This window comes from Lipophrys pholis, assembly GCF_963383615.2.
Source record: "Lipophrys pholis genome assembly, chromosome: 15".
Taxonomy (NCBI): domain Eukaryota; kingdom Metazoa; phylum Chordata; class Actinopteri; order Blenniiformes; family Blenniidae; genus Lipophrys; species Lipophrys pholis.
In genome coordinates this window covers 28,541,082-28,603,913 of record NC_137642.1, presented here as the reverse complement: position 1 = coordinate 28,603,913, position 62,832 = coordinate 28,541,082, and the positions used below count along the sequence as shown (strand labels likewise).

The 62,832-nt window shown below is 47.8% G+C and overlaps 3 protein-coding genes across 4 annotated transcripts; all 3 read right to left on the bottom strand.

The window, feature by feature from the left end:
- Positions 1-4,414: 4,414 nt before the first annotated feature.
- LOC308120752 (high-affinity choline transporter 1-like) lies at positions 4,415-16,807 on the bottom strand. 2 transcript variants are annotated; one of them, XM_080481550.1, is made up of 8 exons: positions 16,759-16,807; positions 11,597-11,710; positions 11,370-11,525; positions 10,171-10,319; positions 9,958-10,101; positions 8,902-9,055; positions 8,005-8,222; positions 4,415-6,867 (listed from the first exon to the last, which is right to left on the bottom strand). In XM_080481550.1, the coding sequence occupies exons 2-8, from the start codon at positions 11,628-11,630 to the stop codon at positions 6,310-6,312; spliced, it is 1,413 nt and encodes a 470-aa protein (XP_080337676.1). In that variant the 5' UTR covers positions 11,631-11,710; positions 16,759-16,807; the 3' UTR covers positions 4,415-6,309. The 2 variants fall into 2 exon arrangements, with proteins under 2 accessions (XP_080337676.1, XP_080337675.1); XM_080481549.1 differs by lacking the exon at positions 16,759-16,807 and adding an exon at positions 13,707-13,955.
- LOC308120758 (uncharacterized protein) lies at positions 16,759-21,111 on the bottom strand. The gene is made up of 2 exons (XM_080481557.1): positions 20,844-21,111; positions 16,759-17,476 (listed from the first exon to the last, which is right to left on the bottom strand). The coding sequence occupies exons 1-2, from the start codon at positions 20,952-20,954 to the stop codon at positions 16,985-16,987; spliced, it is 603 nt and encodes a 200-aa protein (XP_080337683.1). The 5' UTR covers positions 20,955-21,111; the 3' UTR covers positions 16,759-16,984.
- Positions 21,112-23,142: 2,031 nt separating this feature from the next.
- arfgef3 (ARFGEF family member 3) lies at positions 23,143-61,314 on the bottom strand. The gene is made up of 41 exons (XM_080481547.1): positions 61,212-61,314; positions 59,404-59,455; positions 55,802-55,883; positions 54,563-54,703; positions 53,676-53,744; positions 50,963-51,079; positions 50,746-50,791; positions 48,827-48,911; positions 48,114-48,218; positions 47,893-48,017; positions 47,451-47,698; positions 47,171-47,283; positions 46,896-47,028; positions 45,412-46,019; positions 44,508-44,860; positions 42,608-42,774; positions 42,304-42,469; positions 41,271-41,378; positions 40,619-40,834; positions 40,121-40,231; positions 38,752-38,890; positions 38,271-38,579; positions 36,487-36,620; positions 36,086-36,231; positions 35,806-35,985; positions 35,581-35,722; positions 35,380-35,502; positions 35,097-35,200; positions 33,738-33,882; positions 33,524-33,652; positions 33,151-33,327; positions 32,605-32,719; positions 31,942-32,044; positions 29,842-29,973; positions 28,795-28,925; positions 27,969-28,187; positions 27,662-27,833; positions 26,808-26,909; positions 26,307-26,701; positions 25,524-26,016; positions 23,143-24,757 (listed from the first exon to the last, which is right to left on the bottom strand). The coding sequence occupies exons 1-41, from the start codon at positions 61,294-61,296 to the stop codon at positions 24,566-24,568; spliced, it is 6,912 nt and encodes a 2,303-aa protein (XP_080337673.1). The 5' UTR covers positions 61,297-61,314; the 3' UTR covers positions 23,143-24,565.
- Positions 61,315-62,832: the final 1,518 nt, after the last annotated feature.

Genomic DNA, 62,832 nt, shown 5'->3' with positions numbered 1-62,832 from the left:
TGTTGCATAAAAACCACATTGATATTGATCATTGTGTTTCTTGGTATTGGAGGGAATTCCCCGCTGCAGGATCAATAAAGCCATTACCATGCAGCAGCCGGCGGTGACAGTGGTTAGTTATCAGACTGATGGTGTGACGGCGTTCCTGCTGGCGGACCGCCGGCATTAGAGGATAATCTCCTTGTCGGTCTGCGGCCATCTCTCCATCGCTCGCTCTCCTGGATTTACTCTTATCTACAAGGTAATCAGGGCTTTAGGCTTGTCTGACAGGACTACAACTCCCACGCCGCACGCCGTCTCCACGGTGGGATCGACTCAAAGACTTAGCGCCACTGAGACGCAGGAAAAGTGGATTTCAGCAGGAATTACTTTGTAGAAAATATAAATTCTTATCGCAGAAACAAGCTGAAAGCAGAGAAGTAAGATTGATTCCTGCCGCCGGCGGGTTTTATTCAACATCCCATTTCTGAAGAAGCTTTATTATGATGCAACAGCTTTGGTGTAGTAGATCGAATAGATCTGATAGATCTGATAGATCTGATAGATCTAATAGATCTGATAGATCTGATAGATCTGATAGATCTGATAGATCTGATAGATCTAATAGATCTGATAGATCTGATAGATCTAATAGATCTGATGGATCTGATAGATCAGTGGGTCAATACCTTCCACAGCATCCCTTGTGTAATTGACAAATCGCTGCTGATTATAATAAATGTAATTGATCCATTTAGTAGGAACTCTAAATTCTATCTGCCACAACAAAGAAGCCAGAGCTGATCTGATGTCAGTCCTGGTCTTAGGTTCTTCTGGTACACCGGCAGGGAATCCAGCCCGGCAGGGAATCCAGCCCGGCAGGGAATCCAGCCCGACAGGGAATCCAGCCCGACAGGGAATCCAGCCCGGCAGGGAATCCAGCCCGGCAGGGAATCCAGCCCGGCAGGGAATCCAGCCCGGCAGGGAATCCAGCCCAACGAAGAGAATATCTAGGATGAAATGAACCTCGGAGCCTCAGGTCCAGCCTCCTGGTTGGACCTGAGGGTATAATTATCTGTACCAAGGAACAAGAACCGTTCCACCTAGTGGGAAGAACAGCAGGCATGTTCATGTCACCACACAACCACCAGAGGTCAGCACCGGGAGAGGTCGTCCTCTGAAACAGTGAATATACATGAAGAGAAGACGAGGTAGTGTCCACAGTACAATCACAGTAATCATCAGCTAAAACTCACACCTTACATTACCTTACATTAAATGTTCTGCTCGAGGTCCAGCGTTGTCGTACCGGTACCAACATTCTCCTGCAAACTTTATTTTTCTAGATCACAGAAACTTGGCGTGGGAAGTGGCGTACGCACGAGGCTCCAGAGCCGCCAGCCGGTGGACAGTCTCTGGCAAAGTGAGCTGCTCTACAACACCGGGAACACACATCAAGAACTGGGGGCAGTGAGGGGCAGTTAGGGGCAGTTAGGGGGGGCCTGGATGGACTCAGGACCAGGAGGGTTTGCAGCAGCTGCAGCCGCCTGTAAAGCTGGTTCCAGATCATGGACATTGAGTTTCTCAGGTGAAACATGTGAATCGTTTTTCACTCTTCCACTTCCCCTGGTGTTACACTGAGGAGTGGATGAAGACGAGGCCATGCCTGCTGCGAGTTCCCCGGTCTCCACTAGATGGCGGTATGGGATCATCCACTGAAGGCAGCAGATGAGATCCAGCTTCCATCTGATCCAGCGGCTGCGCAGGAGGGGAACTGGTGCGACACATGATCCGGCTTTATCAGGTCCATTTGTTGATAGTGACCCTGTCCGTCATAGTGAGCAGGATGTACTATTCCTGAAATATGTACTCAAGCCTTTGGGGGGGGGGGGGGGGGGGGGACTCTACACTACAGGTCTGAACAACTGTCTGCTTCCCTGATGTGGCGGCGCCTCGGTCCTCTGGAACGCTCCTCCTCCTTCAGAACCAAACCTTGGCCGTTACACGGATCAGGTCAGGGTCACCAATTGTAAGATTCTCTTCTTACTGCTTCAGGTTCCAGTCTGTGAGGAACTAATAAAACGGCTCTGAAACGAGCAAAGTTTACACAATTATTTATTCCAAAAGTTGAATTCACCTGGTAATCGGTACCAGTACTGATCGGGCTCATCAAACCATAAAGCTTTTGAAATAGAGTGAATCTACGTTCCACACTTGTTTTTCTCCTGGAGGGATGTTTCCCTCCTCACAGACCAAGAGCATCACCTCCTGCGTCTTCTGGACCAATCCCGGTCTCCGGCTCCTGGTCCAATCACAGTCCACCATTCTTGGTCTGATGTTCTGCTCTTCACCACAAGGGGGCACTGGTCCGTCTGGTCCGTCAGCCTTGTGATTCATCAAAATGTCCATTAATATAAACCCAGTGGACGCTCCACTGATTCCCTGAGATGATCGTCACAGAATAAATGACTGAATAAGACGAGTGAAGACACAAGCTGGCGTACATTAACAATATGAATAATACTGGTGATCATCAAGTGAAACCAGTGAACCTGTGAACCTGTGAACCAGTGAACCAGTGAACCAGTGAACCAGTGAACCAGTGAACCTGTGAACCTGTGAACCTGTGAACCAGTGAACCTGTGAACCAGTGAACCTGTGAACCTCTGAACCTCTGAACCTGTAAACCAGTGAACCAGTGAACCAGTGAACCAGTGAACCTGTGAACCTGTGAACCAGTGAACCAGTGAACCAGTGAACCTGTGAACCTGTGAACCAGTGAACCAGTGAACCAGTGAACCTGTGAACCTGTGAAACATCCTGTAGAGAGTGTGAGGCTGATGATAAATGATAAAAAGAAAATGAAATGCTGTCCTCGGAATAGTAATCTTTGAGCCTCGCCATAGGCCGGCACAAGAAATCCATGCAGCCGAACACATGACGTAACAACCAACAGTGCCACCTAGTGGCCCGACATGAAAACTACATCGTTTCTCTATGTTCCCGCCGCTTGTGTAGAAATGGACATCCACACAGAAAACCTTTCTGAAACGACAGAAACGTTTTCACTAGAAGCGTCGTCATGGAAACGGGGCCTATTATCACTGATAATGTCCCCCCCCCCCCCCCCCCCCCCCCCCCGGAACACCCACCAGTTTGTTTTTACATCATCTATATCTACCATCTTCTTGGTAGAAACTTAAACTCAGGGTTTAATACAGATATTCCCACAGTGTTCAGCAGTTGGTGGTTCTCTCAGTTCTGTAAGATTTATGAACGTCACTGTGGAAAATGTTCTGAACAACCAGGAAAACACAATGCATGCTGGGAAACACTGACGCTTCCTTTGCTCAGTCTTCAGTCTGTGTGATGAATAAAGTCTCTCCTCCTCCGGCAGAGACGGATTTGTTCCTCCACTCATCTCCTCTCCTCTTTCCATCGCTCTCATCCCTCCACGGAGGATTACTGTCTCTCACTCGTGGTCTTGAACCAGTAATACCCCATTAGCCCCGCCATCCTGCACAAAGCGCTCCATTACCTGCCTGCGCAGTCGTCCTTCCTCCATTAATTCCTCACCTTGGTTCAGCCCACATATGAACTAGAAAAAGACTTCAAGGTACCGAATGTCCTTTAATGTCCATCAGTATGAAGCCCAGTCACTGGGCGAGTGACAGCAAACACCTGTCCTGGTGTCGCTTTGTGTAACATCCAGTCACTTCTCATTAACTGGGTTTATTTGTGGATTTATATTACTCTGACGCTGCAGGACACACCTCTTTGGTCCTTAAATAATACCTGATTAACACTTTAACTGCTTTAGATTATATTCGCCAACAAAAGTTGAGTGAGAAAGTTTTGTTTTGAGGTCAAACTGCAAATCAACTGAAATATCATTTAATACACCAGAGACCATTCAGCCAGAGTCTGACTCCCCCCACAGCCACAGGGAGTCACAGGAGTCATACGTTAACAAATCACCAACAGGCATGATGTCGACATTTTAGACATTTTACCTGATATGCAGGAAGTTCACTTTGGTAAACGAATAGCAGTTTTTTATGTAAAAAAAATTGATAATAATAATAATAATAATAATAATAATAATAATAATAATAATAATAATAATAATAATTATTATAATTTTTTTTATTGTTATTATTATTGTAATAATAATAATAATAATAATAATAATAATAATAATTATTATTATTATTATTATTATTATTATTATTATTAATTATTATTATTGTTGTTGTTGTTATTGACATCATAAATAATGTTGGGAACATTATAAAGAAAACAATAAACACCATGATAATATTTGAAGTTATATTTGTATTTTTGATAAATCAATTAATAATAAATTAATTCCATTCTTCTAACTAAACTAAGACAAAACTTTCAAACTTATCAGGACAATAAAAATACGATTTTTGAAGAGGAATGTTTTTATTATTTGATTTCCCAGAGAGAAAACTTCATGAGACGTGTGAAACTGGGACTTTGCTGCCCTCTGCTGGCAGCTCATGAGTTTACAACATTTCTAAGAAGAATGTAAATAAAACCTGTGTGACTCTGTGCGTTACGATCATCCATCCCAGCTGCTTCATCGTCTTTAATATCTTTTTGTTGCTCCACCCAGAAAGTTGAACTCTGATTGAGACCGAGTCAAAACGAAGGTCAGAAAGACGTTAAAGTCTGAAGAACCTCAACACCACGTCGCTCAACGTCACAGTTCCAAGTTACAAACTGGAAACAGAAATTGAAATGATCCTTGAAGAAGTTTCCCCCATAAAGGCTCATCTTACCTAGTTTTTTTTATGGTAGTTTTCATTCGCTCCTCCTGAAGTTTGTCCCTCGTCTCATTCTAAAGTCCCCCGACGTCCCGAGGTCCCGAGGTCCCGAGGTCCCGAGGTCCCGAGGTCCCGACGTCCCGACGTCCCGAGGTCCCGAGGGCCAGAGGTCCCGAGGTCCCGAGGTCCAGAGGTCCCGACGTCCCGAGGTCCCGAGGTTCCGAGGTCTTGAGGTCCCGAGGTCCCGAGGTCCCGAGGTCAGAGGTCCCGAGGTCCCGAGGTCAGAGGTCCCGAGGTCCCGAGGTCCCGAGGTCCAGAGGTCCCGACGTCCCGAGGTCCCGAGGTCCCGAGGTCTTGAGGTCCCGAGGTCCCGAGGTCCCGAGGTCAGAGGTCCCGAGGTCCCGAGGTCCAGAGGTCCCGAGGTCAGAGGTCCCGAGGTCCCGAGGTCCAGAGGTCCAGAGGTCCCGACGTCCCGAGGTCCCGAGGTCCCGAGGTCCCGAGGTCAGAGGTCCCCGAGGTCCCGAGGTCCCGAGGTCCAGAGGTCCCGAGGTCCCGAGGTCAGAGGTCCCGAGGTCCCGAGGTCCCGAGGTTCCGAGGTCTTGAGGTCTTGAGGTTCTGAGGTCCCGAGGTCCCGACGTCCCGAGGTCCCGAGGTCAGAGGTCCCGAGGTCCCGAGGTCAGAGGTCTCGAGGTCCCGAGGTCCCGAGGTCCCGACGTCCCGAGGTCCCGAGGTCCCGAGGTCAGAGGTCCCGAGGTCCCGAGGTCCCGAGGTCCCGAGGTCCCGAGGTCTTGAGGTCTTGAGGTTCTGAGGTCTTGAGGTCCCGAGGTCCCGAGGTCCCGACGTCCCGAGGTCCCGAGGTCAGAGGTCCAGAGGTCCCGAGGTCTTGAGGTCTTGAGGTCCCGAGGTCCCGAGGTCCCGAGGTTCCGAGGTTCCGAGGTTCCGAGGTCTTGAGGTCCCGAGGTCCCGAGGTTCCGAGGTCTTGAGGTCCCGAGGTCCCGAGGTTCCGAGGTCTTGAGGTCTTGAGGTCCCGAGGTCCCGAGGTCAGAGGTCCCGAGGTCCCGAGGTCCCGAGGTCCCGAGGTCAGAGGTCTTGAGGTCCTGAGGTCCCGAGGTCCCGAGGTCCCGAGGTCCAGAGGTCCTGAGGTCCCGAGGTCCCGAGGTCCCGAGGTCCAGAGGTCCCGAGGTCCTGAGGTCCAGAGGTCCCGAGGTCCCGAGGTCAGAGGTCCCGAGGTCCCGAGGTCCCGAGGTCCCGAGGTCCAGAGGTCCCGAGGTCCCGAGGTCCCGAGGTCCCGAGGTCCCGAGGTCCCGAGGTCCTGAGGTCCTGAGGTCCAGAGGTCCCGAGGTCCCGAGGTCAGAGGTCCCGAGGTCCCGAGGTCAGAGGTCCCGAGGTCCCGAGGTCCCGAGGTCCCTAGGTCCCGAGGTCCAGAGGTCCTGAGGTCCCGAGGTCCCGAGGTCCCGAGGTCCAGAGGTCCTGAGGTCCCGAGGTCCCGAGGTCCCGAGGTCCTGAGGTCTTGAGGTCCTGAGGTCCTGAGGTTTGCTCAGCATGTTGATTCCAACATGGGTTCAGTCGCTGCTGCCTCGTTCTCACAGGAAGTGACTGACCTCGGGTTCTCCTGACTTCTGCTCTCCGCCGGAGCCTCAGTTTGTTCAGGAAGTCGACCTTTGACCTTGAACACGTCCCACCTCTCGGGTATCAGTCCCTTGTTGAAGAGGAGCGAGGACAGACCGGAGCAGGCCAGGATGCTGACGAAGACCAGCAGCATGCAGACGGTCCTGACGGGGGAGTACTGGACGTAGACGCCGTCCTCCAGCGTGAAGCCCGGGAGGCGGAGCAGCGGCGGCACGGCGAGCAGCGGCTCCCCGCACAGCAGCCTGAGCACCACCCCCACGGCGAGGCCGGCGGCGGAGCCGTACGCGTTGGACATGCTGAAGAACAGAACGCAGACCAGCTGCGGGAACATCAGGATGTAGGCGATCTCGCCGCCAAGAACCCAGAACGCCATGACGCCGGCGTGCAGGAAGCTGAGCGACGTCCCCGCCAGCCCGAACACCACCACCGAGATCCGGATCACCCAGCGGAGCTCGTTCTCCGAGGCCTTCGAGAAAACCACAAGAGGACAGACTGAGACACCTTAGGTCTGGTAGAGGAGGAAGATGCTCTATAATCTGATGTTAGGGGAGGAAGATGCTCTATAATCTGGATGTTAGCGGGGGAAGGTGCTCTATAATATGATGTTAGGGGAGGTGGATGCTCTATAATCTGGATGTTGGCGGGGAGGTGCTCTATAATATGATGTTAGGGGAGGAAGATGCTTTATAATCTGGATGTTAGAGGAGGAAGGTGCTCTATAATATGATGTTAGGGGAGGAGGATGCTCTATAATCTGGTGTTAGAGGGGGACGATGCTCTATAATCTGATGTTAGGGGTAAGATTCTCTATAATCTGATTTTATAGGGGGAGGATACTCTATAATCTGATGTTAGAGGAGGAAGATGCTCTATAATCTGATGTTAGCGGAGGAAGATGCTCTATAATCTGATGTTAGGGGAGGAAGATGCTTTATAATCTGGATGTTAGAGGAGGAAGGTGCTCTATGATATGATGTTAGGGGAGGAGGATGCTCTATAATCTAGTGTTAGAGGGGGCGATGCTCTATAATCTGATGTTAGGGGAGGAAGATTCTCTATAATCTGATTTTATAGGGGAGGATGCTCTATAATCTGATGTTAGAGGAGGAAGGTGCTCTATAATATGATGTTAGGGGAGGAGGATGCTCTATAATATGGTGTTAGAGGGGAAGATGCTCTATAATCTGATGTTAGAGGAGGATGGTGCTCTATAATCTGATGTTAGGGGGATGCTCTATAATCTGATGTTGGGGAGATGCTCTATAATCTGATGTTAGCGGAGGAAGATGCTCTATAATCTGATGTTGGGGCGGAAGATGCTCTATAATCTGATGTTAGAGGAGGGAGATGCTCTATAATCTGATGTTAGATGAGGGAGATGCTCTATAATCTGGTGTTAGAGGAGGAAGATGCTCTATAATCTGATGTTAGGGGAGGAAGACACTCTATAATCTGATGTTAGAGGAGGAAGATGCTCTATAATCTGGATGTTAGAGGAGGAAGATGCTCTATAATCTGATTTTAGGGGTGGAAGATGCTCTATAATCTGGATTGGGGAGATGCTCTATAATCTGGATTAGAGGAGGAAGATGCTCTATAACACCTGGGTCCTGAGGATTTTCTTGTAGATGTTGGAGGAGAAGATGGAGGCCGACGACAGCAGGGCGGAGTCGGTGGAGGACATGACGGCTGCAGCCACGGCGCCGATGCCGATGATGGAGATGTAGGGTGGGGTGAGGTGGGTGAGGGCGAGGGGCAGGATCATGCCGGCCTCACGCCGTTCAAACGGCGACGGCAAGCCGTAGGAGGTGGCGTTCCAGTCTGAGGAGAACCAGAGGAACACCAAACATGAAACCTCGTCACACCTCGATCCAGAACCTCTGGTTTGGAGGATATGAGCTCATTGGATTAGGGATGTACCGATACCGATACCGATACCGATACCAGTACCAGGTATCCAATACTGAGTCGTCGCACTCACATACCAGTGCTACATACTCGCCATAATTAAAGTCTGACTGATACTCTCGGTCTGCAGTTCAGTACTCGTGTCGGTACTCGGTATCGGAACGTAACTAACAGTTAGTACTTGTACTCTTCCATTAATAAAGAAGAATCACTTATTTGGATAAGTACTTAACTATTTGGAAAAGTATAAACCTTTCCAATAGATAAAGCATACTTTCATTTATTTAGATATTTGTTTGTTTACCAAACATTATCCTACAAACAAACAAACAAAGTAATGTGAGGACTTTACAGTAATAATAATTATTTGACTTTAAATCTAAATTGAACTCTTCATACTTACTTTAAATTCTATTTCAGAAACTGGCTTCTGGAAAATGTCTTGAATGAATTTACTACGAAAGTATTTATTTTAAAAACCGTTTAAAAAGGTTAAAAACAAAACCGCATCCAGACTTTAAACTGGGCCTGATGAGCGGTTCTGAGTCCAGAGCGACGGTGACGTGGAGCGGTTCTGCTCGGGAGTCGTTACCGGTGGAAGCCGCCACGGCGCCGATCAGCACCGCCGGCACTCCGAACGTGGGGATCAGCACGGCGGCGGCGTAACATCGCAGCTTGGCCGTGGCTGGCGAGGACGCCGACAACGTCCTCTGGTGGAAGTCCTGGAAACCCAGATCCCCGATGCTCTGCATGAGGGACAGAGACGTTTAGGAGACCAGCTTCAGATTCTGGTTCATCTCACTGCTGCATCAGGCTCCGTTACCACGGCAACAGTTCCAGTGTAAACACATGGTTTTGTTTTACAACGTAATGTTCTGGAAAATAGTTGGTGCTGTTTAGTATTAGTACTGAAGGCACACGCACACACACACACTCACACACACTCACACACACACACACACACACTCACACACTCACACTCACACTCACACACACACACACACACACACACGCACACACACACGCTCACACACACACTCACACACACACACACACACACACACACACACACACACACGCACGCACGCACGCACATACACACACACATTAACAGGAGGACACGGACATTCTAGTGGACAGACCACCAAGTTGGATTGTTATTATGGTGACTGTCAAAATAAAACTACCAAGATGGATTGTTATTATGGTGACTGTCAAAATAAAACTACCAAGATGGATTGTTATTATGGTGACTGTCAAAATAAAAGCATCAAGTTGGATTGTTATTATGGTGACTGTCAAAATAAAACTACCAAGATGGATTGTTATTACGGTGACTGTCAAAATAAAAGCACCAAGTTGGATTGTTATTATGGTGACTGTCAAAATAAAAGCACCAAGTTGGATTGTTATTATGGTGACTGTCAAAATAAAAGCACCAAGTTGGATTGTTATTATGGTGACTGTCAAAATAAAACCACCAGGTTGGATTGTTATTATGGTGACTGTCAAAATAAAAGCACCAAGTTGGATATGCTGGCCCCTAGGCGCCGTTGTCGTGTAAACAAACTCACCTTAATAACAATGAAAAGTAATTTTTTTCCAGGTTGACTTGAAAACGGGCTGAAGTGTGCGGCCGGGTCCTCACCAGCAGCAGGAAGATGTCGAGCCACTTCCAGGCTCTGCCGGCGCTCAGCGAGCCGACCCACGGCGCCTGGAAGGTGTGGTTGAAGGAGGTGGAGGTGATGTCGACGGAGGCCGGGCTCATGAGGATGAAGGGGACGCAGAGCCACTGAGCGGAGAAACAGTCTGCTGTTATCACCCCGACTACAGACGACAAACACGAGACTCATTGACGTACGGAGGTGATGAAGATGAGGGTGAGCTGGATGATGTCGGTGTAGGCCACCGAGTAGAGGCCTCCCAGCAGGGTGTAGACCACCGCCACCGCAGCAGAGATCCAGATGCACACGGCGTAGGACAGATCCAGGATGACGCTCATCGTCACACCTGAGCAGGACGGAGAGAGACGGAGTGAGACGGAGAGAGACGGGGTGAGACGGAGTGAGACAGAGAGAGACGGGGTGAGACGGAGAGAGACGGGGTGAGACGGAGTGAGACAGAGAGAGACGGGGTGAGACGGAGAGAGACGGAGTGAGACGGAGAGAGACGGGGTGAGACGGAGTGAGACGGAGAGAGACGGGGTGAGACGGAGTGAGACAGAGAGAGACGGGGTGAGACGGAGTGAGACGGAGTGAGACGGAGTGAGATGGAGTGAGACGGAGAGAGACAGTGGCTCTGCAGCGCGTCAACAGGTAACAGGAGAAACCGGAGTGATGAAGCTCCAGGATGTCTGGTCCCTCAGTCTGCGGCAGAATAAACACAAACTGAAGGTGTTCGCTTGTTTAATCTCTCCTTTACGGGTTTTCAACTGACAAAGTGTTTTAGTTCATGTGTTTCCATGACAACGGCGCTCGGAGCCACTGAAAAAATAACTTTTTGGGAAACAGTGGCCAAAATGGAACTTTTTGTAATCGCTCTGACTCCGTCTCCATGGAAACGCAACTTTTCTGAAACGCTGCTTCTGGTCCTGTTGTAACTAGTAGTTCTGCACATGCTCAGTAGAGCCAATCAGAACAAAGTTTCCTCCGTGGTGTCATGACTCCCAGTCCATATTCTCCTGGGCTTGGTACCTTTATTTTGACAGTCACTGTAATAACAACCCAACTTGGTGGTTTTATTTTGAAAATCACTGTAATAACAACCCAACTTGGTGGTCTGTCCACTAGAATGTTCTCCCAGTGTTAATGTTTAGTGTGTGTGTGTGCGCTTTCACATTAAAAACAAACAACAGCACCAACTAGTGGTCCAACATGCTCACTACATCAATTTCAGAGTTTCTTTCTAAGTCAATTCAAAATGTCGCCATTTAAAGAAGAAACTGAACTGAAAACGTAGAATTTTCAGGTGAAACTGGGTCAAATACCAAAACTTCTATATAGGAAACAAATCCAGGTCCCATCCTGCAGGAGGGAAGTCACAGGTTCATCAGTCTTTTACCCAAACTTATCAGTGTCGACGTCACCCAAACGATTTCAGACATCAGCGGCGCCACGGACAGAACGCCGCACAGAACGTTTCCATACTTCTTCTGGAAGGGGTCCATCATGGTCACGTACTTCCTGTCTCTCATCGGCTCGGCAAAGAAAAGCCCACCTTCGGAGGCAAGGTCAGGATTATAGCAGGATTAACAATAACAACAACAAAACAAGGTGAAATCTTCTTACCAACAGTGAAGGCGACTGTCGCTGCTAAAGGCATCACCGCCCAGATCAGGCCGAACTTTGGGTCGTACACCGTCTCAGCGGTGCCGATGATGAAGGTCCCTCCGACCCAGGTGGCTGCAGAGAGCACATTCAGACTGATCACCAAACTCATCACAACACCCGAGCCAAACATCCGCCTGCTGATCGGGTGGTCCGGAGGACATCTCTCTATCGGAGGGTTGCTATGAACGTACCAAGTCCAGGAGAACCTGGACTGGGAGTCATGAAGCCACAGGGGAACCTTTGTTCTGATTGGCTCCACTGAGCATGTGCAGAGGAAGTGGTTACTACGACCAGGAACAGGGTTTCAGAATAGTTCCGTTTTCAGGGGCGTCTGGTTCCACGACACCGATCGACTGTAACTAAGATTTCTTCTCATCCTGGCTCCCAAAGAGGTGCTTTTCTTTCACACTACCGATTCCCCCCTGCAGAGACCGCCACTGGCTGAGGAGTGCTGTCACTCACGATGTGCACCACGGCGGAGGTCAATACTTCAGCTGCTCATGCAGCAGTAACAAACATGGCGGCCTCCGTAGTGGCGTGGAGATTCTCCTCTCACAGCATCCGATTCCTCGTCTGCCCTTACGGATGTCAGCTTCTCTCCATTTTATTAATGTTTATAGCGTATTGTTCTCAGCACGTCTGTGTGGTTTCATTACAAAAACAAGAAACAGCGCCCTCTCGTGGCCCGGCAGACTAACTACACCATTCGGTGTTTACTGATCCGACATGGAGACGTTGACTGAGTTGGTTTTCTTTTCAAATATTTGCTAACTGGCAACATGACCTGGACAGGAAGTGCTTTTTATTCTCTATTTATTTATTTACTTATTGTACTATATTAATCGCCTTTGGGGGGAATTTCTTTACCAAATGAACCAATCAGTAGGCAGCGGTGCTGAGGGGGGGCTGCTGGGGGTCTGCTGGGGGGCTGCTGGGGGTCTGCTGGGGGGCTGCTGGGGGGCTGCTGGGGGGCTGCTGGGGGGCTGCTGGGGGTCTGCTGGGGGGCTGCTGGGGGGCTGCTGGGGGTCCAGGGTCTGACATGAACTTGCTCTCCAGTAACGACAGACTCCTTTCATGTCAAACCATTTCATTTCTGACGTTTTTAACTGGAGAACTCGTAGAACCAATCCAGACCTGCTGCCGAGTGGCTGATGGTCCATTTCTACTGCAGAACCTCGTCGACATGGAAACTTTCTCTGAAACTTCAGTTCTGGAAACCAGCTGCAGTGACGAACATGTTTGAACTGCTCAACCTGCCTCCGGCGTGTTTCTACCAAGGACGAGTTATACCAGACAAGTTGAACGCCTCTGGAAACAACAAACTGTTTGATCTTTTTTAACAGTCGTGCTAATATAAGCAAGGGGCGGAGCTTACAGGACAGCAAATTCTCATTGGTTCTCTGTGAGATGAATCATCGTGTGGCTGTGAGGGAAGCCGGCAGAACAATAGTCGTACTTTCAATTATTCCACATTCGATTCTTTGTCCTCAAGGTCACTGGAAGGAAAATTCTCACAGTAAATTAACGCCCCGTTTTCACAACAATGTTTTTAAGCGAAAACGAGAAGCTTCGGTTGCGTTTGGTCTGTTCCCGTGACGGCGGCGCTCCGAGCCACTGAACCTGCAACTTTGTGAAAACAGTCCGACTCCGGGAAAACTCCCCAATATTAAAGGTTATCCAGCGTTTCATCTCCTCCTCTTGGTCTGGTTGGTCCACAAACCTTGTATCCAAAGTCTCCAGCCTAATAACTATGACAGCAACGAAGCCCAGTCCTGCAGGTTCTCCTCTCAGTCTGGTTCTGAAGGTTCCTTCATGTTAACAAAAGAATTCTGCCTTTCCAGTCTCCTCTACTTGGTCGTCACCGTCACCCTACAGACAGACGACGGGGATGTTTTTGTCGCCACATGAATAAAATAAAATAAAATAGAATTATAAAGTAAACAGTACTGCGTGTTGTACATTAGTCGAAATAGTATAACCTCCGTTCTGATGTGAACAGCTGAGAGGATCAGCTGATGGTTCTCAGTAGATCAGCTCCTCTGTCGTCTCACGGCTGTTAGAAACCCACCTGTGGTGGTGAAGACCCCCACCACCAAGCTGATCTTTCGGTCCCCCAGCAGGGCCATGTCCGCGTGGCTCGCCTGCGTCCTGGCCTCGTCCCTCCTGGACTTGACGGAGGCCCAGATCCCGATGGCGAGCACCAGCACGTAGAAGAGGACGGAGGCCACCAGCCCGGGGACGTTGAGGGCCATGCTGCCGGTGCAGAGAGAAGCTGGCTGCAGATGCTCCGACAGTCCGACCCCTCTGGAAACCTGATAAACCTGATTCCACCGCTGTGGAGGAGGCGTAGTTTTCAAACAGACTTTGGGCGGAGCTGCGCCGATTTTTCTGACAGGCTGGAATCCGCTCAGCTGTCAACAGATATCCAGGAAACAGGTCAGAGAACGTCTGGAGGACGTTTCAGGGGGTCTGAAAATATCGACGCCACAAACAACATCCACCAGCCTCTCTCCACGCTCCGTCACCTCCACCAGCCTCTGTCGATGCTACGTCACCTCCACCAGCCTCACAGTCTACAGTAGCATAACATAGCATAGCGTGTCTCTGCGTGCTGCGCTACTGTAGACCGAGATGCTGGTGAGGAGAGTATCAGCCACTTTATCATGTTTAGCATGTAGCATGTAGCATCGCTGGTATGTGAGCCTGAAACGTTTTAGCATGTAGCATGTAGCATCGCTGGTATGTGAGCCTGAAACGTTTTAGCATGTAGCACGGCTTGGTGCAGTATCGGCCCGGATACCGATACCAGTGCTTCCTTAGATCATGACTGAAACCATTTTCCCTCTGGAACTCGAGCCTTTGGATCCAGTTTTCCCTCTCAGAGCAACAATACGAGACGTGAGGCCCTCTGTTCCAGAAATCTCCTCTTTATTGTCGTTCATTGTATCCGGAGGTCAACCCATAAAAATTAATACAAATATCAGCATCAGAAAATAAAGATTGTCTATGAAAGTAAAAATCACTAATGCTCACTTTTACTCACAACTGGGACGACACTGATCTAAGGGGGCTTTTCCAGCAGAAAGAACCAGGTTCTAGTTCTGGTCCAGGGCCAGAGCAGGATCTGACACGCCATCAGCTGGGGGCGGAGTTATGGCTGGAGTTATGGCTATCTACGAGGAGGAAGAGTTGCTGAACCGGCTTTCTGAGCTCTGCAGCAAACACGGAGCGCCGGAGTGGTTATAGAGGAAAAATAATAATAACAGGAGATAATCAGTCGTTCCCTCAAGTTAATGATACGAGGGAAGGGGATCAATTCTAGGCGATGGTGGAGCCGCGGTTCTAATTGAAGTGTTGAGCTGCAGAGCTCCTGCTGTCACACTCAGTAGCTGGTGGATCTAGAACCTAGAACCTAGAACCAGTTCTTTTCAGGCTTTTCATGGTGACATGATTGTGACTAACTTCACCTCCAGGTCTTGTTTGGCGTTCTGACCGCAGGCTGAGGTCTGCACGAGGCAGCAGGGGGCGCTCCGCTATGAGACGCTCCACAGAACTTCTTTCTAATGAAGCCAGACTTCTGGTTCCTCAGGAACTACTAAACAAACTACAAACTACTGGAAATGAAAGTTGGAGTTTTTAGAGCTAAAATGAGCCTTTTAATGGCTTCATGTGAAGGAGAACTTTAATCAGAGTGGTTACCTAGGTTACCATGGAAACGGCTGTAGAGCAGTTCTATCATTCTACACCTCCATTCCTCCATGTTGAAGCTTTTGATTCAGACACGTCCAGAAATAAAGTGAAAGGAGCAGAAAGTCACTATGGAATGTTGGAACGGTGAAAAATAAGACCCGAGATCATTCAGGTTCTTATTATTATTATTATTACTATTATTATTATTCCCCCTCTATGTCCACTCCGGGGCTCTGGACTAAAGCAAGACGGACGTGAAAAAACCCCACAGAGACACGAGGAGACTGAATGTCTTCATGAGGTTCAGGTCAGACTAGATGGAGCGACCCGGACCAAACCACTGGGACAGTCCGTCTCCTGGTTCCTGGATCCTGCCGGCGCTACGTTGGTGGAACCAGTGACGTGGTTCGTTTTGGTGGAAAAGCCCAATTAGAGGAGCTGCTAGAGAGACGAGACACGACGATTGTAAAAGAAAATGACGTTTTGTTTTCATACAGATGTTCAGCTTTTACAATCTGAGGCTCCACAGGAAGAGGGGAGCCAGCCAATCCCCCAGGTTGTGTCTTTCTTTCCTGAGTCAGCAGTTTTCATGTGCCGCACACCCGATGTATGAAGTTCAAAAACAGTTCATGATGATGATGACGATGATGATAATTAAGGTGAAGATGTGTTCTTGACATTTACGTAAAAAAATAAAGGGATTTGCTGGACAAATGTTTTATTATTGCGGGACTCGTCTCTTCTTTCAGGCTGTTGCACTTTTTGTCCTTTGAATGTAAAGTTTTATAGTTTTATAAAGTTTTATGGAATTCCACTTTTTGCACACTGGGTGGCAGCAGTGAGCTGCTGCTCCTCAGAGGATGAACATTTCCATTGTTGAATTAGATTTTCTGTTCTTACTCATATTTAAACCTGCTGCTGCTGAACACAGGAGGACTGACGCCATGCACCATCTTGTGGTGTGAACTGGTATTGCAGCTTGCCGTTTGGTGGCTTTTTGGAAATTTTCTAAGTCGTGTTGGTTTCATCTTCAAGAAAATGATTCCCAACTTTTTTCTCTGTGGATCTTCCTTGAATTAGCCCTAAAAAGAGCGTCGCTAAATGAAACTGGCTCATCTCAATCAGAAACCTTCCAAACAGAAGCATTGAGCAGTTTTCCAGGCCTCCGGCAGATTCTAAAAACTGTCTCACTCTGGATTTCTTTGATATGTATGAACGTATTTTCGTAAACTTGGCAACATGCAAAGCTTCGGACCCACGAGCGACGTCTGGCCGGGATGTTATGTTGAGAACCACTGATGAAGACGACGCCCACCGATCCGGTAAGAGTTAAAAATTAACTCTTTTATGGACACTTACGGATGTTATGGAAATATAGTCACCAAAAATACAGGTATCTTAAACTTTTGGGTACTTTTCCTTAGATTCACCCCAGTTTTCCTGAAGAAATGCAGCAGATTAGAGGCCACGCCCACTTCCATCAGTCTCGCTCCCCAGTATCCCAGGTCTGTTGAAAGTGTCTGGTTTTGTTTTGAGAGGTACGTGTCTGGTTTGGATCTCGAGTCGGGAACCTCAGAGTCCAGGTGATGGTCTTAATCGGTCGTCGGCTGAAAAGCTGTGGATGTTCTCATGCCGACATCCTTTCCTCTCCCGGGTTCAGTCCTTGATTTCTTCCTCTTTGACCGTGTCGCTTGCGACCAGAACCCCGTCGTCGTCGTCGTCGTCGTCCCGCCTGCCGCCGCCGCTCTCCGGGCCAGGACTCGGGGGCAGCAGCTCCACGTCCTTGGAGCTGCTGGTACTGGCGGCCCGGGCAATCCTGGTGAGCGTCTGCTCGTAGGGCGAGGGCAGGTACACCATGAGGAAGACGCCGTCGCCCACGTCCTGCTCAGAGCTGGAGCTGGGTAGCTGGTGCGGGCCGCGGCCGCGGCGCAGCGACGACAGCAGCTGGCAGTTCCTCTCCGGGTCCTGCAGGTCCTCCAGGGCGATCACGTTGGCCAGGCCCAGCTTCCCGTCCAGACCGAAGCCCCGCCTCCGCCGCCACAGCAGGAAGCCCAGCAGGCCGGAGAGCAGCAGCAGGACAGACACCGTGGCCACGGCGATGTAGGCGATGGCGCCGGCGTTGAGGATGGACTCTCCGGAGCCCTGACCCTGCCAGACAGACACATGACCGTTACGTCCAAAGACCAGGAAACACCGTCTGAACACTTGTTTACCTCAACAAAAATAAATAAACAAGATATAGAACGTCTCTCTGGCTGGTCCGACCAATAAAACGATTAACGAGACAATAAACTCACAACAAGACAATAAAACTCGACAAGACAATAAACAAACTGAAGATAAAGAAACAAAACAAGACACTAAACAAACTAAATGAAACAATAAACAAACAAACAAAACAAGACAATAAACAAACTGAAGATAAAGAAACAAAACAAGACACTAAACAAACTAAATGAAACAATAAACAAACAAACAAAACAAGACAATAAACAAACTGAAGATAAAGAAACAAAACAAGACACTAAACAAACTAAATGAAACAATAAACAAACAAACAAAACAAGACAATAAACAAACTGAAGATAGAGAAACAAAACAAAACACTAAACAAACTAAATGAATCAATAAACAACACAACAACATACTCAATGAGACAATAAACAAGCAAACAAAACAACAAACAAAACAAGACAAAAAAAAACTAAATGAAACAAACAAACTCAACAAGAAGATAAATAAACGAAACAAGACAATAAACCAACTCAATGACACAATAAACAACACAACAACATAAACTCTGCAGAACAATAACGGAAAATGTATCAAACGATTTATCAAAGTAAAGAAATAAAAATCCTCACCGGGACAAATTAACCAGATAAAACATCTTTAAAGACAAATTACAGTGAAACACATTTAGTTTAATCTGACAAAATAATACATTTGTCACATTTGAATATAAACCTTCAATGATATATATATATATAATATACTATATAAAAATGATATATTATATGATATGATAATACTGTGAGTTCTTATTCAGCTCCTAGAAACCAAACAGGTAATCAGATTACAGTAAAAGAAAACATTGAAAGGTTGAATCGTTTCATATGTGACTTGTTGTTGTTTGTGAACTGAGCTGGCCACCAGGGGGCGACACAGTCGGAAACATCTGTTAAATGCCCCCGTTCATCTTTTAATCTGCATTCAGTGAACTGAGCGGTCGTTAATCCAGCGGCTGCTGCTCGTCATCGGCACCATGTGAGGATTGAGACTGTCGCTCTGAAATCTCTCTGGACAAACACATTCACAAACAAAACAAACAAACAGACAAACAAACACATTCACAAACAAAACAAACAAACACATTCACAAACAAAACAAACAAACACATTCACAAACAAAACAAACAAACAGACAAACAAACACATTCACAAACAAAACAAACAAACACATTCACAAACAAAACAAACAAACAGACAAACAAACACATTCACAAACAAAACAAACAAACACATTCACAAACAAAACAAACAAACAGACAAACACATTCACAAACAAACAAAACAAACAAACACATTTACAGAGACATTCACAAACAAACAAACAAACACATTCACAAACAAAACAAACAAACACATTCACAAACAAAACAAACAAACAGACAAACAAACACATTCACAAACAAAACAAACAAACAGACAAACAAACACATTCACAAACAAAACAAACAAACACATTCACAAACAAAACAAACAAACACATTCACAAACAAAACAAACAAACAGACAAACAAACACATTCACAAACAAAACAAACAAACACATTCACAAACAAAACAAACAAACACATTCACAAACAAAACAAACAAACAGACAAACAAACACATTCACAAACAAAACAAACAAACACATTCACAAACAAAACAAACAAACAGACAAACAAACACATTCACAAACAAAACAAACAAACACATTCACAAACAAAACAAACAAACAGACAAACACATTCACAAACAAACAAAACAAACAAACAAACACATTTACAAACAGAGACATTCAGAAACAAACAAACAAACACATTCACAAACAAAACAAACAAACACATTCACAAACAAAACAAACACATTCACAAAACAAACAAACACATTTACAAACAAAAAAACAAACACATTCACAAACAAAACAAACAGACAAATACATTCACAAACAAAACAAACAAACACATTCACAAACAAAACAAACAAACAAACACATTCACAAACAAAACAAACAGACAAATACATTCACAAACAGAACAAACAAACACATTCACAAAACAAACAAACAAACAAACAAACACATTTACAAACAAATAACAAACAGACAAACAAACACATTCACAAACCAAACAAACAAACACATTCACAAAACAAACAAACAAACACATTCACAAAACAAACAAACACATTCACAAACAAAACAAACAAACAAACAAACACATTCACAAACAAAACAAACAAACACATTCACAAACAAAACAAACAAACAGACAAACAAACACATTCACAAACAAAACAAACAAACACATTCACAAACAAAACAAACAAACACATTCACAAACAAAACAAACAAACAGACAAACACATTCACAAACAAACAAAACAAACAAACACATTTACAAACAGAGACATTCAGAAACAAACAAACAAACACATTCACAAACAAAACAAACAAACACATTTACAAACAAAAAACAAACACATTCACAAACAAAACAAACAAACACATTCACAAACAAAACAAACAGACAAATACATTCACAAACAAAACAAACACATTCACAAAACAAACAAACAAACAAACACATTTACAAACAAAAAACAAACAGACAAACAAACACATTCACAAACAAAACAAACAAACAAACAAACACATTCATAAACTATTTGATTTGCAGTTTATCTTTATTGCTGCATATTAATCATGAAACGGGTTTTAACAGTTTGATCATTGATCAATTCAGATTGTTTTACTTTTTAATTTTTATAATCCTGAGTTTTTCTATTTTATTACTTCTGAAGAATCAAGACAGAAAATCAAAGTAATCAGATTACATCTCGACTTTGTTTCCAGTTCAGCCTGAATAATAAAGATGGAGATAAATGAAAACATTAAAATGCGAATGAACGAAGGAAGGTGAGGGGTTATTTTAGGAGGAGAAGAAAAGAAGGAGGAGGAGAAGAAAAAGAAGGAGAAGAAAAGAAGGAGGAGGAGAAGAAAAGAAGGAGGAGGAGAAGAAAAAGAAGGAGAAGAAAAGAAGGAGGAGGAGAAGAAAAGAAGGAGGAGGAGAAGAAAAGAAGGAGGAGGAGAAGAAAAAGAAGGAGAAGAAAAGAAGGAGGAGGAGAAGAAAAAGAAGGAGAAGAAAAGAAGGAGGAGGAGAAGAAAAGAAGGAGGAGGAGAAGAAAAGAAGGAGGAGGAGAAGGAGGAGAAGTAGAACCACAACAACAACAAACACCAGTCCAACTGACCGGAGGCTGCCTGTCGGTGGACGGCAGCGCCGACGGTCCAGGAGACCAGTCCAGAGAGTCCCGGCCCGCCGGGCCGAACTTCGTCCAGCTGCTCTCCAGCAGAGACCGCATGGTGCACCAGGAACCAGAACCAGAACCAGAACCAGAACCAGAACCAGTCAGAAGGTTAGTATCCAGTGGTCAGGAACCAAGAAAGGAACCACAAACTGGAAGCGACTGAACTCAGATGGATAAAGACCACCGCTGCCAGCTCAGACCACGAGGGACTGACTGCCGCTCTGCAGAGATCCGCCTGAAGTACAGAGGGGGTGTGTGTGTGTGTGTGGGGGGGGGGGATGGGGAGAGGGGGGGGGGGCAGCAGGCGATGCCACCCGGGTGGAGAAACGTCACTGATTTACTGACGCTGCATCAAATGAAACTGATTAAATATTTGATTCTGATTCAACAGTTTAATTTATTCCCAAAGAAAACTTCTTTTCAGTAAATATTTATGTTGAATACAGTAAACAAATAAATAAGTACATTGATTATAAAAAATAAATTAAACAAAAAATATTGAGGATAAAATAATTAAAAAGATTAAAAAATGTGAAACTTCTGTCATTTAAATGGTAAAAAAACTGCAGTTATACGCTTTGTATCATTTATTTATATTTTTAATCCAAATTCATTGATTTGTTTTACGTACAGCAAATTAAAATCCTCTCTAATCTGATGTTAGAGGAGGAAGATGCTCTATAATCTGGTGTCAGAGGAGGAAGATGCTCTATAATCTGGTGTCAGAGGAGGAAGATGCTCTATAATCTGCTGTTAGAGGAGGAGGATGCTCTATAATCTGGAGGTACCATGAATGCAGATCTTGAGATGCGTCCTGGCGGAGGCGGGAGCCAGCGGAGGGATTCAGGACGGGAGTGATGAGCTCATGTTTCTGGTTTTGATCAGAAACTGGACAATCTGCTCACGGCTGCTCAGATGAAGCTCGTCCTGCTCCTCTGCCTCGGGGCTTTGGCTTTAATCTGGGCTGCGCGTTGTGCCTTCGCTCTGAGAGTCAGACCAAAGATTGATCCCGTCTTTAGGCTGCAGAAGATCTGATCAGAGGTTTAAAACAAAGAAATAAAAAGATGTGATGTGGCCGTCCTCCTTCACCGGCTGCTCTTTATCTTTCCTCCACATGTGAACACCGAGGGACTTAACACCCATAAATCTGCTCCCTGATCGCAGGCCAGCAACATCTGGCTGCTGCAGCTGGACGGGGGGGGGGGGGGGGGAATTACAACCACCCGGGAACAAATGTGAGACTGTGACCCGACAAGATGGAGTGCTGCTTTCTGGTTTTCTTGTTTACCAGAAGGAATTAGGACACGGAGCAAATAGAACCTGCTGTCGGGTCGGGTCGGTCCAGGAAGTGAAACAGGAAGTAGATATTGTTTAGTGTGGAACGCGTGACCATGTTTACAGAAGAGTACTGCGTCAATACACTTCTTCTACAAACCTGAAAAACACGTCAGGGAAAACCAGCTGTGTCAGCATTAATCCTACATTGCATTGTTGTACAATGTACTCTAGTATTCTCTGGTGATAAATTTTACTGTAGATTATATTTATAATGTATATTGTAATATTGTGTTCCTGTCCGTTGCCTTGTTTGTATAATGTACTGCACAAGAGTTTTTATGTATTTTCTATGAATTTTAACTGTTTGTTGCAGTTTTACACGTTTTTTTCTCTAGATTATATTAGTAATATGTATTATGATTTGGGTATTTATGATTCTGGTATAAAACCTCTTTTCTTTAATTAAAATGAATGTTTCCTGTTCATGATAAACAAATAAAGTAAATCAGAGTAAAAAACCAGAGACAGAGCCTCCTGACGTCTGAGAGGCGACAGGAACACGTCTTCCACATCAACTGCCTTTATTCAGTCTTTTATTTTGGTGAAGTATTTCATATATTGGAAGATGAGACTATATATTGTTAAATAAAAATGTCCTATTGTAACAATGATTGTGAACATTTACTGGATTCTTCCTTTGATCAAAACTCACCAGTGTAATAAATTAAATGAATTTTCTCATTAAAGGACAAACAAAGTGGGATTATTTTAAAACCTTCCTGGACGAGGGAATAAAATCTACACAGACTGAATTTAACAGGTTTTAACAGTGAATCCTGGTTTCTGGATTAATAATCTGTTTATCAGTTTTTATTTGCCCGTTTTAAAGGAGCCACGTCCTAAATGTGGTTTAAATGTCATCATTTCATTTCATTAAAAAAAAAAATCCAACATCTGATGTTTTCTCACGTTTTTTTAATGAGCAGATCAAAAAGAACGAGAACAAATCCCCTTTTTTTCAGTGCGGCTGCATTTGGTCACTTTATAAAACAGATTTACGAGCGGTAACAAACATCACGGACGGTCGTGTCTAAAACTTTGAAGCGTTCGATACAGAGAAGTCCTGCGGCGGCGTTCTGGAGGACGGGCGCGTGAAATATTCAAAATGTCGGCGTCAAAGACATAAAGAGGACGAAACACAGAGACTGAGGCCCCGTTCCCACGGCAACCATTCCAAGTGGAAACGCAAAACCTCTGGGAGCAGTGACGCAAAAACACGCAACAGCGCCAACTAGTGGTCGTCGTGGTAACGCAGGAACGCGTCTGTCCATCCGGGGCGTCGCCGTGGTAACGAGGTCTGAGCGGATTTGGTTCAAATAAATACTTTCAACAGGCCAGAGACACAGAGACATTCAGGACGGCACAGTTCTTAAAGCTGGATCAGGACACACACACACACACACACACACACACACACACACACACACACACACACACACACACACACACACACACACACACACACACACACACACACACACACACACACAGACAGTAGTTTGCAGTTTGACCTGATTCGGGACTTTTGGGATTCGCCCGGTCGCTGTCGGTCACAGATTGTGGGCGGGGCTTCCAGGCTGTGCTCACACTCGATTGGACAGATTAAATCTAAATCTGCTTTCTGAAGTTCCTGTTTTCAGAGGGGGACATAACAGAACCTGCCCCGTCGGGGTGGTTTTTATTCACCCGGGGTGATTTAAAGAAGTAATGAGGAGTTTCTAAACATGCAAAGAAATGAAGCAGCAGAATTTTGTCTGAATAAGAACAAATTCTGTCGGCAGCCGGCCGCCCCGTGAGGCTTTCACAAATTGTCACGTCAATAAAAACTGTGAATCTTAAGAGTGTGAACACAGCCTGTGTGTGAATGTGAGTGAATGTTCCTCTCTGAAGGCACCCCGTGGAGCTTAAAGGTGCAGTACGTTCCCTCAGCGCAGTAACACTCTGGTGCATCAGGGGGCAGAAGTGAGTCGTTCCAGTTTGCATTTAAAGGTTCGACATCTTACCAGCTGGTCAGCATGCTAACGCCAGCGTCTACTGATTCACATCATGATTGGTGCCTTTGTTTGTCTTAAAGGGTTGAAATAACGACAAAAAAAAAAGACTTACTGTCCCTTTAAGGAAGTCGTCCCTCTTGAGACGTGGAGGGAAATTTAATGTGAGTGCAGAGAGGAAACGAGATGCACAAAGACGGCAGAAGCTCGCAAAGGTGTACAGAGACGAGGAGGAAATACTGCACCGACATGAGTCTGCAAAGTTCAGCCCCGACGGAGGACGGGGAGCGTCCAGCGGTTCCTCCGGGGCGAGGCGGGGGAGGGGAACCTCCGTCCTCACAGCACGATGTCGTAGAGCCGGCCCACACGGCCCAGCCACTCACGCAGTGCCTGGCGGACCCGGGCGTCGGTGACGTGGCAGGAGAGCTGGCTGAGGCACGGGAAGAGCGCCGGCTGCAGGGCCAGGAAGGAAGAGTCGCTCAGCAGCAGGACCTGGTTCATCAGGGTGAGCACCATGTTGGTCCAGGCCTGGGGGGGAGGGGGGGGGGGGGAGAACAGCCAGGCTGCTTACACAACAACATTCTGAAAATGATGTCGTCATGCTGGTCCACTAGAGGGTGCTGTTGTTAGTTACGATGTCTATTTCCACAGAAACACTAAAAATAATGTAGTTTACATGCCAGGCCACTGGTTGGCGATGTTTGTTTTAGTACTGAAACACACACACACACACACACACACACACACACACACACACACACACACACACACACACACACACACACACACACACACACACACACACACACACAGAACAATGAGCTCTAAACATGAACACTGGGAGGACATTCTAGTGGAAAACCACCAAGTTGGATTGTTATTACAGTGACTGTCAAAATAAAAGTACCAAGTTGGATTGTTATTATGGTGACTGTCAAAATAAAACCACCAAGTTGGATTGTTATTACAGTGACTGTCAAAATAAAACCACCAAGTTGGATTGTTATTATGGTGACTGTCAAAATAAAACCACCAAGTTGGATTGTTATTACAGTGACTGTCAAAATAAAAGCACCAAGTCCAGGAGAATCTGGACTGGGAGTCATGACACCACGGAGGAAACTTTGTTCTGATTGGCTCTACTGAGCATGTGCAGAACTACTAGTTACTACGGCCATGGTGAGCAGGACCAGGAAAATCAAAACACTATGACAGTTTCCTGTTTTAACTTGAAGCCGCCGTCGTGGAAACGGACCGTCACATGACAGATCCAGACAGTAGAACCGGTCCCCACCTGGATTTGAGCCTCGGAGTCCCTCAGGGAGATGCTGTGGGAGCTGATGGTGGATCCGGACCGGGGCCTCTTCTCCTGCCTCAGCACCTCCGGCCCCGCGCTCACCGAGTGCCTGAGGGGAGGCCCCTGCTGGTCCACCAGCTGCTGGGGCCTCTGCAGGGGCCTCTGCGGCTCTGCGGGGCCCCTGCGCTCGGCGCCGGCCCCCGGCCCCGCTGCTCCTGCCGCCCGGCCCTGCTCCTTCATGAACAGGTTGAGGTGGCTCTGCTGCGGCTGCTGCTGCTGCTGCTTGCGGCGCTTGTACTCCATCATCAGCTTGCTGAGCGTTTTGTCCGTGGCGATGGTGTACAGCTTGTTGCCGGCGCTCTCCCACCACTCCTTCCTCCTGCCGGGGCCAGCGCTGCCGGGGGTCCCCCCCACCGTGCTCCCGCTCAGGCTGGAGTCCCGCCTCTCGCCTCCGCCGGTCCGGAAGTGGTGAGGAAGACTTCCAGTGCAGCTGAGAGAGAAGAGACACATCAAGCATGGAGGTGAGGTTTGTGTAATATGAGCCTTTTAGGGTGGAGAAATATCAGCTGTGACATGATGGAACATAATGAAGAATTATATTCTAAATCTAGAAAGAGGAACAGATTAAAGTTTGACTGGTAGAAAACAGTCGAGTGTCCATTGCTTCTAAAGCGAGTGTCAGGAGAAGGTGAACGAGGGACAGAAGGGGCCCCGGTATAGCGCCCCGCGGCACTGCAATGCTGATTGGGGAGGGATGGATAGATAGAACTAGAAGAGCACCTGAACCCGGGACTCGGCGTCGGCGTGTCCCCGGGTGACGCTACGCTAACGTCCGCCGTCTGACACCTGTACCCGCCTTCCTCTGAGGGCGTCCCCCTTGCCGAGAACCCGCCCACTGACGTGGGCGTGGACGTCTCGGACTGGAAGAGCGGCAGGAAGAAGATGTGCTCCGCCCCACCCCCGCCTCCTCCGCCCCCCCGCAGCAGCGCCGCCTCCTCCAGCGTGCTCTCCAGGTCGCGGTGCATCTGGATGTAGCTGTTGCACAGATCCACGCACAGCTTGTTCAGACGCTTGACCAGCCAGGCCCAGTCGGCGCTGCCCAGCGGCTGCACGCTGAGCGACGGCACCAGAGCTCGCCACGGGTGGCGCTTGTCCCGCCCCCGGGGGGGGCTGACCTGGGGGAACAGACGGGGACCACAAGTATCATAAAAATCATCTCCTCTGTCTGCAGCGTTAACATCCATTATTCTGGTTTCACTGAACACGTGTTCCGACTGTCACCTGAGCCGTTTCTTCAAAGATGTCTTCGTCCTCCGAGGACGCCGACCCGGGGTGGGAGGAGTCCGAGCTGCCCACCTCGTCCTCGTACAGGATCCTCTTCACCTGAACACAAATGGCGTCAGTGACCACGTGCGGTCGCAGCATTCGCATGTAAGGATCCACGTTGAACCGGATATTTGATCAGTTATTTCGACAGTCGACAATGACAAGCTTTTTTTTATTTTTTAATATTTCAAATGTGATAATTATGAGTTTTGATTTAAAAAAAAAAATGGAAAAGGTGAAATTTTGATTATTACTTAAATTTCCTGATGCAATTCAATGTACACATTTTAAACAAAGGCGTTTATTTTAAGGACATTTCTTGAATTAAATGTAAATAAAACAGATCAAAACTATAAAATAATCTACAGTAAAATAGAGCAATTTCATTTGAAGTTTGAAAATGTAATTCTGATGTTTATATCTGTTTCAACAAAAGTGTCTTTAAATTGAAATTTATCAGGATGTAAGAAGATATCCAGCATTTTCACCAAAAACTCGTACTTAGTGTGAAGTAAAGCACGTGTAGGTTAACCTGCAGATTCTCTTTCAGGCCAGCAGGGGGCACACTCCGCTCCCCCAAATAATCTGGTTACTTTACTGGTTCAGTAACAGTAAAAGTGAATAAAATCATCATCCAGTTCTCAGTTTTTAAGGTTTGACTTCCCTTGTTAGAGCTAGCATGCTGCAACAGGCTACGTCGTGCTAATGCTAATGAGCCGTCGTCTCCTTACTGGGTTTTTTAAAGACAATGAAATCGAGAAACCAGCCAGACCTCGAACCCGCGACAGTCAGCTTGTGTTGGTCCCCACCTGCTGTGCCGTCATGTTCTCGGCCTGGCTCAGCGTGGCACACAGCAGGGCCTGGAAGTACAGGTTGAAGCTCATGGCCGACTGCCGGTAAAGATTGGCGGCTCCACAAACGCCCGAAACCTTCATCAGCAGATACTTCAGACCTGGCCGGGTGTCGAAGTCCCGCGCCGTCCTGCAGGGAGCGCCGTCACAGGCTGGATCAGCACCACGCAAAACTTATTTCACAGACGACTGTTTCTCGTCTAGATTAGTGAAACAAACTGAAGCAAACAGGACGCAGTCGTCGGCGTACGAGGACGACGTTCACCTGTACGAATCCAGCAGCAGGTCCAGGATTATGGCCAAGTTGGTCATGGAGATGTAGCGCAGGAAGCCTGCCGTGTGTCTGCCGGGGTCAGAGGTCACGGGTGTGACCCGCTCCTGACCTTCGGGCAGCTTCACAAACTCCTCCAGCAGGATGTCGTAGAGGTTTTGGAGCAGAACCTGGTGGGACAGCAGACTCACCACAATGGTCCGGAACGGGATCCTGCAGAACCCAGGAATCAAACTCAAGCCATGTCCAATCAGCTTTGAATTAACAGAACATAATGAATAAAACGAAGCTGTGATGATGAGCATGCAAAGCTGTGGAACCAGTTGAATCTGCTTTAATCCAACATGCATCACTTACCCAATTTTCCTGCAAGCAGAGCAGCAAAGAGACAAAAAGTTACAGAATGAATGAGGCTGCAAGTTCTGGATGTTGTGTATTTTTGGATATCTTCCTACATTTCTGTCTGAAAATAAAGGGCGGAGCACGACACATAGTAGAGAGTAGACAGAGACACAACAATGTTTGTCTGAAAGATCAAATATGTGATCATTTCACTGCATAAGATCGAGAAATTGTCTGAAATATTTAAATAACTATAATTCAATGTTTGTGAGGTACAACCCAATGATGGTTTTAGCTTGTGTTGATTGGACGTGGACAAAAGTCTGGAGCAACTCCAGGAGCCTAGCCTGGCATAGTAATACCACTTTTCACCACAAGATGGTGGAGAGAGTCTCTGGTTTCGAGTTTATCCAGAGAAGAAGCTGATGTGCTGTTGCCGGGAGAAGAAACAGGAAGTATGATGACGGCTGAAGGTCACCTCTTCTGAGCGTGTCCGTTGGACTGCTGGTCGGCCGGCAGATCGATGATCAGGACGCAGGACTGAGCGTGCTCGAAGCCGTCCTTGTTGCTGGGCGTCTTCGGGGAGCACTGGGTGTCCAACATGAAGACCTGGACCGCAAAGACAACACATCAACGAGCTCTCCTGGATAGTGACGCACCGGTACTAGGTTCTAAAGGACAAGTACCAGTAACTAACCTTTAGCTACTTGTTGATACAAGTACTTATTAAATGTCATAAATTCATACTCCATACTCTTGCTGGAAACCAACTCCTAACAGCCTCTGTGTCAACGCTACGTCACCTCCACCAGTCTCTATCGACGCTACGTCACCTCCACCAGCCCGCCAGTCTACATTAGCATAGCCTAGCATAGCGTCTGCCTCCGCTATGCGCTATGCTACTGTAGACTGTCGACCGAGCTGCTGGTGAGAGGATCAGTCACTTTAGCATGTTTAACATGTAGCATCGCTGGTGTGTGAGCCTGAAACTCTTTAGCATGTAGCATGTAGCATGTAGCACGTCTCAAAGTTACGAGCTGAGCAGTTAAACCACTGAGCGATATCGGGCTAACTGCTGGTGATGAAGTTGCTGGTGTTGTACCAGCTATCCTCCTCTTGATACTTTGGTCGTGATTATTTACATTAAAGAATCTCCAAATTGCTTTTCCGTCAAATGACATAATACTCTCTGGGATGTATCAAGAAGCTTTCACAAGTACGAGTCCTAGTACTCCGGGCAGTATTGGACCCGATACCTGATACTGGTATTGGTGCACCTCTAATTTGAAGCATAATAAAACCAAAAATGTAAAAAAAAAAAAAAACAACCATGGATGAGAGAACGACAGGTTAATCCTCGATGAAGAGCAGCACGACGTGGTCCAGGATACCTGCTTTAAGAAGTGAACTACAGTCCTGATCCAGCATTATTACATCATCTTATTAGTTATTATATTTCCAGAGGATTATTAATCCGCAGTCTGCCATCATTAGATTATCTGTGTTTCCTGAGTGTCAGGCGGACCTGTTGAGCCATGGCTTTGATCCTCCAGTACTCGGCCTCGGCCGACGGCGAGTGAGACGGCGCCGCCACCTTCACCTCACAGGCGTCTCCGGAGAAACTGTCGGAGCCGCTGTGGAAACAAGCCAGGAGGTTCTACCCACAGAGACCATGGAACACACACAGGTGGTGGAGAACGTGTTATTACACATTTATATCACTGACATCGAGGATACAATCAAGATCACACACACACACACACATATATATATATATATATATATATATGTGCACTTTTATCTAGGAGTGTAGCTATATTTTACATAGTTAGACAATGTACATTACAGAGGAGTCAACAAACCTGTCATCAAACATGTTTACTAGTTTTATTAAAACTGGCATCTCATTCATTTGACTGGAGATTATTTCCCCCAAAAGTATTTATTTTTTTCTGAAGGTGCTTTTTTTTTTTTTTTTTTAAAGAAACAAGAGAAACAAAACAGAATAAATAAAAACAAAGACCCAAATGAGTAATCCAGAGACCACTTGACACACACATTGATTTTAAAATATGTGCATTACATGTTCAAAAAGGGGGTTGTTCTTTTATTTTGACAGTCACCATAATAACAAATCCAACTTGGTGGTCTGTCCACTAGAATGTCCGTGTTCTCTTGTTAATGTTTAGAACTCATTGTTCTGTGTGTGTGTGTGTGTGTGTGTGTGTGTGTGTGTGTGTGTGTGTGTGTGTGTGTGTGTGTGTGTGTGTGTGTGTGTGTGTGTGTGTGTGTGTTTCAGTACTAAAACAAACATCGCCAACTAGTGGCCTGGCATGTAAACTACATTATTTTAGTGTTTCTGTGGAAATAGAAATCGTTTTCAAAATGTGGAATAAATGAAATTGTTTTTCCGCTGGTCGTGGAGTAGACAGGACGCCTCAAAGTCTGCCTGCATGTTTTTATTCACCCCGTAGCGCGGCGTTTACATCAACACAATCCAGAACAACGGTGCAGAATCTGAAAACAGAACCTGTGGCGGTTCTCGTTGTAAAGACTGAGTCAGAGTGGATGTTTATTCCCGGAGGATTTCAGTTCCTCTATAGGTGACCTGGATGTTTAAAACACAAAGCAGCTTTGGTCCATCCAGAGCTCGTATGTTCATAAGTCTGAAAGCATAAGCTGCGCGTTATGGATTGACGGGGTCTGCAGTGTAAGCTGCATGTTAAAGACCCAACACACAGCAGGTCTGGACTCATTACTCATGCCCCAGTACTCAGGAGAGTAATCAAAGTACTGCACACAAGGTGGAAGTAACTAAACTTTACTGTCTAATGTGAAGACGAACTGTTGAAACTCCTTCAGGGCGACACACACACACACACACACACACACACACACACACACACACACCCCTCACAGGACAATAAAGTTAGCGTGTAACACAATCACAAAAGCTGTTACATAAACAAAAGCACTGTGTGTGTGTGTGTGTGTGTGTGTGTGTGTGTGTGTGTGTGTGTGTGTGTGTGTGTGTGTGTGTGTGTGTGTGTGTGTGTGTGTGTGTGTGTGTGTGTGTGTGTGTGTGTGTGTACGTTCCATTGGGACAGAGCTTTTAAGCCCTGATCACTACATACAGCAGAGATAAAACCAAAATGATCTCAAAGCAGCTTTTTTCTAAAAACAAGACTTCAGCTCAGTGAACGTTCACCACAACGTCACAAACAACCTGGGAAAGAAACTCCACTAATTTAGTCCCGTGGAAGGTAAAGCTACTTCTACTGCAGAAGACACGCACGCACACACACACACACACACACACACACACACGCACACACACACACACACAGTTGGAAACCTGCCAGAGAATCTGCTCTGCACAGAACAACATCATCAGCAAATTAACAGACTGAAGCTGAGGGGCGTGTTTGTTTGTTTACTAATTTATTTATTTTCACAGATTTGTCATTGTGTTTTTGTTGCTCTAGTTGTGTGTGTGTGTGTGTGTGTGTGTGTGTGTGTGTGTGTGTGTGTGTGTGTGTGTGTGTGTGTGTGTGTGTGTGTGTGTGTGTGTGTGTGTGTGTGTGTGTGTGTGTGTGTGTGTGTGTGTGTGTGTGTGTGTGTGTACCTTGACAGGTTCTAGCGTAGCAGAGAAAGCGTCCTGCAGTGAGCAGCAGGCTAACCGCCACATCTCCTCGGTGAAGACCGGACCGACCGTCACCAACACGTACCTGCACACAAACCTTTAGCTCCGGCTTCATACCTTCTTCTCTTTTTTTAATAATTTAAACTTTTCCACTCATTCATTAACAGAAGTATATGATGTGTGTGTGTGTGTGTGTGTGTGTGTGTGTGTGTGTGTGTGTGTGTGTGTGTGTGTGTGTGTGTGTGTGTGTGTGTGTGTGTGTGTGTGTGTGTGTGTGTGTGTGTGTGTGTGTAGGGATATTGGTTATGTATGTGATTACACAAAATGTTAGAAATGTCAGATGCCTGAAAAAGTGAAAAATGTTCCAAATAGAAAAAATATATAAAAAAATTATAATTAGCATATAATAAAACAATTTTACGTCGATGAGACTATATCTGACCAAGCGAATGCTAATGCTAATGCTAAGAGTGGGCTAAATGAGTTGGAAAAACTCAGAAATGTTTCACGTATTAATGACAAACAAACTGTATTACAGTACAAACGTAATCAGTTACTAGTACTTGATGTGACCGCTAACAGAGATGGCGGTCAGATGGGGGCGGGGCAGTGTGTGTGTGTGTGTGCGGGGGGGGGGGGGGTCACCTGATGCAGGAGCAGCCCACCCTGGAGATGGTCTCTGCCGGCTCGGACACGCAGGCCACCAGCAGCTTGAACAGATCCTTCAGCATCAGGTTGATCAGCGACTCGTAGCCGATGTCTGCAGCGCCACAAACACAACCAGGCGCCGTTAGCATCACCAGAGCACCACACACACAACAATATGGGCAAACTGCTAGCTTTAGCATTCACTGCTGTTTTGTTACTATTTCACTAAACTCCTGCTGGCCTGAGGAAATCCGTCGTTTTGACCGCTACCGTCATCAATGTCTAAAAAGCTAAAGAAGCTAGCTGAAACCGTTAGCTTGAGATTAGCCGCTAATTTAACGAAGTATCTGGAAAATATTGACAATAAAGAAGCAAAGAATTTCAGTAAATTAATTAAAATGTTGCTCATTAGCTGGTTTTACTTTAGCTTTGCTCAGCCTAGCTCGGTTTACTTGAGCTAAACTTAGCGCCCTTTAGCTTCAGGCTAAAACCAGCGAATCGTATCGGATCCAGACGAGGCGACAGACGTCGTTTGCGTCTCACCCGAGTGGATGAAGTTGTTGACGTGCTCCACCACCAGCTCGCAGGACAGGCCGATGGCGTGCTTGAAGTTGGCCGCCGCCACGTCCCAGTAGGAGTGGTCGCCATGGCTACGCTGCAGCCACAGAGACATGACGGGCAGCAGCAGCTGGATAACGGAGAAGATGGCGAACCCCGGGCCTGTAGGGGGCACCGCAGAGACAGCGGCAACGCAAGGGTTGTTGTTTTTTAAAATTCACACTTTAATCAAAACTTAAGCTTGTGTGTGCGTGCGTGCGTGCGTGCGTGTGTGTGTGTGTGTGTGTGTGTGTGTGTGTGTGTGTGTGTGTGTGTGTGTGTGTGTGTGTGTGTGTGTGTGTGCGTGCGTGCGTGATACCTGGCACCGTGGTGACCTCCCTCAGCAGGGTGAAGAGCAGGTCGAGGGTTGGAGGCTGATGCTGTCGAGGACAGTTGGACACGGCGGCGGTGAGCTGCTCCAGAAGCAGAATCCAGACCTGGATCAGACCTGCAGGACAGAACCAGAACCAGAACTCTAGAAGCTCCCAGGACAGACTGAAGAACCTGGACTGGTTCCACTGAGGAGACTTTACCCGTGTCGTCGTCGAACTCCTGCAGGACGCAGTCCATCCCGTCCTCGCTGCTGATGGAGCGCTCCTGAGACCTCATGGGGAGGCTGGCGAGCCGCGCCCCCAGGAACACCGGCTTGGACGGCATCTGGTAGATCTTCGCAAGAAGCTGAATGAAGAGGGGGTCTCGGTCAGGGAGGCTGGAATCTTGTTCCCACTGCGCGGTACGGCACGGTACGGTACGCTGCGGTGCGGTGCGGTGCGGCGCGGTACGGTGCGGTGCGGTACGGTACGGTACGGTACGGTGCGGTGCAGTGGGGTGCGGTACGGTACGGTGCGGCACGGTACGGTACGGTACGGTACGGTGCGGTACGGTACGGTACGGTGCGGTACGGTACGGTGCGGTGCAGTGGGGTGCGGTACGGTACGGTACGGTACGGTGCGGTGCAGTGGGGTGCGGTACGGTGCGGTGCGGTACGGTGCGGTGCGGCACGGTACGGTGCGGTACGATACGGTACGGTGCGGTGCGGTACGGTACGGTGCGGTGCGGTGCGGTGCGGCGCGGTACGGTGCGGTACGGTACGGTACGGTGCGGTGCAGTGGGGTGCGGTACGGTGCGGTGCGGTACGATGCGGTGCGGTACGGTGTGGTGCGGCACGGTACGGTACGGTACGGTACGGTGCGGTGCAGTGGGGTGCGGTACGGTACGGTGCGGTGCAGTGGGGTGCGGTACGGTGCGGTGCGGTACGGTGCGGTGCGGCACGGTACGGTGCGGTGCGGTACGGTACGGTGCGGTCCGGTACGGTACGGTGCAGTGGGGTGCGGTACGGTACGGTACGGTACGGTACGGTGCGGTGCAGTGGGGTGCGGTACGGTACGGTACGGTACGGTGCAGTGCAGTGGGGTGCGGTACGGTGCGGTGCGGTACGGTACGGTGCGGTACGGTACGGTACGGTACGGTGCGGTGCGGTACGGTACGGTGCGGTCCGGTACGGTACGGTGCGGTCTGGTACGGCAAAGCACACTCAGACCCAAGACTGACAATCGTCACCGGCCAATCAGCAGATGGCGGCAATGTAGCGCCTCCTTATGGAACTGTACCGCTGTACTCGCCACCTCAACAGAGAAACGGTAACGATTGGGCACGGTACTTTAGGTACCAGCCACAACTTTTGTCAGTGGAAACCCGTCTTGTACCAGCGCATACTGCGAATTAAAAAACGAGGCTCAACAGTCGAAGGCTTTTCTATTTAGTCGACGTTACAGTGACGGCTGATCAGGACCAACCGGAGACTTTTCTAATGAAGCTGCTTCAGGTTTGGACTGTTGGGACACCAAACTGAGCTTCCTCACTTCCTCTCAGGATTAAATCAGAGTTTGAACCTGGGAACACTTTCGGAGGTAGTCGAGAGCCGGCAGGCAGAGATCAGTGGAGCTGTAACCCGACACCTGGACACAGTCCCCGATCTCCTTATAGTCCACTTCACCTGAGGGACCACACACACACACACACACACACACACACACACACACACACACACACACACACACTTCATTTAAATAAACATGTACTGCTTCTTTCGGGACATTAAAGACACTTCGTGACGAACGGAGACACTTGTGGAGGAAAAGTCACAACACGGAATGAGAAGACGATGAGACCAACCTAGACCTTTGACGAACTTCATGAGGCACATGATGTAGTCGGTGGCGGCGTTGGCGAACACCTGGATGTTGTCGGTGTTGATGAAGGCCTCGAAGACATCGAAGACGGGCGCCTGGGACTTCCCTGCAGGGGGAAAGGGACAGAGGGGGTTTCATCGGGACGTCTCGCTCTGCGTCCAGAGGCTCTCTTGCCGGTACCTACCCATGGAGTACTCGCCCAGCAGGTAGTCCTTGGTGTCCGTCTTGCTGCCGTGGACGGTCCTCAGGGCGCTGAACAGAGGCCTCCACCCTGACAGGATCTGAGGGGAGCACATCTCCACCAGCTCCCCGATGGACGTGATCACCTGCAGGGGGCAGACGGAGGTTTTAGCACGCTGGAACCGGGGTGTTGGGTCTCTGGGGGAGGGGGTCTAGGGTGTGGCCCCACCTGGTCCTGCACGTCCTCATCACACAGCTCCAGCTGCATGATGTGTTCGAAGGGCCTGAACAGAGCCTCGTTGAAGTGGAAGTGCGGCAGCTCGGCCCAGCTGGTCAGGACCTCCGTGAGGACATCATGGATGAAGGACACGGCCTTCTGAGACACGTGACGCTCCTTATGACAGGCGGCCTGCGAGGAGGACAGAACCCGGTCCATAAAACTGCACACAAACCACAAGAACCCTGGTCCTGAACCAGAGCTGGGATGTTTCCAGCGTGCAGTTTCCCACCTCCACCAGGTGAGGCGCCACCACGCTCCAGGCCCGCATCATGTGCAGCAGGGGGCGGTGCTTGTTCCTGACGATCCGCAGCATGGACTCTCCCAGACGGAACAGATGGAGGGCGCTGCGGCGGTCCAGAGTGGACCTGGCTTCTCCTGTAAGATACAGGAGGCTCTATAATCTGGATTATCTGAAGTTACATCAGTTAGTGGAGGAAGATGCTCTATAATCTGATGTTAGAGGGGGAAGATGCTCTATAATCTGGATGTTTGCTCTTCTTGAAAGAAACATGCAGAACAGACGTACTGTGGATGCAGGGTGTGTGTGTGTGTGTGTGTGTGTGTGTGTGTGTGTGTGTGTGTGTGTGTGTGTGTGTGTGTGTGTGTGTGTGTGTGTGTGTGTGTGTGTACCAGGCATTGCCAGTGAATAATCTCCGGTTTCGGTGACGGAGTTGAACAACTGGGACTGAGAAGCTTTCCTGAGTTGCTGCAGGAAGCCCACCAGACCCACCAGGTTCAGTTTGGTCGCTGCTTCTTCAAACAACCTGCGACACAGAGACGAAGACGAAGACGAAGACGAAGACAAAGACAAAGACAAAGACAAAGACAAAGACACGGCGTGAAAACGTCCCTGTGGTGGGAGTTACGATAAAGTTTAGTAAATACTAGATTCAACTGCATTTTTTGAGAAAAATGAACGACTTTTCTGCGCAAAGTGAGGCGCTGCAGGTCCATGTTGCTAGGCAACAAGCGCGTTGCGTTCAGGGCCTTGCTCAGCGTAGGAATTTCTCCTGAAGTAAAGAAAGCGAATACTTTCAACACTCCAGGTATTTTCTTCATATCGACAAGATTTAAAGTCACTCGATCAGAATCAACTCGGGAAGAAAGAAAAATAAAGGACATTTCCTCTAATCGTCGTCTAAACCTCTCTGAAGGAAGTTCCTCCACACACACACACACACACACACACACACACACACACACACACACACACACACACACACACACACACACACACACACACACACACACACACACACACACACACACATTTAGGAAACTGTGTCTTGGAGCTGATCTTGTTTTGGTGTGTTGGTTTGTTCTTCTATGGGAAGTAGATTTTCGAGATGTTCTCTGGGAGGGTTACCTGGAACCACACGGAGTTTTACTGTGAGTTGTTCTTCCATCATCACTCTTTGTACATTCATGTGTGACTGTCACTTTTTAAAAAGTAGTCCCACTGTTTTCACTTCTCACTTTTTGTTCCCTTGTTTGGTTAACTCATATCAAAAACATACCACCTGTGACCACTAGATGTCACTATCAGACCACAGACTGACGCTACGGTACTGAAACTGTATGAAACTCTATCATGTATTTGTTTTATTCTTTCAATAAGTTTATTTTTTTCTTTTCAACAGATGTATGTCTGTAAAGCTGCTGCTCCGCCCCTTTTCACTGAGCTTCACTGTGACTGGCTGAAGTCTTTTGGGCTTCAATACTTTAAATCTCACCATGTTTCTGGCTTCACTTCCAGCTTGTAAATGTGTTTGGACCATCTGTCCCAAAACACACGACTCGCCCCTAAAAGCAGCCCAGATCACTGGTTGTGTAAGAGATGATCCTTGGCATAAACACACACACACACACACACACACACACACACACACACACACACACACACACACACACACACACACACACACACACACACACACACACACACACACACACACACACACACACACGCGTGAGGAGGCTAAAGTCTGAATGGAAATGTGATGTTGTCACGCAGCAGTGGAGGGAAATTCGCCATCACGGATGAAAATGCTGCAGCAGCAAAGCTGCGCGGCGCCTCCTGGTGGGACGCCTGCAGCGCTGCAGCGCCTCCTGCTGGGAGCTTAAGATCAGAACAATGACTGACCGGAGAAAGTTTCCTGCATTTTCAAACTGCATTTTTTTGCGATTGTGTTTTTCGTCTTGTAGTAAATGTATTTATCTTCTTCTATTCAGGAACAATGTTGTGAGAAATGGAGTGAGACATAAGGCCTGGGGGCCGAACCGGACCGCAGAGGGGTTCGACCGCAGAGGGGTTCGACCGCAGAGGGGTTCGACCGCAGAGGGGTTCGACCGCAGAGGGGTTCGACCTCAGAGAGGTTCATTTCACCCAAAACAAGAAGTTTCTGTGTCTGTACCTGTCGGCCTGTGTGGACAGAGTGCAGACGGCCTTGGCGGCTCCACTGCCGCTCATCAGGCTCCCGGTCCTCATGTCGGGGCCACGGCCCCCCCTGCCCCCCCGGCCACTCTCCCTCAGCAGCTCCTGGATGGAGAGGGGCTGGATGACGGGCTGGCTCAGGCTGAGCTCCGAGGCCTCGGGGCTGGGCTCGCAGCTCAGCTCCAGGCCCAGGTCCACTCCGGCCTGACTGATGGTGGTGAGAGACGACGGCTGCTGGGAACCGTCGCTGAAGTGAGAGTGTTCCAGAGAACTGATGTACTCCGTCACCCTGGGGGGCGGAGCAGAGAGAGGAGAGCCCGGCAGAACTGTCAGCATTGGCTCTGATTCCTGCACCGATAACTACTGATGGCTACTCAATTATAAACCCATAACCACTCATCTGTAAGATGATAATCTGAGGTGGAAGAGTAATCTGAGTACCTGGGTTGTAATCTGATTACCTGAAGACGTGTGGCCAGCAGTCGTGGTTGTGGCTGCCCATCTCCAGCCCCACGTTGAGGACAGCGTCCATGCAGAGAACGTGAGCCGTGTGCAGGCGGACGCCGGGAGGACGAGTCATCAGCTCCATACGCTGCTTCACTGAGAACACACACACACACACACACACACACACACACACACACACACACACACACACACACACACACACACACACACACACACACACACACACACACACACATACACACACACACACACACACAAACAAACAAACAAACAAACACACACAGTAAGTAACTACAGGTACTTACTGAGATATAAAGGAGAAATTACTCAAATCATTTGGAACAGATTTTTTTAAATATGTCTAATAGATTTAAAATCACAATTATTTGAGAAAATGTTGTAATTTTTAAAAAAATGTTTTTTGAATCATTTAAATAAATTTGGACAGTATATTCAATAACTATTTTCATTAATTAGGAAAGTATTTCGCATTTAAATTGCTATTATTGTTGAAATCATTTGAGGCAGGTTTCTATTTAGTTCTAAAATTGTTTGGAGGTTTTTTATTATTAATATTTATTTTTTAGCTCTTTCTGATGACAGTTTGTTTTGTTTTTTAAATGAGGGGAAAAAACTGTAATTTGGATTCTTTTTAGCTTTTTTCTTAGTCTAGGGATTATTTGGTTCTTTAAAAAAATATTATTATAATATTATTGTTATTATTATTATTATTATTATTAAAAGTATTTTGTGGTATTAACTTTTTATTTGGGAATATCATTGCAGTTCATCGTGTAAATATATTTATTTTTTAAATATTAGTTCTGGATTTTTCTGTTAGTAAGTTTTGGGATATTTTGTGTTTTTAAGTTTTTTCATGAGATCTGTAAGTATTTAAAAAATGTTGTTAAATAATATCTCATGAGGAATCTTTTTGACTCATTCAACTTTTCCAATATTTCTAAATCGAGTTAGAGTTTGAATGATTACAGCAGAATAAACAAGCGTCAGATCAAATAGATTTTTCTTCCTCATAAAACTTTCTGATGTTGATTTATGCATTTATCAACTTATTTACATTTTCAATCATTTCACTGCTGCTTTTGACTGAAACGACGTCTGACGAGCGCAGTTCTCCAGTTCAGCCACCAGAGGGCAGAAAACACACGTTTTTATTGTCTCCTCTATATCCTCACATAAACCTTCTGGTGAACGACTGAAACTGGTTTCTACTTCTTTAAAAAAGTTACTTCCAAACTCTCGAGGTATTAATATAGAAATACTAAATAAAATGGAGAGGAATATAAATAATCTGAGGCTGAACTCTTCTTAAACATTGGAGGGTGATGGTGGTCTCAGTACCTTGTGCGATAGCGTCTCCTGTCTCGGCCGCCTCCTTCTCCTCCTTCTCCTCCTGCACACAGGAAGCTGCCGCCATCTGAGCCAGAGCAGAGGCGCAGTTCGCCGCCACGCCTGAGGACACGTCCAGAAAGACACTGGTGAGAGAAACACTCGCTGATCCATGTCCACTGAGGACTCCTGGATCCTTCTCTGCCAAGTCCCCCTTCCCTTCTGAGGCCGGGCAGCATGTGCTCATGCAGGTTCATCCGCTCATATCGGAACACCTGCAGGAACATCTGCAGGAACACCTGCAGGAACACCTGCAGGAACACCTGCAGGAACACCTGCAGGAACACCTGCAGGAACACCTGCAGATGTTCCTGAAGTTCTGCCTGTTGCACCACATTACCAGAGCTGGAGGCACGTTGACGTCGTGCCTCCGACTCGGTGTGACGTTGAGCGCCCCCCCCCACCACCCCACCGTTGTCGTGACGCCCCTCTGAAGCACGGCCCACCCACCCAGAGCGCAGCTGAGCGCGGCGGCCTTGCGCAGGCCGTCCAGGCTCAGGCAGATGGTGTCTCGCTCCCGCTGGCTCTGCTCCTTCACGCCCTCGGCTCCCAGGATGAAGGCCAGGCCCTTGGAGCTGCCCGCCATGCGGCCCGTCAGCGGCGTGGACAGAACGTCCATCAGGTTCTTCCAGACGCCAGTGAGGATGAAGCGCGAGAACACGGCTCCTGGGACGACAAAGAGCCGGTTACATGTGGCGCCGCAGCTGAAAAGCAATGAGCACTTCAAAGACAGAATGAGGTGGAGCTCAGCCTCCGTCAGCCACTCATCTTCCTCTTTGATCCCTGTCATCTTTCACCGCAGCCGGGTGATCACAACAAACCACAACCTCTGTGTGTTCCTCTGTTTTCAGCGGTAGAACATTACAGAACAGATAACAGAGGAAGAGGGACTGCGATGCAGGAAGCAGATAAAGTTGCTGAGGAAATGAATCGACTGTGACGGAGCTGCTCAACACGTTTCCACACACAGGAAGTCATTTATCAATCCAAGATAATCTGGAAAGAACATCAGAAAGGTGCAGAGAAGACGACTGGAGGGAATAAACAGGAGAAGTAGATAGAGGAACAAGAAAGAAGATTATTCCTGGATTATAATCCCGACCTGCCGTCACCGTGTCGCTGGCCGACTTGTCGCAGCTGAGAGGAGAACGACTGGAAGCTCTTCTGATGAGCTGACCTCCGATAGCGCTGCTGCCCAGGCCGTCGATGTCTGAGAGGAAGGACGGCAAAGAAAGTAATCCGAGTACTGACCGAGATTTCAGTGTCTTAAATCACAATCTGAACACGTCAAGCAAAAACCTCTTCATGATCTTTCCTCAAAAACATTCATTTAACTTTTTACACATTACGACTCTCACACATGACACCGAGGCCCCGTTTCCATGGCAACCGTTCAGGTGAAAACACATCGTCTGTGGAATTTCGTTCTAGAAAAGTTTCTTGTTCATGCAGAAAGGTTTTGAAAACGATGGAGTTAACATGTTGGTCCACTAGAGGGTGCTGTTGCTGGTTTAAGTACTGAAAGCACACACACACACACACACACACACACACACACACACACACACACACACACACACACACACACACACACACACACACACACAGCAGAGAACAATGAGCTCTATACAGGAACACTGGGAGGACATTCTAGTGGACAAACCACCAAGTTGGATTTTTATTACGATGACTGTCAAAATAAAACTACCAAGTTGGATTGTTATCACGGTGGCTGTCAAAATAAAAGTCCCAGGAGAATATGGAATGGGAGCCATGATACCGCAGAGGACTCTTTGTTCTGATTGGCTCTACTGAGCATGTGCAGAACTACTGGTTACTACCAACGTGGTGCTCATGCCCGGCAGCAGCGTTTCAGGAAGGTTGTGCTGTCCTTCGTTTCCAAGGAGAAATCATCAAGTCACCTCATCTGTAGGAACTGTAATCTGATTACACTTTCATAAATGGAAGTCAATGTGAAGTCTCCAGAAGGACCAGTAATGTGTGTGTGTGTGTGTGTGTGTGTGTGTGTGTGTGTGTGTGTGTGTGTGTGTGTGTGTGTGTGTGTGTGTGTGTGTGTGTGTGTGTGTGTGTGTGTGTGTGTGTGTGTGTGTGTGTGTGTGTGTGTGTGTGTGTACCAGTGAGCATGGTGATGAGGGGCAGGCTCTGGTCCTCGGCGGTCCCCCAGTACCCGGCCTCAGCCAGCAGGTTGCGCTCTAGCACCTGGTGGTAAAGCTCCTCGATCCAGGCCTGAGAGAGAACCACCAGAACCCCGCTGCTCTGGATCAGACGCACAAAGTCCTTCTGCGCACACACACACACACACACACACACACACACACACACACACACACACACACACACACACACACACACACACACAGGTTTAAAGAGCGGTCTCTGCCTCCACCATGCTGATATGATGGATGCTGCTGCTCTCACCAGGCTGAGGACGGGGGTCAGCGCTCTCCGTCGGTAGAAGTCGCAGCAGCAGAGCTTGAGGTTGAGCAGCAGAGCGTAGTACGACACCAGGTAGAGTCCGTCTGCGTTCATCAGGGACTGGCAGCTCAGCGTGTCGCCCGCCTCCAGGCCCGGCGAGTGGATCCCCCCTGGGGAGAGAGGACTCCATCGGTCAGTCTGGAGAGGCTCCACAGCACCAACACTGCTGACAGAGCTCCAGGGAATAAAATCACTGAAAGTAAAACTGCAAGAACTCAAATGGAAAACAAAACTGCTAGAGAACCAGGGAAACTACTAAAACCATTCAAATGGCTTTAAAACAAAAACTACAAAAACGGCAAATACGTTAAAATTGCTAAAAAAAAACAACAACAAACAAGCTAAACTAGTAAAACTGCCAAAACAACTGAAATGGAAAACAAGCTGAAAGTGCTCGAGGGAAACAAGGAAAACTGCTAAAACAATTGAAATTACTCACTATGTTAAATTGCTTTAAAAAAAACAAAAAAAGGCAAATATTTTAAAATTGCTTAAAAAAAAAAGAATGATAAAAAACCAGGTGAAACTGCTAAAACAACTATAAGGACTAAAGTTGATCCCAAAAACAAGCAAACAAGCAAAAAAAAAAACTAAAATGGCAAATGTGTTAAAATTGCCTTAAACCAAAAGAAAATGTAAAGATGATCAAAAAATAAAAGAAAATAGACTCAATAATATTCATACAGTTTACAATACAACAATAAAATAACAAAAACAACTACAGTACATTGGCTGAAAACAAAATGCCAAAACTGATAAAACCCAGAAAAAAGATTAAATCGAAAGACACCAAAAATGATCAAATCTTTAAAAACTTCTGAAAATGAAAAGTGTCTTAAGATTCTAAAGGTTCAAACAACTTAAAGAAACACAAAAACTACTAAAATGGGTAAAATGACAAAAGAGAAGAACTGAATTAAAAAGTGACAACAAAATCAATGATAAATGAAACGTCAGCCACTCTTAATTGTGTGTGATGAATTCTTTGTGCCTTCTTCCTGTTCAGTGTGAATGCTCCTGTAATGTGAGATGTTTGCTTCATGCAGGAAGCAGCAGCTGCACAGACCAACACCCTGTGTTTGTTCAGCATTAATACTGAGCACATTCTCTTTCAGGCCTCAACGCAGCAAGTTAGGAGCATTCGTTCCCATCTCAACGTTATCGTTGGCGTTGACTCCACACTGTGTGTGTTCACGGTGCTAATGCTAATCGCAGCCGCTGTAGACACAGGCTAATGCTACTGACAAAGAAACATGTTAAACTCAGGATTAATGAGACATTCTTACTCCAATAAACAGCTTTGGCCGGTGCTAATGCTAACAGTGAGCAACACAGAGACAGTGGCTCTTTTAAAGTTGTTATTAATGCCAAAATTAATGCTAAAGCCTGAGATAAAGAACCAACTGAATGCTGATTAATACAAATGCTACATTACAGGTACTGTAGCTAAAGCTAATGACATTTTACCAGCTTTAGCTAGTGCTAATGCAAACAGTGGCCAAATAATGCAGAAAATGTTAATACACCGCAGACTGGGAAGTAATTTTTAATTAAGGCTGGTAATGCTAATTATAGGCACTTTGGGAAACGCTTACACTAATGCTACTTCCAGTGGGACACGTCAGGACGAATGACTTCCTGTTAAGGACAGGATGAGCATGAGCATTAGCTTTTCACTGGAGGAGGAGCCTCTTTGATCCAGTGAAAAGCTAATGCTAATGCTAACAGTTGAGCGACAGCAACTCTTCAGTTTATACTTACTGACGTTCAAATAACAGCCCCCTGGATTGGAAGCTAGTATTTTAAAGTACAGTACATTAGTATTGGTGTAGTAATGTCTCACCAGCCTGCAGCCCCGAGCAGAACGTGGAGGAGAAGTTCTGCAGCGACAGATCCACGTCGGCAGCGGCGGCGAGCCCGAGGAGGCGGGGCAGCAGCGCGGCCAGCGACTGGACGAAGAGCCGCGCGCTCTGCTGGTCGGCCTCTTGGTGGCGCAGCAGCTTGAGGGAGAGGGCGGCGGTGCGCAGCGAGCGGTGGCCCGGGCAGTCGCGGGGCGTCTGCTGCTCCTCGTCGGCCAGCGAGACGTTGTCGGAGCCGATGTCGGACACGTCGGAGCGTCCCGAGTCCTTCTCCGCGGCCATGGAGTACTGATCGCAGGAGTCGAACTCCGTCCGAGACAAGTCCTGTTCCTCCACACTGCTGGACCACACACAGCCGCCACATTACGGATCCACATTTCTCATTCTCAGGAAAAACCGCACCACAGATAATTACCACGATCTACCGACGTGGATCTGTCGAGGCTAGCTCAGCTTTGTCATGTAATACCACTTTGTTCCACCAGATGGTGCAGTGAGTCACCCAATCACTCATTATTTGTGAATGCGTAGGTAAATCCGAATGACCTCACTTAACTATTTGTAATCAGGTCTTTGTCATTCAACCTGTTCCATTAAAAGGACCAGACTTTTATTTAACTGGCTACATTCCCACAGTTTAATCCAATCATTTCTTATATATAAAATCACTAAATATCCATCTCTAAAACACTGAATTAGCATGCACAAACGCTGGAGACTCACATAGTTGATACAGCTAGCACTGCACCGAGCTAAACTTTTATCATCCCTGAAATCTAAAATGATTATTTATCAGCAGTTTGACTGTTCTGCCATCAGATGGCGCTAGAGTCGGTCATTTCTCAACGGAACATGCTGAAACAGTCGGACCTCAAACTGAGTATGTACCTGAAGTTGCTCTCGCTGTACCGTGACCCGGCGCCATGGTGTGACCTGGTCCTGGACTCCACAGACAGGAAGTTGGTGATGTCGGGGTAAACCAGGCCGTGACTCCGCTGCACCACGTCCGGAGGAACTACCCCTCCTACACCCCCTCGTTCTTTCTCTGATCTCCTTTCAATCTCCCCCGTGCCTCCCCTTCGTCCTCCTCCTCCTCCTCCTCCTCCTCCTCCTCCTCCTCCTCCTCCCTCATCCAGTGCTAGGGATGGCTCACGTTTACCGCCATCCTGCCCGCCGCCGCCACATGAGGGCGACGAGATGCGTCCATCCTCCCCGCACTCCTCGGGAGTGGTGTGTCCCGCTCCCAGGCAGAGCTCCCCCGCCTCCAAGCCTAGAGTGGTCTGTCCGGTTTCTGTGGTGATGCTAATGCTAATGTCGGGGCTGCGCTCGGCGGTGCCGGCGGCCATGTTGGAGGAGGAGGCGGGGTCCCACGACGGCTGCTCCGAGGACAGGATGTGTCTCTGCCACCTGAAGTCGGCCTCGTTGATCTCCATGGACTCCCGGGTGGACTCCGTCCCGTCCTTCAGATCGTCCAGCCGTCTGAGGAGAAGCCGAGCCTGAACAAGAACAAGAACTGCAGCGTCATGGCGGCGTCATCGCAGCATCACAACGCTTCTTCCTCTGGGATTCTTCGTAGGGAATCACGGCGGACTAAACGCAAATTGTGCAGAAACTGTCGTTGGTAGAAAGATCTGAACAGAATCAGTGTTTCCATTGAGCAGTATGTACCGCTATGTTATGGTACGGTAGGTTATGGTACGGTAGGTTATGGTACGTTATGGTACGGTAGGTTATGGTACGGTAGGTTATGGTACGATACGGTAGGTTATGGTACGTAGGTTATGGTACGGTAGGTAATGGTACGCTACGTTATGTTACATAGGTTATGGTACGGTAGGTTATGGTACGGTAGGTAATGGTACGGTACATTATGTTATGTTACGTAGGTTATGGTACGGTAGGTTATGGTACGGTAGGTAATGGTACGGTATATTATGTTATGTTACGTAGGTTATGGTACGCTACGTTATGTTACGTAGGTTATGGTACGGTAGGTTATGGTAGGGTAGGTAATGGTACGCTACGTTATGTTACGGTAGGTTATGGTACGGTAGGTTATGGTACGGTACGTTATGTTACGGTAGGTTATGGTACGGTAGGTTATGTTACGGTAGGTTATGGTACAGTAGATTATGTTACGGTAGGTTATGGTATGATACGTTATGGTACGATGAGTCAGTGCGACGCTATATAAATCCAAGCCATTATTATTATTATTATTATTATTATTATTATCATTATTATTATTAAGAAGAATATGAGCTTTTGGATTTCTTTAGAATTAACAGATTTCTTCCTCTCCTTGTTCGGGGAACATTGTTTTTTTCATCTTATTGATCGATGGTTGAAATACTGAAGCGGCCGAGCCTCACCTGTTCAGACTGGATGCAGCGGCCCTGCGACAGTTCATCCAGAGCGCCGAGCAGCGCACAGGCACAGGACACGGAGGAGTAACACGCCTCGATGCCTCCCTTCATACACGCCTCCGTCATCCCGTCCATCACTCTGCAAGAAGGACGAGAACCAGCACACCGGTCAAGAGACGAGCCGCCATCATTCCAGTCAGGAAAACTGTGAGATGATCAGAGAACCTGGCTTCTTATCAAATCAGCTGGAGAGCAGCAGAGAAGACCAGGGAGGCACTCACAGCTTCAGGAGGTCCAGGTGGGACTTCCTCTTTGAGAAGGAGCGCTTCCTGGTTTCTGGTTCGGTCATGCACGGACCGGCCAGGTCGTAGAGCCGCTGAGGACTTCCCAGAATCTGACGGGCACAAAGACAGAAACTTCAACACCAAAGTTCTTACGGATGTAAAAAGTTCAGCTGAAGAAATGGCACCGATACCGCGCTGTAGTCTACGGTACGTGTCGCGCCGACAGAACCACGAGAGCGGTGCTGTTCTACGCGGCGAAACGTGAGTCGGGCCACACCTCTTTCATGATGCGTATGGCCTCGGTGCGGTGCTGCGGCGGCGGGTACAGTAGGATCCGGTGGTAGAGCGACTGCAGCACGGGCTTCATCGACTCCACGCAGCTCACCAGGCGCACCAACTCCGCCGCGATGTAACACACGGTGCGCACCACCGGGGCGATCCTGGCGGGGGCGCTGGAGGAGCAGCCGGAACCCCGGCCTTGGTCGGAGACTCCTCCGCTGGAGGGATCCGCCTCCTGACCGCCTCCTGCAGAACGAGGATGGATGGATGGATGGATGGATGGATGGATGGATGGATGGATGGATGGATGGATGGATGGATGAAGAATCCCACATATAGTTCTAACTAATTTGATGCACAACATTAAATTCACTACTATGACGATCCACACAAAATAAAAGAAAGTGGAGACGTCAGACAGGTTTCTTTCTTCCAGTCACCTAAGCTGAGTCTCTCCGTCAGCCGGTCTCGATCCGACGCCCCCGTGTGGCCATGGTGAGAAGTGATGGTTTTATCGTTGACGGGATTTCCCATGATCGCTACGAGCGACGGACACAGCTGCTTCCTGCGAGGAGGAAGATCACCGGGGAGGGACATTCAGAGTCCTGCTAATGCTGAGGATGTTAGCTGTTAGCATTAGGCGTGTCGTAAAGAGGCTCACCACACGAGGTCGGTGAAACCTCTGGACAGGTGCATTGTGGGAGGGCAGCTGCTGAGCATGGACAGGATGCACTCCAGGTAGAGCAGCTGCAGCAGCTGGTTCTCACTGGGAACATTCAGGTCAGAAACCATTAGCTTTAGCATTAATCTTTACGAACGTCAATGTTCCAAACGCAGAGTGTTAGTATTTCAGTATTAACTTAAGTCTCACTATTTCACTTCACTGCTGTTTACTCATGAATCCTGACACCAAGTTTGGAAGATTAGCATTAGCGTGTTTGCAAAGTAGCATTGGCTGGCATTCGCATGCTCGAAGCGGTTAGCAGTTAGGTTTTTAGGTTTTATTTTGACAGTCACCATAACAACAATCCAACTTGGTGGTCTGTCCACTAGAATGTTTAGAGCTACTTGTTCTCTGCTGTGTGTGTGTGTGTGTGTGTGTGTGTGTGTGTGTGTGTGTGTGTGTGTGTGTGTGTGTGTGTGTGTGTGTGTGTGTGTGTGTTTTCACTACTAAAACAACCAACAGTGCCCTCTAGTGGGCATCCATGCTAACTTCCTTGTTGCGGACTGCATTGTTCAGAATGTTGTCGTGGCAACACAAAACGTTTCTCAAACAAAAACAACAACGATGCCTAAGTAGCATTAGCATGCATCGCACCGAGAAGGCTAGCCGACCGGATCAGCGCCCGAATGCTACGACCAGAGAGACGTCACCTGTCCACAGACTCCAGCTTCTCGCAGAAGACCGTCAGAACCGTCACCACATCTTCACACAGCGCCTGGCTGGTGGGAGAAACATCTGCACACACACACACACACACACACACACACACACACACACACACACACACACACACACACAGCTCCTCTTTATTCAATATGTACATTAAGTGATAAAGTCATTACGTTCTTGTCTCTCATCTTCGCTGCTCTTTAGGAAACATCATAAATCACTCTGCTCACTGGCTCTCTGCCAGTGCAGGCATCCCTGGGGACTGTGTGTGTGTGTGTGTGTGTGTGTGTGTGTGTGTGTGTGTGTGTGTGTGTGTGTGTGTGTGTGTGTGTGTGTGTGTGTGTGTGTGTGTGTGTGTGTGTGTGTGTGTGTGTGTGTGTGATCAGAATGACTTTATGAGGCAGTCAGTCGGTTTCCTCAGCGCCGTAAACGCAAGCGAGACGCCGCGGCCTTGAAATGTGAGGGTCTTCCTGCAGGCGGCGCTAAAGCTGAAGTCCTTCAAATTGTGACTCTACCGTTGAACCTCTATGTTAAAGGATTACTAACGCAGTGTCAGGCCCTGTTTCCAAGGCAACGTTTCACCTGACAACACCTAATCCGCTAAAGAAAAGAGAGTGTTTCCACTGCAGCAGCAGAGACAATGATGTAGTTAGTCTGCCGGGCCACTGGAGGGCGCTGTTGCTTGGTTTTGTAATGAAACTACACAGACGTGTGCAGAGAACAAAACACTATAAAGGTGAAGAAAATGGAGAGAACCTGACATCCTAGTGGACTGATGAGGAACCGGATGATATCAGGGAGAGTCTCAACTATTAAACTACTGATCTGGACCATAAAACTAGAATATGGACCGCGGGTCGTACCACTACGGGTCGTACCACTACGGGTCGTACCACTACGGGTCGTACCACTACGGGTCGTACCACTACGGGTCGTATCAATACGGGTCGTACCACTACGGGTCGTACCACTACGGGTCGTACCACTATGGGTCGTACCACTACGGGTCGTACCACTACGGGTCGTATCAATACGGGTCGTACCACTACGGGTCGTACCACTACGGGTCGTATCAATACGGGTCGTACCACTACGGGTCGTACCACTACGGGTCGTACCACTACAGGTCGTACCACTATGGGTCGTACCATGTTTGTTTACAACTGGATGAGCAGGGGGGGGGGGGTGAGCAGTAACAGGCTCTGTAGCCTCCATCAGTCTCTGCAGGAGGGAACAGAGACCATGAAAGAATCTTTCCACCTTGGGAGCCGGATTAAAAACTTTGTGGATACAGTGGATCAGATCACTGGTGTTGTGGAAACGGACCCCCCAAAAAGTGAAGAAAGTTTTGCGGATACACTCGATTTCGTTGTCGTGGAAACGGGGCCCTAGTTGCTGAGCCTCCGGCGGGCTCGTTACTTCTGTCAAACATCATCGCGATTGTGGCAAAATTACTATTTCACAAAACTCCTGTTATAAGTGGAGAAGAACCTCTTTGACACGGAACCAACTCAGATCTCATGGCAGCAACATGGACGCGCATTAGCATTAGCATTAGCATTACAAGTGTCCAGAGTGGCTGGGATTAGCACCAGCAGACAGTAGCTTTCCTTCTGAGGGGATGTGAAGAGCACAACAGTTACTATTTTACTCGAGGCTTGTGAATCCCGAAGCGACGTTAGCATTAGCGCATATCCACAGTTCCTGAGGATTAGCATTAGCATGCTTAATTAGCTTCCCTTTCTAAGAGCTACATCTTGGGACGTTTACAAGATTATAGAGCATTTTCCTCCCACTAATTCAATAAGATAATTCATCATGTCATCTTCCAGAACTACTCTGAGGAAAGTAATCTGTAATCCTCATGAGAAGCAGCCGAGGACGTTTGGACTCGACGTACCTCGTCTCTGCAGGGGTGGAGCAGTCACCTCGTCTCCATCAGCGCCCTGCGGAGGAAACACATGGGCAGGCCTGTTCACTGCTCCAGTTCGGGGTAATGCCCAAAAAACCTGGGGTGGGTGTGTGTGTGTGTGTGTGTGTGTGTGTGTGTGTGTGTGTGTGTGTGTGTGTGTGTGTGTGTGTGTGTGTGTGTGTGTGTGTGTGTGTGCTTGTTGGACCTCCTGGCGGTGCCTCAGCTGCAGTGTCAGGTCTCCCAGGATCTGACTCAGCGTAGCTCTCACTGCCGTGTTGATGCTGCGCTGGTGGCAGCTGGACACGTAGGTCTCGATACACACCTAGAACACACACACACACACACACACACACACACACACACACACACACACAGATCTGTCAGTGTGTGTGAGCCTTCTCAGGATGGAAAGCAGTGACGCACGCTCCCGACGGAGAGCAGCACCAAACTGTCCAGGAGATTCATGACAAGTTTCCATAGCGTCACAGATCGTCATGGCAACCGGACCAAGCTGGTTACAGTGCGCCATGGCGTGTTTGCAGCCTGGCGGCCGCCTCGCCCCTTCTGGACCTCGTCCATCGATCCTCCGTCACATTCTGACGATTCATGAGGAGTAGAGTGAAGCGCCTAACGTCAGATCAGATTGTTTCTGCAGCTGCAGGAGGACTGGTCAGTGTCAACAATAACTAGAGATGCACCGATTGCGATACCGATACTGGCATCCGGTATCTGGACATGACGTCATTCGTCAGCAACATATCAGGAGGAGAAGATGGTTCGTACAACACGAGCAACTTCATCACCAGTAGAGTTAGCCCCATGTCGCTCAGTAATTAACTGCTCAGCACGGAACTCCGAGCCTCGCTACATGCTACATGCTACATGCTACATGCTAAAGAGCTTCAGGCTCACACACCAGTGATGCTACATGCTACATGCTAAAGAGTTTCAGGCTTACACACCAGTGATGCTATATGCTACATGCTAAAGACTTTCAGTCTCACACACCAGCGATGCTTCATGCTACATGCTAAACATGACTGATCCTCTTCTCACCAGCAGCTCGCCCGCGATGCTCTGCTATGCTAATGGCGAATGGAGGCTGGTGGAGGTGACGTAACGGCAGCACAGAGACTGGTGGAGGAGGTTTGTCTCAACACATACCTGTCATGTATGATTTTGGTATGTGTTAAGGCATTCAATAAGTACAGGTATCGGTACTCAGTATCGGTGCATCTTAATTTAATTTATATATCTTGACCTTCAACACCTGTAATCAGATCACAGTGTAACTGATATGTGTAACACAAACTGGATCTGCACTGACACACACACACACACACACACACACACACACACACACACACACACACACACACCAGATGGCACATAAACAAATCAAGTGAAGCAGGCTTTTTACGAGCTGTTTATGGACGGCCATCATCACCTGCAGGGCGGCGGAGCTGCTGCTGCTGAACAGAAAATAATCCAGAGCCGGAGCGGCGGCGGTGGTGGCGGCGGCGGCAGCGGCAGCGGCACTCTGAGGTCATGTGACCGATTATGAAATGGTTGCTTATAACCTAACTAACCTACTCCTCTACTCCTCTAAACCGCCGCAGACCCTATGTGTCATGCTTATGCTAATGCTACACAGCCGCCAAAAAGCAACGAGCAATAAGCTCGAAGCTTCAATAACTGTGGTTCTGATTTCATTACTCTGAGTAATCTATTACTCCCATCACTGCTCCTTCCTGCTCTGCCTTGTGAAGAACCAAGCATGAATAATAGATGAGGCGAGCTTCACCTTCACAAACACTGCTAACGACTCGCAGTGCACTTTGCTTCTTAACGGGTTGGACGATGGCTGGAGCGAGCGGCGGCTGCTCTGGGCCTCGGCTCACTTCAGGACCAAACTCAGACAAGGACCAGCGTCCAGCAGCAGTTTTAACACTTCTAACGTCACGGACACGTCCCTCGGGATGAAATACGTGAAGCCACATGTAAAAACACTCAGTTCCGTTAATGACCACCAGAGATTCACATTTCTGGGGTTGAATCTCCAATCATCCTCCAAAAGATTTAAAATATCAGGACCCGTTTCCTCGACAACGGTTTTGAGTTTTAGTTTCACAAAAGTTTCACTTTTACCTGCTGACGTTTTGAAAATGTCAGTTTCTATGGAAACGACACGCTGAAAACCACGCAGTGTCTAGCTCCTCCTTGATTTCCCTCATTTGAATATTGGATCATAGGAGCTACATTCAGAATCTGCTGTGTCTGTGTGAGCTGGACTGGCTCCGCCCACACATGCCCATCTTGGGAAGAGGAGGAAGTACTTCCTCTCGTGGTGCCATGTGCCAGAGCAGAGCTGCCTAATTGTGGGAGGAGTCAAAGGGAGGGCCTACCTTGATTAGGATTGGCTAAACCCCCGATGACACTATATAGGGTTTGATTTCTGATTGGCTCCATGGAGACTATGATGCCTCAACGCAACGAAACTTTTGAATTTTCACTTGAGAACGTTTGTTGTTCTCCATCCAGGTGTTTCTGTGTGACGTTCTTCTTCCTGCTTATTTACAGTTTAAGTCACTTGGCTTCTCACTTTTAAAGTCACTTGGCTTCTCAGTATTATTTTTAACATTTATTTATTTGTGAGTCTGGCCGAGTGCATCCGCAGGTTTTCTTTAACCTCCTAAGACCCAAACTGATTTTGTGTTGTGGTCCAGACAACCCAACATGAAGCCCACCTATGTGGACGCCAGGTCCTGGAAGGTTAATCAAAATACTTTTCCCCAAAGTGAAACGACGAGTTAATGCTTTTAAAGCTTCAATCACAAAAGCTCAGCGAGCTGCCGGCTGTTTTCCGACACATAAACTCTTTAATCCCTGCGAGGCGTCACCGTCTGTGGCGTCCTCACCTCGGCGATGCGCAGGATGGAGTCTCCGTTGATGTCGAAGTTGGGCGAGTAGGTGACGCAGAGCAGGACCTGCACACAGAAACACACTCCTTTACCTGAGAGAGTCCACGTCCTCAGAACAACAGTTTGAAATTAAGCTGCAAAATCAGTCATCTCTCTCTCTCTCTCCCTCCCTCCCTCCCTCCCCCCCTCTCTCCCCCCCCTCCCTCTCTCACTCCCTCCCCCCCTCCCTCCCTCTCTCTCTCTCTCTCCCCCCCCTCCCTCTCTCACTCCCTCCCTCCCCCCTCCCTCCCTCCCTCTCTCCCTCTCTCCCTCTCTCCCTCCCTCCCTCCCTCCCTCCCCCCCTCCCCCTCCCTCCCTCTCTCTCTCTCTCCCCCCTCTCTCTCCCCCCCCTCTCTCCCCCCCCCCTCCCTCTCTCACTCCCTCCCCCCCTCCCTCCCTCCCTCTCTCTCTCTCTCTCTCCCCCCCCCTCTCTCTCCCCCCCCTCCCTCCCTCCCTCTCCCCCCCCTCTCTCTCCCCCCCTCTCTCTCCCCCCCCTCTCTCTCTCCCCCCCCCTCCCTCCCTCCCTCTCTCCCTCTCTCCCTCCCTCCCTCCCTCTCTCCCTCTCTCCCTCCCTCCCTCTCTCCCCCCCTCCCCCTCCCTCCCTCTCTCTCTCTCTCCCCCCCCCTCTCTCCCCCCCCCCTCTCCCCCCCCCCCCTCCCTCTCTCACTCCCTCCCCCCCTCCCTCCCTCCCTCCCTCTCTCTCTCTCTCTCTCCCCCCCCCTCTCTCTCCCCCCCTCTCTCTCCCCCCCCCTCCCTCTCTCACTCCCTCCCTCCCCCCTCCCTCCCTCCCTCTCTCCCTCTCTCCCCCCCCTCTCTCTCCCCCCCCCTCCCTCCCTCCCTCTCACCTTCATGACCTCCACCTGCAGGTCTTCGTGGAGAGACGGTGTCACTCTGACGGCCTCCAGCATCTGGCTGAGCAGCTGCTTCTCCAGCACCTCCACCTCCACGCTGGCTCCGCCCACAAAGCGGTCCTCGCACAGGAGCTTCTGGACAAACAATCGCAGACGTCAACAAAAACAGTTCAGCGACGCGCCACACGAGGCGCCGTGGTAAGACGGAAAGCTGCGTGACATGTCGTGAAGTTATGGCAAAAACGTTCACGGCGTGTTTGCAACACGGTGGAAGTTCTGGAAAGAGAAACAGCAACACGACACAGTGGTGTATGAGTTGATACGTAAGGAGATACAGCAGCACCGATACCACTTTGTTAAAGGATGAGTGCTAACCTTTAGCGACATGTTGATACCGAGTACCGATACCGTACTCGGTACTACGAGCGTAATTCATACTCCATTCGCTAACAATACAAAAAGGCTATGTGTTGCCGTGATGAACAAAGAGCTTTTGGTGAGGAGGGGATCAGTCACTTCAATCATGTTTAGCATGTAGCATGTAGCATGTAGCATCGCTCGGCGTTACGTGCTGAGCAGTTAAACCACTGAGCGACATCGGACTAACTCTGCTGGTGAGGAAGTTGCTGGTGTTGTACCAAGTCTCTTCCTCCTCCTGATATTTTGTCAAACATAATTTACAGTCCATCTTACTTTTGTCGTTCTCATTAATATTCAAGAATTTTAAAACTGCGGACATCGCTCGTGTGCGCTCATACGTTTCTAATGCATGAAGCCATGTAGCACTAGCTGAGTTGTATCGGGGAACTTTCACAAGGACAAGCACTCCGTGCAGTATCGGACAGATACTGGTATCGGTATGTGTCCGTTACTGGCATCTATATCAGTCCATTACTGGTATTGGTATCAGTCCATTACTGGTATCGGTCTGTTACCGGTATTGGACCGGTGTAGGTATCAGTCTGTTACAGGTCGATATTGGTCCGTTACTGGTATTGGTATCAACCCATTAGTGGTATCAGTATCTGTCTATTACTGGTATCGGTATCTTACTGGTATCTGTCCATCCCTACTTGTGACACAATAATTCGCATTATGATGCAGTAATTGCAAAGAAAGTGTAAAACACGCCATGCTGTGTAATGTGATGTGACATGTTGTACGTGACACAGCATTATGAAGGGCAGCCAAAAGATCCAATCCCACAATATAAAGTACATGTAATCTGAGTACCTGCATGCCAGTGAGAGCCGTCTGGCCCAGCTTGGTGTTTTTGGCCTCCAGAGCCATCTGGAGCGGCAGCAGGCAGCGCTCTCTGCAAACACACAGCACAACGTGTCGGCACGCCTTTCCTCAACATTGAATCATCTCGGAGAATTCTGAGAGAAATAAGTTCGTTAGATCGTAAACAAAGATGCAGAAACGTCAACACACGGATAGAGATATGTACATAGATCAAATATCATGTATGAAGACAGAACGGGATGATTTTTTCACAAAATAAATACTTCATGTTTAATTCATTCCAGACATGGAATCCAAAACATCGCCGTGTGACGCGAAACATTTCTGGAAGAAAAACGTAAAGACGGTGTTTTTTCACTCAAAACGTTGCCATGGAAACGGACCTCAGCATAACGTGTGAGAGTCGGAACGTGTAAAAACTCTTTCAGAATAAAAGAACGTTTTGAGGAAAAAAGATTAAAAGCTTTTTGTTTGACGTGTTCAGATTGTGATTTAAAACACTGAAACCTCTGTCAGTACTCAGATTACTTTCTTTGTCGTCCTTCCTCTCAGCCATCGGAGGTCAGCTCATCCATTTCAAAATGTTGCTGTGTAAACAGGACACTGAAAATACCCGAAGGAAGTATTTCCACCTGAAACGTGTGAACGAGGCCTCAGACTCTTAAATATACAAAACAGAATGTTTTTCATTTCTAATAATAAGAGATTGACCTGAACGTATTGATCAGAGAAATCCAGGAGAATCCGGTGTAATACTGAATTCTACCACAAGAGGGTGCAGTGAGTCACTCTGCCACAAAACAAAGTTGTTTATTTTTTGAAGTTGCAGCTTCCAACAGACTCGGTTACGTATCCAGAGTGGAGTTTTCCTGCCACACTGACGCTCTGCTGGAAGCGCCTCAGGCCTCCGCTCTGCTGGAAGCGCCTCAGGCCTCCGCTCTGACCTGCTCACACTTCCTGTTCGTCTTCCTCGTCTTCGTCTCGCTCTCACTGTTTGCGGTCGGGTGAGTTGCCGAGCTTCGTCTCCTCGCCGCCTGATCGGGCCGAGCTGTCATGACTGCGCTCCTTCAGAAAGGCTCGCACGGCGAGCAAGGCAGTTTTCTGTTTGCGGTTGGTGTTGGAGCAGAACGAGGAGCCGGCTCAGCGTTTACAGACGAGAGAAGTTTCACTCTGAATCACAACCGAGCGAAACTTTAAGTATCGTGACAAAATGTTTCAAGGTCGTTTCAAGAAATTTGAGTCAAACCCAATTTGGGTTTTGCATGTGATACTTGTGCGTGAGGTTTCAATACAAAAACTAACAACAGCACCAACTAGTGGCCCAACATGTTGACTACAAAACTGTCAGTGTTTCTGCTGTTGTCATGGAAACCCAAAGTTCGTGGTGTCAAAGTCAGTCAGGTCAAGAAACTTTAAAGGTTTTCATCGAAATAAAAACAATTCATGTATTGATTTTTAAATTTTACTCTTTCCTTCAATCGCAGACACAATTAATCCCATCATTAATCCCATCATTAATCCCATCATTAATCCCATCATTAATCCTCTCCGATCCTTCCTCATCTTCAGAAAGCTCTCTGAGGAACAAGAGCCTGAGGAGAACGTCGCCCACACCTTATTACAAAGACATGATCATCAATATTTCATCTAATAATCTCTAATAAAACAACAGAGGTTGTTTCATGAATACTTTGGGTTTGTCAGCGCCGGGCGCCGCCGGGCACCGCCGCCGGGCACCGCCGCCGGGCACCGCCACCGGGCACCGCCACCGGGCACCGCCACCGCCGCCGGGCGCCACCGTCTCTCCCGTCACTTCACCCAAAATGACTTCTCATGAAAAACATGTGGCCCGTTAATAAGGTGGCGCCGGCTCCGGATCCTCTATATCGGGGTGAGCGGTCCAGAACGCGCCGACACAATCGACATCGAACAAACGTTCAGGTTTTCATTCTTATTTTCACGATGAGCGAGAAATATTTGTTCAGGCAAACCAGAAAATGTTTCTTTGAACTTTTTATCTTCCTTCAGATCAAAGGAGTGAAAAGTACTTCTTCACTAAATTGTGACGCATCGTTTATGTTTCTCATTTCATCTTGTTTTATTCTTTTTCAATGATTAATCAGTCCGTGATAACTTATGTTGGATCTATATATTCATTTGTGATAAAGAATTTTGTGCAATACATTTGTATAGGTAGAACTTTATCTATTTATTCTAAATCTATACCGTACTTTTGTACATGTGTTTTTAATTGTTCACTATAATGTCACTATTTCATATTTTTTATGGGTTTTTTATTTATCTATTTATTTTCTTCTGCAGACCACAACAGAAGTCTTATTTATGACTTTTTTTGTGTCATCAAAATGTGTAATATATATTTAGATCTTTTATTTTGTATGCAGACGTAGAAAATCCAAATAAATTCATTCACTCAGACGTTCCAGGAAGATTAGGCTTCGTTCACAACGTCTTCAAGTGAAAACGCAAAACTTTGGTCGCGTTTCGGGGTCCAGCGTCGCTCAGAGTCACAGGACAGACAACTTTATGAAAACCTCCCAGGGCGCAGCTTTTACAAAACGTTTCCACTCGTCACAACTTTCTGGAAACACTCGGACTCCGTCTCCATGTCGACCAAACAGCAACCGACAGCGCCAACCGGTGGCCAAACATGCTCACGACGTCGTTCTCTGCATTTCTGCTGTTTCCATGGAAACGGACATCGCTTGTTGTCATGTAGACGAGGCCTCTGGCCGCCCGTCGGTTCTCTGTGATGTGACTTTGATGTTGTTTACTGTCTGTTTGATCTGACGTTTGTTCTTTGAACAAAAATATATAAAATATTGAAGAAAAAGGAAAGTTGTGTAAAAGGGAAGTAGAAGGGAACCTTTTTGGTTCATTTGCATAAAAACCCCTGATCATTTCTTACTCTACGTTTCGCTGTTGGTGCCCCCTTGTGGGCGATTCTGGTTTGAACAAAGAACCCAAACAACAAACACGCTGCCACTTTCAAACTCCAGATTTTCAGCTGAGGTCCAACACCGATGTTCATATCTGAACAAGGAAACGTGGGATTTCTGGGTGACGACACCTCTAAAAACCTTCCAGAGGCTAGAGCTACACTCGGTAGAGCGCAGACCGTCACCGACGCCACATTTGTTTGCCGAACCGAGTTAGCATCACTAGCATGTTAGCCGTTAGCTCATATCGATGCTAACTAGCCTGTCAGGTAGCTACATCACTGTGAAACACTGAGCGTCTCCATGGCAACAGACACTGATCTCCATGAGGAGCCTCCCTCCTCCACTCGGTACCGGAGCGTTCTCTCTCAGCTTGGAGGGATTTCTTCAGAAACAGTCGTTAACGTCCCAAAATCTCAAGGATGGTCCGTGATGATGACAAATCATCCCTGAAGATTTCATGCAATTCAGGAGTGTAATTTCTGGGAACAGTGGATCAAATACATACAAACCAATAAATGAGACGATACAATGAGGTGGTTCAGACGACTGAACCGACTCTGACCCGGACGGCCGGAACGCGACGCTGCAGAGTGGAACCGTTCGGTCCCACGTCTGATCTGCACTTACCGGAGCTGCGACGGGGAAATGTTGGCCGCTCCGTTGTGGGAGGCCAGACCTTCTGCAGTTTAGAAACAAAGAAAGAGGAGAAGACGTTACTGACGACACGAGACTGAAGCGACGGCAGGACGACTCAGCAGGGAGGAAAACAAACACTGAATATCAAGGATCCAAAGATCCAAAGATCCAAAGATCCAAAGATCCAAGGATCCAAAGATCCAAGGATCCAAAGATCCATTTATCAGACGATACAAAACCAAAGGAAGTTTAAATAAAAGACTGAAGCTCCGTTTTCACATCTTGTCAAGTCCAAAACATTTTCTCTGCATTTTCACTTCAGTAAAGTTCCACATTTAAATGAAAACAATGTCTGTTTCCATAGAAACGGCAGAAACGCTGGAAATGGTGTTGTTCAGTAGTTGGGCCACTAGTGGGAGCTGTTGGTTGTTTCTGTAATGAGTTATACAGAGTTATACCCGTGCTACAACCCTGAAATATTTTATGATAATCTTTACATTTTTGCAGTTTTAACCATTTTGTCTCTTTTTTAATCAATTTTGTATTTTTTTATTCTTTTTTTTCAAGTTGTTTTAACAGTTGTTCTCATTTCTTGTATTTTTCCCCATTTTAGTTATTGTGCCTATTTTTAAACGACTCTGTTTCATACGGAGTTTTATCCGTGCTACAACCCTGAAATATGTTATGAAATTCACGAATAAAAATACTCAGAGAAAGTGTGTCGTAATCCAGGATAAACCGGAACACTCCTTTTTTTAGCTATAGTTTTTTTTAGAGAGGCGACTGAAACCGCCACCTGATTGGATAGAACCAGCCAATCAGGAAGAGCCTGTGATTGGCTGGTTTTGTGTTGTTAGAGCTGAACAGACTGTAGATGTGATGGATGAAGGCGTAGCTGCGGTGGAGGAAGACGTAGCTGGGGTGGAGGAAGACGTAGCTGGGGTGGAGGAAGACGTAGCTGGGGTGGAGAAAGGCGTAGCTGGGGTGGAGGAAGACGTAGCTGGGGTGGAGAAAGGCGTAGCTGGGGTGGAGAAAGGCGTAGCTGGGGTGGAGGAAGGCGTAGCTGGGGTGGAGGAAGACGTAGCTGGGGTGGAGAAAGGCGTAGCTGGGGTGGAGGTGAGTGAAAATCCCCTTGATTGTGTATGTGGAGAGTTCAAACGTTTTTCTTTGCTCAGATTAGTTCTCAGGGCGAGTTCAGGATTAAGGCTCTAATATAATTCTATAGATGTGTAAATAAAATTAAAATGAGATTAAACATTTATTGACATAGAAATAAAATATAATTTATAATGTATTGCACAAGATCTTTAGTATTCTGTCTGGATTATATGAACCCAGGTGATTTAATTTAATGGTTACTGCTCATATTATTAATGTTATTAATGTAATTAATGTTATTAATTAATGTTATTAATGTTATTGTAATTAATGTAATTAATGTAATTAATGTAATTAATGTAATTAATGTTATTAATTAATGTTATTATTGTAATTAATGTTATTAATTAATGTTATTGTAGGTTGATGTTGATGTTTATTCCTGCAGATGTAAACTAGTCGCGGCTGATTCTGGTACAAAGCATCTTTTCTTTAAGATTCATAGTTTATCTTCATGGTTCCTGAAAAATAAACGAATAAAAACTAAAGTAAGTAAAGAAAGTGTCATGGAGCCACTGGAGAGGAGCTGAGGAGCCACATGTTGACCCTCCCTGGAATAAACAAACAGTTTAACCTCCAGGGTTAACCTGGGGGGGGGGGGGTTGGTGGGTCGGGGGGGAGCTTCCCCTCGGTGGACTCACCGCAGGCGTACACGCACGCGTCGCGGATGCCTTTGTGCTTGTGTCCGGACGCGTCTTTCTGCAGCTTGCGTAGGATTCCCTCCATGCTGGCTGCGGGGCGGGAGGCGCTGTGGTCGGGCTGGAGCGGGACCGGGGGTCCGGGGGTCCGGGGGTCCGGGAGACCGGGAGACCGCGGGACCGGGAGACCGGGACCGGGGGGGCGGGGACCGGGACCGGGGCCTGCGGGGTGTTTTAACGGTGCAGTGACGCTGACAGCATCCCGGTTCCTCCCCGGTGGAGGCGATGATTCATCCCAGCGAGCGGCCGCTGACGTCGCGGCGGAGCAGAAGAATCGTCTCGGGGCGGAAACACGCAGCCGCCGCGGCCTACCGGAGCGTTAGATCCGCCTCAGCGTCCGGTAATTCCCCGCCGCTTTGGACGTCGTGCCTCCGGGAGCTGCCGTGTTGAGACGCCGCTCCAGCTGATCCAGGGGCTGATTCCGGGGCGCCAGGTCCGCCCACCTCCGTCCCCCGATTCCAGCAGCAGCGACACCTGCTGCTGAAGCGCGGGATTCTGCTCCGACCTGGCAACCCCGTGTTTACACAGCGTCCCAGTGCAGAAGTGGGGAAGTGTAGCGGGAGCCAGAAACGCTCTGGTTCGATACCCATCCACCCCCCGTTCACCCTGAGAGCAGAGGCTCTATTCCTTTATTCAACAGCACGAGATAGAGGGAGGGAGGGAGGGAGGGAGAGAGGGGGGGGGGGGGGGGGGGGGGGGAGAGAGATAGATAGAGAGAGAGAGAGAGAGAGAGAGATAGAGATAGAGAGAGAGAGAGAGAGATAGAGAGAGATAGAGAGAGATAGAGAGAGAGAGAGAGAGAGAGAGAGAGATAGATAGATTTTCATGATAACTGTGGTTTGCCTTTTGAAGAAAATGCTCAATAAAGACACCCTGAGTGTAAATCACAAAATAAGTTAATATAAAAAAACACCTCAATAAATAAATAAATAAATAAATAAATAAATAAAATTAGCTGCAGGTATACTATATTATATCATCCCCCCCCCCCCCCCCACATAGCTCCTGGCACCACCTTCCTGTGGGCTCTCCACCTTCCCGTGGGCTCTCCACCTTCCCGTGGGCTCTCCACCTTCCTGAGGGCTCTCCACCTTCCCGTGGGCTCTCCACCTTCCTGTGGGCTCTCCACCTTCCCGTGGGCTCTCCACCTTCCTGAGGGCTCTCCACCTTCCCGAGGGCTCTCCACCTTCCCGTGGGCTCTCCACCTTCCCGTGGGCTCTCCACCTTCCTGTGGGCTCTCCACCTTCCCGTGGGCTCTCCACCTTCCTGTGGGCTCTCCACCTGCAGGAAGGTTCTTGATGGTGCCATGTGACCTGGTGACGGTGCTCAGACTGACACCCGGAAGTGGGAGTGGCTGGATTAAGGGATATTATGTTATATTATCTGGGTCATTGCCTCGAACTCTAACCAACCATTTAAATCGTGTTAGAATGGGATTAAATAATATGTAGAGAGGAACATTTGTCTCTGACTAGCAGATTTACATGAGAACAACTTCCCATCTGGAGAGGAAGGATAACGTACCTCTCACTACTGGTGCTCTCATATTTCTAGAACTTTTCCT

Excerpts from the sequence above, each read along its gene's own strand:
- LOC308120752 (XM_080481549.1), bottom strand. The coding sequence starts at position 13,890 with ATGGCCCTCAACGTCCCCGGGCTGGTGGCCTCCGTCCTCTTCTACGTG. Across the intron at positions 11,526-11,596 it reads GACAGTCGCCTTCACTGTTG|GTGGGCTTTTCTTTGCCGAG; the intron begins GTAAGAAGATTT and ends TTGCCTCCGAAG. Across the intron at positions 8,223-8,901 it reads CGCCGTGGCGGCTTCCACCG|ACTGGAACGCCACCTCCTAC; the intron begins GTAACGACTCCC and ends GGTTCTCCTCAG.
- LOC308120758 (XM_080481557.1), bottom strand. The coding sequence starts at position 20,954 with ATGCGGTCTCTGCTGGAGAGCAGCTGGACGAAGTTCGGCCCGGCGGGC. Across the intron at positions 17,477-20,843 it reads CCACCGACAGGCAGCCTCCG|GGTCAGGGCTCCGGAGAGTC; the intron begins GTCAGTTGGACT and ends TCTGTCTGGCAG.
- arfgef3 (XM_080481547.1), bottom strand. The coding sequence starts at position 61,296 with ATGGAGGGAATCCTACGCAAGCTGCAGAAAGACGCGTCCGGACACAAG. Across the intron at positions 48,018-48,113 it reads GGTTTCACCGACCTCGTGTG|GAAGCAGCTGTGTCCGTCGC; the intron begins GTGAGCCTCTTT and ends TCCTCCTCGCAG. Across the intron at positions 35,503-35,580 it reads GCTGGGCGAGTACTCCATGG|GGAAGTCCCAGGCGCCCGTC; the intron begins GTAGGTACCGGC and ends TTCCCCCTGCAG.